This window comes from Pinus tabuliformis, chromosome Q (assembly GCF_031772625.1).
Source record: "Pinus tabuliformis cultivar Carrire ecotype Pingquan chromosome Q, CPIR1, whole genome shotgun sequence".
Classification (NCBI taxonomy): Eukaryota; Viridiplantae; Streptophyta; class Pinopsida; order Pinales; family Pinaceae; genus Pinus; species Pinus tabuliformis.
The window spans coordinates 884844496-884916584 of record NC_142296.1 but is presented as its reverse complement, the minus strand read 5'-3'; positions in this window follow the sequence as shown (position 1 = coordinate 884916584).

The window sequence follows — 72089 nt, the reverse complement described above, 5'->3', positions numbered from 1 at the left end:
TCCATCAAAAGTATGCAACATGGATACTTCTTTGATTAGGAATCCAATTATGCATCCAACAAGTGTTTCTGTTTGAACTTTGAGTAAACCCATAGGGAGATAAGTTGAAAATACGAGTTGGAAAATAGTTTTTTTCTTTTTTCCCTCTAAAATTTGATGATGTAATCTAATCTTATTTTATTATTTCCACTATTATTTTGTAATCTCCTTAGGAGGCCCATTTTAGACCTCAAAACTCTCCTAATGTATGGGATATCGATACAGTTGCCATATAATCTTATAGGTTTGCCTTGGCTACAAAGTTCAGCACAAGAGAGTTATGCATAGGTAATCTCATATCAACAAGTAAGTATGCCTGGTGAGTGTTCGGTTGTATGTGTGTCAATATTATTATATTGTGGAGGGAAAGGAAAGTGGGCCTCTAAGAGAGAGTTAATAGTGTTGCCCTAGTATACACTGTTGAGGGCCCTGAAATCGGGTCAACAACAAGGGGGATACCCACCCGGTCGGGAACCTGGTTGGCGGCTCCGTGCCCGTTTGGTGTAGCGGGTCCGACTGGGGATAACGGGACCAGCTTCCCGTTCTAAGGGGGTGTGTGTGTGTAGAGTTTAGTGATGTGTGTATGTGTAGAATATGATAATGAAAATATGGAATTATTTCTAAGCTAATCTAGTTCTGAACTCTGAGAATGAATTTTATACTACTTTAATCTATAAAGAATAACACATCTAATCTACGCTAACCCGGGATAGAACTTTTTCCATTATGCGATCTAGAAAGGTTTCACACAATAACTGGTAATGAAGATTATTCAGCTATTATGAGAATATAAATCAATCAAGATGAACCATCCTGCATAAAAAGTTAAGCAGAACGATTGTGAACAGCATACTGCATAATCAGTTATTCATGTATTAAGCACAAATCAATGACTCCACCGTACAAAAGTGCCAAATGGTAGTCCACTCATTCATACGTTAACATATAAACAACATCAGCTGTATATTACTCTAAGAATGCAAGCAGAAACTCGTCAAGAGATAAAAGTACCATTTATGACTGACTTTATACTCACATACCTGAAGCAATAATGATCTATTTCTACTTACTTCTAATGCCTACTAAGAGTACAGAAGTGCAACATCAGTAGCAGGTATTAAAATGCAAACATAAATAAATCTTGATCCGTCCATTCATCAAAAACCCCCTCCGAGGGTGAAAAAGTGCATGTTCTGAGGACAAGTTTTTTGACAAATTTCCGGACCCTTCTCCAATGCAACGAGAAGGGTTAAATACTACTAACCGGCTAATTTTAATTACACAAATTGAGGGAACGGCTTCAAATGACCGCCCTTTTACTAAAAGCAAATTTATTTCTAAAAATCAAATCTAATTTCTAACCGTTTCGGTATCTGTTCTTTAGTGATGTAAGCAATGCGTTGTTCGCCCTGAAAGAGTCGGCTGGTTGTCCTTTCCTTTTGTTCGAGCTTGATAATTAGAAAAATCAAGAGCTGGCACCTCTTTCTGACAGGCTAGAAGATATTTTCGAAAACCTTTCTCTGGCTGGGTGTATTCGCTGTGCGCACACTTAGTACAACCCAGTTTCTTCTCGAACTGATTTTGCTGTTGCTATTTCGGTTTCCAGTCGTGCGAATGACTCAATGAGTTAGAAGTCGTGCTGTATGGACAATCCCCTGTTTCGAGAATTGTTTCCATTCTTTGTTCCAGGCTTTTCTGGAGCGTCTTCCCTCTCTTGCGCTTCTTTCTCTGCTTTACCAAGTCTGAGCTTCAGGATCTTTTGTAAACATGCTGCTTTTGTGCGCCTTTGACTCTGAGTCTTGGACAGTCTATTTTCATCAGTGCCTGTTGGGCGATATTCTGGAATCCGCGGTTCTGCTGCATGCGGCATCCAATTACGGAGGCATCTTCTCTCTATTGTCTTATTGGCGCTCTTCCCTTAGCTGTTTCCTGCATATAGATTTATATCAGTAGCATGTATTGCAGTTTACGCAAAGAAGAAGGGAAATGACGAAAAGATTGACATGAAAGCATTAAATTCTAATGAATGTGTAATTCTGACATTCATCATGACTTGACTCTTCGATAAATGCGATGCAATCATTTCTGGATACTCAAGCATGCGGCCATTAATTTCCCGTAAGGTGCGCGCCTAATTTTGGGCTCACAGATCATGCTGAGGAATGCCTGCGATGAATGATTTCTGCGATTTGCATCGGAGTCTTGAAAATTGCGATGTAAATAGGTGGCGTCGCAGCAATTGACAGTCTCATTCGTCGCAAACCACAGGTCGCAGATCGCAGCTTTGCATGGTCGCAGATCGCATATCGCAAGATCGCAAGGTTTTCACTTTGTCACTTCGTGCTGCTCATGCGACATTGTGACGTGCGACATCGCATATCGGCCGTCGGCCTTTCTTTAGGTTCTCCTCTTTTGAGCGCCTTTGATGCACGCGATGCGATGAGTTCTTGTGTCGCTCTTCCTTGGTGTGTTTGTGTGCTTTGGGAAAGCGCTCTTTTTTTCCTTTGCGACGCGATATAGCTCTTAGGGGGGTTGATACAAAAGATTTTTTTTTTAAACAAAAATATTTTTTGGATTTTTTGGTTAAGGGTCCCCTTTTGCTTGATGTTATTACTAATATCAAACAAAGAAGGGGGGTTGTTGGTGACCACAACAGACACACACACACACACACACACATAATATATTTGTCTAACATACAACCGAATAGTCCACAAAGATGTGATGATCATTATAACCATTATAAATAAGAAAGATATGTCTAACATCTAGAAAAATACTCCACACGGATGCGACAATTATAGCCACTGTTACAACATGTTCTCAATTAAATAATCACTAAACTAACCGAAATAGTTCAACTACTTTGGTACAGGTGAAAGCCCACGTGAATCATAAATATTCACATAACAGCCTTACAAGTATTCACAATCCATGCATGAAAACATGTCGGCCATCAAGTTTGAAGTATTAAGTAAAAGCCACAAGACAAATGTATATATCAAACACCACTAGCCCCAATATGTTGAGAAACGGCAACAAGAAATTCCAGTTTAATTTGTCCTTGAATTAAACTGTGAATTAAAATAGAATTATTTTCTCATAGCAATTTGAAAATAATTAATTAAGTTTAATTAACTTAAATAATTTAGGAAATTTGAATTGGAAGTATTTTAGAAGACATGTATATGCTCTCCCTAACTTACAGGAGTTAAGGATGAGTTATGAATGAGTTGTAATTAGTTAACTCAGTTTATTGTGTTAAGTCCGGTTAAATTAGTTCCAATCATTTTCAGGAACTAATAGTGAGTAAACAGTCAGTTGGGAAACTAGTGACCTAATTAGTGCTATTCTAGTTAACTGAAGATTCTACCATCAGAAACTCATGCATGTTGATTCTGAGAAAGACATAGTTTAGACTAGAGTACAGGGACAATGTACTATTTGTTTTAGATTTTTCTAAGTTGCAATGATAGTACATGCATTCAGGAACTCATACTTGAGGGATTGTGTTATTTTTAGAGGCTTTATTTCCCTTTAAATACAATTTATTCTTCATAGGAATTACACATTGGAATAGAGACTTGGAGAGCTTGTGAATTGGCTAAGCTTTGGCCTTGAGCTTGCTTATGAGTTGGAGATTGAATTTGCTGAGTGTTGTGATTGTTCTAGAGAGAACAAACATTGTAATTTCGTCTTGATTTTCCAGATTAATACAAAACAAATAGTGGGTTTTTGAGTTGTGGCTTTCCTCGAATATTTATTGTGTTATGTGCCTTTGATTCTCTTCCTCTATTGATTATTTTTTTCTCAATGTTTATGGGCTTCCGCTGTAAAGAGTAGAAGTATATTCTTGTCTCTTGTTTTAGTAGATTACATGAGCTTGTGAATTTACAGGTTTTTCTACACAATAGTGGAGCATTGGAGCCACTCCTTCCTCCCCAAAAGAACAAGCTTGTCCTCTCTAATGCCTTGACAGAGGAGCCAAGGTGAAAAGATATTTTCTCATACAATGAGGGTGTATATATAACCAATGGGGTGATGATTCACCTTCCTTGTGACTCTTTGACTACCCTCATGAATGTTTGACTTCCTGTGACTTTTCAACTTTACATGACTCTTCATCTTTTGTACATGTCCTTTGGAATTCCACTTTACAATACATTTTCAAATAAGAAATTACATAATCCACAAGAATCGTGTGGCATATGACAACTCATGACATGACATGGCATGACACTAAAGGACTTGTTAATGACATGGAAATGTCAAGCCATTCTTGTTGCACCTTTGTCTTCAAAAATAGATGTGTAATGCTTCATATTTATGAGAGATATGCTTTGTTCTTCATATCCACCATCCAAAGGGTTTTGAATCAGATGGAGTCTTAATGCAATCCAAATCTTTGATCTTATGTTGTAGTCTAGTGTTCCTTCATCTTCTCGCCTGATGATCATCTTATCTCTTCAGCTCTATATGTGTATTTCATCATATCCTCCTTCTTCACCATTTTCCCATAGCATGATAGATTTCTTGCATCTAAAATCAACTCATGCCAAGACGACATCAGTCTGATAAACCCCTAGTCTAAGATGTTGCATGATGATCCACTAACTGAGCCAGAACCGGGTGGTGGGCTGAGGGAGAGGCTCAATGACTATGCAATTGTGCAACTCAGGCAGTCAAGGGTCAAGCTTAAGCCTTGAGACTGCGCAATGTGTAGTTCAGGCTTGGACTTAACAAAAAGATTGTATAGCTCAGGGAGCTAGGCTGAGGGATTGAACATTGATTTCTCCCATTACATAGTTCAGTAAGATAGAGGTTCCCAAGTGATTACACAATTGTGCAGATAAAGGGCTTAGGGTTGAGACTTAAGCCTTGAGTTTGAACAATGTGTGGTTTAGGCTGGACCATGCAGGAAGAGTGCATAGTTTTGAGGCTCAGTGAGTCAGGCTGTAGGGTTTTGCATTGTTTCTATCAACTACATATTTCTGGGTGGCATAGAAGACTTGGTGATTATGCAGTTCAAGAGATCAAGGTCTAGGCTTAAGCTTAGAGACTATGCATTTGGGTCCATGTTAGAGGGCTGAATTGCGCAATTTTGGAGGCCACAGGTCGAGATTGAGCACTGAAACTATGCAGTGTGCAGTCCTAGAAGGTAGGAAATATGCATTGTGCAGTTTCAAGAGGCAGGATTGCAGCTTGAGGGCAGGGACTACACAATGAGCAGTTCAGGAAGGTCAGATGAGGCTAAGTTGCTAGGAATTTTCTGAAATTTGGCTAAGTGTGGGATCAGTGAAACTAATGTGAATAGTGATAGGACTTTACTATGATCAAACACTTAGAGTGCTTAATGACACAACATAGATCATCCAGAACACATTGAAAACATACTTCCCTTAGTGTGACACCTTTACAACGACTTACGACAAGTGTGACACTAAAGATACACTTTGCGACGACTGTGACGACACTTGTGCAATAGTGCTTAAAACTTTGGAAATGAGTGCGATAGAGGTTTACATGGTAAGATCGACTCATTTACACAAGGAGAACCTCTTGAAATCACCAAAACAAGCTTATGTACAATGTGTGACACTTAACATGCTAGAATTTGACAAGACCTAAACTGTGAATGACACGATATGTGAATGACACGATATGTGAATGACACTAAAAGAAACACATGTTAGAGAAAAGGTAACATGGAAATGACACTAATATTGTGAATGAAAGTGCAGGATCAGGATGAGAATATTGTGAGGGAAAATATATCTAATCATATTCAGAAGGCTTATCAAGATGGTGAGGACCTGACATAACCATCAATGAAGGTTGGAGTGCCTCAGCTACTTGACAAGTATCTGAATGGTGAGATAAACCATAAAGATTAATTAATGTGAAACAACTATCATCAAATATATTGGTGGGAAAACAATAAAACAAATGACAGTTAATATTATGATCAGATGGACTAATTAAAGAATTAATTTTAACAGCTATGTGAATGCTCTGAACAGTCGAACCAACTTCCTCACAATTTTTCCTGTAACTAATGACAAACTATACAAGCATCGTAATCATCAAAAGAATTTAAAAGGGATGCTAGCACAACAAGCACATGAGGCTATTCAGGATATACTAAACGGAGAAGAATTTGATTCACACAATAACTCATGCATTCATTTGCACTCAAGAGGATTTCAGGTGCTATGAAGAACAAGGCTTGTGATATGATATTCACAAGGAAAACCAAGAGTCACTTATTATGAAATAAACCTGATAGATATGATTCCTTTGGCCAAAGATGATATTTGAGGTGATCAACTTCATAGTTCCATCACTTTAAGAGAGATGACCATTCCAAACCCGAATTTGATGCAAGAGATTTGCATGAAGATGAATCAACTAAAGTAGATTCTTGAATCTGATCGTAAGTGAAATCTTGAAAATTTGAAAAATTACATTTGAAATAGCAAACATCTTTTAAAAAGAAATTTACATCGAGTGAAACCATGCAAAGAGAAGGATTAGGCGAGAGAAACCAGTTCTAAATTAGTTCGGGGGGCTTACGAGAGTCGCGCAATCCTGACATAACCATAAATGGAAGTTGAATTTCCTCGACTTCCTGAAAAGTCCTGGAACTTTCAAGGATTGTAAAATAGCATCCTGAAGATTGATCCATATTGTGCATGGTGCGAGGATAGGTGCTACCACTAGTTTCAACATGACCACTACTCATCAAATGGTAGCCATCTATGTCACTGACTTGACCGAATTTTTCAACTTCAATAACCAGATTACTCAAGTTGAAAATTCATATGATCACAAATATGAAGATGCATGAATCAGAGAAATTTCATGAGCAAGTTAGTTTGGAGAGTTGTCTTCATGCAAGAGAAGAGATGATGAGGGATGGAAAGAGTACTTAATGATTTGATTGTTTTCATTTTCATCATGGATAATCTCACCACCTTGTGTCAATTGAGAAATTAACTCATCATATGAATACTTGGAGGGCATGGAGTATCTCTTTCAAAAGTAGAAGCATCGCATACAGTAGAGCATGAGGGGTAGTGACATGAAGAGGATGTTTCGATAAGGGAATCTTCTTTGACCGAATCAGATTCTATATCTAAAGTAAACTCTTCATGAGAAAATGAAAGATCAGTTGATGTACCTGGGCATTTGTGATCGCATATATCAACAAAGTCATCATCATTGGAATGATTGTTTCCCAAGGCTATGGATTGATTGAATGAATTGATTGCATTTGATTGACTACTAAGATATCCATATTCAATACAAGCCAAGAATGAGGGAACACCATATTCACACAGAGGATTTTTAAAAAGAGAATAAATATTGAAAGAATCTTCGCCTTCCTGCTCCTCTACCTATGTAATGTGACTATATTGAACCTTATCACAATTTAGAGAAACAACTTGAAAATCAAGAGAGTGTGAAAAACTAGTTGGCGGAGCAGATTGATCAAGAAGATCACGGTACAAAGAGCCATGGAATATAGATGATAGAGGATAACAAAAATCCAAATCAAATTCAAGACTAGAGTTATGAGTGTTAATACCATCTTGATGAATAAAAGAATTATCCCTCACACTAGGATCCATGAACCATTCTTGGGTTTCTTCCATTATATATTAATCATGAGAAGCATAAGTAGGATGAAAAGATGGATTAGGAATTTTATATGGAGATTTCCCAACTTTTTTTATCATCTTGCAGAGGAACCCTCATCGTAACTAGAAAATGAGGAGAACAAGGAACAAAAGGAGCAGTAAATTCCTCCTCTGAAACTAGAGATGTTGCATAATTCACAAGAGTTGGGGAGGTGGAAACATCAAGGGGTTCAGTTTCACCATGCAAATAAATGTGAACCAAGCATTCAAACTTGTTCTTAAAGAAATCCCAATCTGTATCTTCTTCATTATGGACATTGTGAGCATATCAAAGGAGGAGGGCTCGGTGTCCGATTCATGGGGCCAACGCCGGCCTCGTTCAGGCAGAATGCCTAGGCACAATGTGATAGATCATGGGAGGCTCCACCAGGCATGAGGTCTTTGTGACAAAGAACATGTGGAAATAAAAGAGGGGTTGAAAATTATATAGAGGTGCTTCCATCAAAAATAGAAGGAGACACTAGAAATGCAGGAGCAGCAGTTGGAAAAAAATGAAAGAATTCGTCCGCTAGAAGACGAATTTGACTCTCTACATCTGCAAATTGAGCACCTGTAACTCAAGTTGGTCAAGAAAATTCCAAGGTTAGATGAAGAAAACACTGGAATAGATCTTAACAGCCTACACAAATGGAGGAGAAATCAGTACCATTTGTCTTTCTTTTTGCCTGTTTCTGATGTCAAATTACATATGTAAATATTTGTTGAACCAGTTTTGTAGGATTTATAGCAATAAACAAGTAGTAAGGGAGATTTTGTAATTTTGGGAAGGAAAATTATGGGCTTAGTAGAACATAATGTAAATTTTGAGGCCCTCAGGTGGCTTTGCACCATTTTGTAAATCTCTTGGTTTTTGGCTGCATACGGGCGCAGATTAATACACATCTCCTACTCTTTTCAGTTTAAATAAAAATTACTATAAAACCTGGGTATCTTAATATGTGAAAACAAAAAATAACAAAATAACAAGAAATATAGATTTACTCGTTATATGTTTATTTAAAACGGATTGTAAATGAAATAATTAATCCAATTAAATAGTTGATTGAATTAATTCATATAAATTTTGTATCTTTGTGCTCAAAACCATAAACAAATGATAAATCAATAGTGACTCATCCAATCATTAAATCATAAACATAAAAACATTTAAATTATTCCAATTGAAAATTAGAGAAAAAAATTCAAATAATAATACCAAGTCTTCTAAGCTCTATTAAAACAATGACAAAAATGGTTTAGTGCATATTAAGAATAAATTGAGTACAAAAGTGTAACTAGACCTTTCGTTACAAAAATTCAAAACCCTTTTTTTAGTGTTTGAGAGATGCTTAAATAGTTTTTTACAAACATAGGGGAGGGCAGTTTCTCTTGATTTTCCTCAATAAATTACAAAGTAAAATATCAAAATGGAAAGTTTTTGTAACATATGAACTGAAAAGAATTGTTCAACTTGATGGAGCAATTGTTGAAGAATTATTGGTCATCTACCATCGATTATACACTTATAGAAGATTTGCTAGCTCTAGCTAAGGTTGAGGTTTAATATCTACTTGAAAATTGTGTACATGTGTTTCCAATACATGCAACATTTGAGTAATTTGTTCATCAATTAATTTAGCTACCTGAATATAGCTATGAGTTTTAACAAGAAATTGCTATAGGGATTAATGCACGGGTGTTTGGTGATGTAGAAACCCTCAAGGATATTATTGGGATCCTTGGCAGACTGTAAGATTAGCTTAAGCTTGTCACAAATATGCATGCATATCTATGTTAAACAAATGAGAATCAAGGCAGGAAGAAGGACTTATTACCTTAAGTCTTGGTGTGGTGTTGCTGGAGAGTGCAAAGTAGCAAGGCAGAAGACCCATTAGCTAGCTCCAGATCAAAACCTGCACATAGATAAGACAAGCGTAATATCACAACATATAACTTTGACAAACAATGCATTAACATATAAATATATCTAATTACATGTATCTAAGCCACTCATAATAACGACATTGCATAAATATGTAAACAGATTACACTACCAACATCACAGAGTGGACAACACAATTACAGTTTTATATTGATGTAGAAAAGAGTGATTACAAGTATCGGTTGTATCAACCTTCCCTTACACCTACAGCTCCTCTCTCTCCCTTCTTAACATCTTGCTATGCCTTATGTTAACACCCAGGTTGTTCCCTTTGACTCCCAAGGGAATACGACCGGGGTAACCACTAACCAAGCTTTGGATTACAGGTTCTAGCCTACCTATAATCAGAGAGGGCTCTCTCTTTAAGATTTGTCTCTGTTTTGTCAAGATTTTAGGCTAGTTATGATGTTCAGTTTTGTTCAAGGTTTTGGTTGAATGATGTCCTTCAGTATCTAGGGTGAAAATCTTTAGATAGTATTAGTTCATTGGGCAATGGAGTCTGGTGGTTATAGGTTGTTTGGAGTGTTGAGTGAGATTGTTGAAACAACAGGGCCTTTTAAATATTTCATGAAACAAACTTGAACTTGTGATGGTGAAGTATGTTTAACCAGTGAAAAGCAATTATGAATTTTCCACTAAGCTGTGAGTGCAAGAAAGAGATACTGGACAGGAGCAGACTTGAATTCCTGAGCAATAACCACTGTGAAAGATATAGTGTGGAGTTGCAGCAATTAAGTATCACACCCTTATAACTATTACTGAAGAAAACACTTATAACAGCATAGATTGAGGCCAGGGTATTCTATGAATAAATCCTAGAACTATTCTTTTTCTCTGCCATTAAACTATGAAACATAGAACATGAATGGGTTACGAAGAAATAATAAAAACACATAACGAAGAGTTTAAAGGAGACTTATTGTGCCATGAAATACGCAGGAATCCTGTAGCATTCAGCAAACACACTACAATGCCTCAGACAACGCAGAACCTTAGAAATTCCATCAACTTTTGTATTAATACTCTGAAAATTTACAGCATAAGAACTCTAGAAGAGAAAATCAACAACCCCTGCATGCTTATGCGAGGGGGAATATATACAATCGGTTTCACAAAATATCTGAACCGCTGAGTCACTTGATGAATTGAATACGCTCACCAACTTTACAAAATAGCAGATAAGGAAGTTATTACTGCTCTAAATACAAAATGAATGCTCTTTAATGTTGTCAGAAGTCCTTTTTGACCTTTGGAGGCCACTGAGTCGGTTGAGCGTTCTGCATAAATGCTGAATGATGTGTCTTTATGCTCTGTCATGCTGTAGCTTTCTCGGCCCTGTCATGTGTAACTGTCAGTGCTGCTGTAGTGGCCGAATCTTCCTGCTGAGTTGGCTCAGTCGACTCTTCTTCATTCATATTGCATGCATCAAATTTTCCTGTATATGATAACTTATGTTTTTTGATGAAAAAACTTGATGAGATCCTCTTGTTCACAGTATCATCTGTATCATTTTGGTCCACCATTCCTGTGTGGGCAGTTGATGTCTCAGAATTGCATCTAAGGTCTCATCTGCCTCTGTATATTTATAGAAGTTTGGAGGCACTTCAAACAAATGCTTGATCTCATTCATAATAAAAAATAAATTCTCTACTCTATCATAGAGATTTTGCCCAGATGATGGCCCTGTTTCTTCTGAAGTACTTGGTGTTACAGTGATCTGATTTGTAGCAAATTTGTTGACCCTCTTTGCGTAGTTCTCATGTGAAAGTAGCCTACCTGCGATGTTCAGTAAGCCAGGAAGACCTCTGCCTTGTAGTACTGCAAATTTGTCCATGAACCTGTTTACTTCTGCTTGCATGTCCTGGCTTCTTCTTTCCAGTGTTTGTACCAGGCTTCTTAATGTAAGGACCCTCTTTATCAGCAAAATGGTTTCAGTTCTGTTGGGAATTCCCATTGCTGCCAGCTGAGGACCTGTACGGTTGTTGAGCACATTAATCATTCTATTGGCTACCTTAGGCATGTTGCCTAGAGATTCCCTTGATCTCTGGACTTCTCTGTGTGCTTTTCCTATGAGCTCTATTTGCTCATGAATAGTCTCAATATATTGCCACTGATCTGTGATTGATTGGCCAATGTTGGCCCATAAAATTGTCTTAAGCTCAGCCACCACTTTGTCAAGGGTGAGCTCCTTCTCCAGCTCCTTTATCTTCTCCTTGAGGGCCTTTATTTCCCTTCCTTTTTCTGCTACATTCTACTTGGATTTGTCATATCTTTCATTGAGCTTAGCTAGACTCTCCCTGGCCTCATTTAGTTCTTCCATTTGGGCTTCCAGGGCCTGAATTTCGTTCTTCAGCTTCTGCATGTCAAGGCTTGGAGCCTGCTCTGTTGTTGGTGCTGGTGTTGATGTAGATGGCGCTGTCTGAGCTGTCTGTTCTGTAGGAGGAGCAGTAGTTTGAGGGGGTTCCTCAAGATTGATTATCTCTGGAGGGGGCTGAGAAGTTTGGCCTCCTTCCTTCTGTTGTAATGCTGCCTGCAGCGCAGCCTCTGACTCTCCCAATTTCTCATGTGCCTAGATCAGCTGTTTGTATAACGATACCAGCATAGCTGCTGCATCTTGGTCATGTCTCAGTTGAGCAACCTCTTCTGTTCGTGCGTGAATAGTTGCTGGGATCTTAATCATTTTCCTCAATGCTGCCATGTCTGCATCCCTTAGTTTCAATAGTGCTTGAACAGCCTTGATGTCCTTGGGATCATGCCCAAGCTCTATAATGATGTCCTCCAGTGCTTTGATTCGGTTATCCTTTGCCTGGGAGGAAGCTTTTTCCAACTCAAGTTGGGCAGCTGTATTATTTAGGCTATTTTCCAGCCTAAGATTCACCAATGTTTTGTCTGCAAGAGTGGCATACACCATCTCACCCGTTTGCTTGTGCAGTTCTATTTGATCCATAGGGTGGATGTCTTTGGCTAGGACCTCAAGGTTGGTCCTTATGTAGTCTGCAGCTGACTGGGGCTGCAACATGGTTGGCATGAAATGACTCATCACCATTTTGCCCTCATGTACATCATAGGCAGACATCAATCTTTGCTGGTTTGTAGGAGCCATCTTTAACAAGTGATTGTAGAGTTGTATCTTGATTGGCTCGTTCCTCTTTTTGATATCAATAAACTGTTGTTTGATGCCTACTTCAGCTCCCTTTTGGTGGCTTGAGGAGCTGACTTCTCCTCCAACTGTCCTTTCATGTTCCTGCTAAAAGGAACTTACAGATGCCTCCATACTCGGTGGACCCATGCCCAAAGACTGCCCAATAGGCATTTCTTCCTCAGAGAGGGGATTCATTCTGTGCCTTTTCTCCCCATGACTTATAGATGTGGTGAGGGGAGTCTCCTGCTCTCTGTCCCTCTTTTTTCCCTTTTCTTCTTGTTGTGGAGTTTGTAGCACTGAGGCCTCCACTGTCTTTTCTTGCCTAGGAGGCAGAGTTTCTTGTGCCTGCTGCCCAGTGGATATTGGAGCTTCAGATGTTTGCTCTTGCTGCCCTGGTTGCTCTTGTTCTTGCTGTTTTTTCTGCTGTGCCTCTTGCTGTTGTACTTCCTGCTGCTGTTCTGTAGGAGCTAGCTGTTTTGGCTCCATCTGTTTCTCTTTGCTTTTGCTGGAAGTTTGATGAGTAGTTCTGGCTGCTTGCTGATGTGCTGTTGAAGATGATGCAGCTGCTCCAAGCTGCCTTTGGTATGAAGAGGAAACTTGCCCACAAGTTTCCAAGTCAGCCTCTTTCTCAATATTTTTTGCTTCTCTTTGTAGCATTTGCTCTCTAGTCATTGGCTCTTCTAGGGTGCCCTCTTTCCAACTTAGTTGATTGGCATATTTCTCAATATGAGGTAATTTAGTGTGAGCATAGCCACCCAATTTATGTTTTATCCTTCTGAGAGAAATGAAATGATTAGGGTCATAAGGTATCCATTTGATACTTTGGCGAGAGCGCGGATTCGATCGGAGAGATGGCCGTCGTGAAGGTTTTTTCCTGCGATGATATTGGAACCACAGACACCGCGGTCGCTGGAGGTGGGGTTGCAGGGCTGGTCACGGCCACGGCCCTACACAGGACCGGCGTCAAGAGCACGGCGCTGGAACGCTATGAATCTTCCCGAGTTTCCGGCAGGGGTTTTGCTATGCGGCCAAAAGACTGGAAAATTTTCGACGGCCCTGGCACAGCAGATACCATACGCCCAAAACAACATTTGCTTGATGGGCCATCCGCATCAGAGACGGATCTGGAAGTGAAGCTCGCGAAGAAGCACGAGATCAGAGACCTGCACACAAAAATCGTTCTTGGGTTCAGAACCCAATTCGAAGGCGGAAAATCGCCAGGATTTGGATTGATCGTTCACGCCAACATTGTTCATTCTCTCATGACTTCTGCATGCAAAGATAGGGGACTGCAAGTTGCAGATCTGCCCCATCACATAATTGCATGGGCCAATCTCTGCAGATCTGGGCCGGATCTACTCGATCTGAGCCCCAAATACTATAGATCCAGGCCGGATCTAACTGTTTGGAGCAAGTTTCAAGATTATACAGAACCCAGGCAGCAGATCGGCGGGAATGGGCATCGATTGAGCAGAGGGCAAGCAGCAGATCGACCCAATAGGAGGCAAGATCTGGAAGAATGCACACACCTGGACCATCTGGCAACCAGCAAAGACACCGGTTCAGACAGAGCTCAGCCAAAATGCAGACATCAGGTAACTAAAAATCGATTTCAGATCTTTATTAAAACACCGGAGATGAAATCTCTCTTAGTATGGGTAAGTGCAGATAGCTCTGTTTCGCAGCTAAAGCAGCAAATTTGTGCATTGACCGGCTATCCTGGCCAGATCCAACACTTAGTCAGTGGCAGGTGGTCCCTCCAGGACAACAGAACCCTGGGAAGTTACGAGATCAGTCCAGGAGAAACCATTGGTTTGAATCTCAGGCTGAGAGGAGGGGCTCCATCTCAGGGACAGCCAAGCAGTTCAGGAGGGAACAAGGGGAAAACAGCACCCCAGCACAATCCCAAGGGTGCTTCATCCTACAAAAACATTCTCCAAGGCAACAGAGAATCAGGATCTCCCCCAGATCAAGGTGGATATACACCCCGGCCTTATATAGTTGACCAGCTAGGACAAACTCCAGCCTTTAATATTGATGCCACAGGGCTTGACGATTATGTTAAGTCTTATGAAACACAAGCTCTAATATGTCGCTTCAACAGCTTCTGGCCAAAACCAATGGACCTCTTTCATTGGATTTTTACCAAATGGACCATGGAATGTGACATACATCTATGTTCCAAAGGGTTTTTCATAGTCAGATTTACATCTAAGGAGATAAGAGATACTATCATCAGTGTTGGGCCCTGGTTCTGGGGAACGGCGGGGTTGTTCATAACCCCATGGTTCAAATATTTCGACCCAAACAAAATGACTGTATCAAAAGTGTCGGTTTGGGTACGCCTACATAACCTTCCCCTTCACTTTTGGAGCGAAAGAGTTTTGGAAGGAATCGGGAACAGCATAGGGAAATACATCAAAACAGATCTGGAAAGGATTGATGAAAGGATTTTCACTTTCGCACGCATCTGTGTGGAAGTAGATCTAAGTAAAGGGCTCCCAGATAACATAAGGCTGATCTACAAACAACAAGATTGGCTGCAAGTACTAGACTACGAAAATACCGCCTTCAGATGTAGGATGTGCAGACAAACAGGACACTTGCAAAGCACATGTCCAGAGGCCAAGAAAGTTAACAGTAAAAGAAAGCAGAAAGGGAAGCAGAGGAAAGGTTGGAAATTCTCCCCCCATAACTCAGAGGATGAAGAATCTGAAGCAGAAGAAGACGACATTCCCACAGAGAATGCTGAAGTACCCCGAGCAACGGGAACCCAGAAGGAAAATACATCAGAAAACAAGACCCCACAGTCCTATCCAAATCAGGCAGAGAAGACAATCGAAGATCAGAGCATGGGAGGGATCAAACGATTTCACCAATCTGACACCTCAGATTCAGACAAGGAACCAGGTCTGCAGAGAGCAGAAACACAGTTAGTCATAGCCTCGATCGAGCCTACTCAAGGAGAGTGGCGCAAGGTCGAAAAGAAAAAGGGAAGGAAAACCTGAAGATCCAAATTCAGTTTTCCTTGCTTTCTCCCTTCCTCCCTCTTCTTCTTCTTCTTTTTTCCTTTTTTTCATTTTTGCACGCTAATTGTGTATTGTTGTGAAGAGTGCGAAAGCACTTGAGCCCAATGGGCAGCTTATGGAAATGCTCAATGCATCTGCAATTGTAACTTTTCATTTTTTATAAAAGGTTACAGATTTTTTCTCCAGAAAAAAGGTATCCATTTGAAACTAGTTTCAAATCAGAGGGCCTCTAGCATGCCATCTGCTTTCTTCCATCCCTCCTCCCTTATGTTGTAAAGGAAAGGGCCTAGCTGGTTCCTAACTTTTAGTTGCACTTTCTTGTTTTTACTATGGAAATGGATCATGTCTGCATTTCCAAACTGCCTAAAATACTCCAAGGCAAATAGTCTCATAGGGACATATCTTGGCAGCCTATAAGGGTCCAACTCACAGCCATATATTCTGATTACTGTGTGGTGTTGGTAAAAGTACCAATCACCAATGTTGTAGGACTTGGAAAGATAGAGAATTCTTTGCATTTCATCTGTTAATCTTGGAGGAGGAACACCATATAACAAGGTCAAAGCTGGATGAATGAAAAGGTCTATGAATTCAGAGTATGTGTATGGTGAGCAAGAGGTGTGATGAAAAACTGAGGTCCAAAACACAATTGACCTTGGATTTCCCTAGGCATCAAGTTTTTTGAGAGGAATAGGGAAACTGTCAGGTTGATAAAATAAGAACAGATGATATATGCATCTGGTGTATCTAAACACCTTCTCCCTTTCTAGATTCATCAGTTGCTCATGAATCTTGTTTGCAATATATGTAGCATAATCATAATGCACAGCAGGAGGCTTTCCAGGAGAAAATATGGACAGCATAGCCATAATGGTGTCATCAACATCCTCAGTTCCCTTGTAGCCCAAGACATAGCTGATCAAATCTACAAGCATTTTGCCCAAGTCATTGAGGTATGGATTTCCAATAGGAGGCGTCCTCACAGTTTCAGAGCTCGGCTGTACAAATAACTGATTGATTTTGATGATCTGGGCACTGGACAGGTTGCCCCCCTTCTTTAATAAGTCTAACATGGAGAGAGGAGTCAATGGTCTTGCAGGATGAAAGTTGAGCATTTGATTTATGGCCTCAAGGGTGATATGGAACAAGACTGAGCCTGTGGGACTGAGAACAGCTCTCTGACATGGATCATAGCATTCACAGCATCTATGGATCAAGTCTGGAAGGGGATTGACTTGAGGAAGGTTAAAAATGGGCAAATTGGAGTCCCAAATCCCTAATATATCAGCTCCACTGAGGTGTTGGGCCTTTAACTCATTCAGCAGATGGATGTTAAATTTGGAATTCATTGAAAATGAGTCTATCATCTGATAATCCTTATCCCCCAGGACCTTCCATTCTAATTCTCTTTGTGGGGCATTCAGGGGTTGAATATTCAATGCTATTGGTGTTTCCATGGCTAATAAGGCCTCTGATTTGTATGTGAAGTGGTTTTACTGAACAGAGCAGCACAGAGGGGTATCTTTACAGCAGAGAGGTAGATTGCAAAGGAACAGAGGGTAATTTGTAATAGCAGCAATTGAAATACTGCACAGAGGACTGATATAACTAATAACAGGACTGATTCAAGTGTCTCCATGGTGAATTATTATAGTTTCGGGGTCTAAGTCCATGAATGCGCAGACAGACTGCAGGTTTGGTGAAAACTCGGACAAACAAGGCTCTGCAGGTGAATTTCGATTCAACAGTTAAAAAAGGAGGCTAGCCACCGGGATTTACTGGTAGATACTGTGTTTTCTTACTCTTTTAAGCTATCTTTGGACAATGAAGGATAAAACCAGGCGCAGAGGAATGCTTTGGATAAATACCTGGTAAACTGTCGGCAATGGCTACAAGTGCAGGTGGGATGGGAGCGCCGGCGGTCTCTGGGTCGATTTCTGCAGGTTGGCAACGAATGAACGTAATTTGCATGCAGAGCAGAATAGTTCTTGTTTTTGCAAAAAGTGAGAAAAACCGCATTTTTCGACAAAAATATGGACTTTTGGGATTTTGGCGCTTTTTTTGGATGACGTCAGCATGACATCATCAGGTGGGGTCAGGGTCGGATGACGTCAGCATGACGTCATCGGGTGAGGTGGCAAGCTGCGAGTGGTCCACGGGGATGCGTAGCTGGCGGACATGTCGGAGCAGTGGCGGACAGGGGCGCTGGCGCGGCGGTGATGTAGCAATGACGCAGGCCTGACGTCAACCTCTGACAGTTTCTCGGGTGCTATCTTACGGACGTCGGACCCGACCCGATATGCATGTGGGCTGTCGTATGAAAAGAGCCAGATCCGACGGTCGACGGATCGCTAAGGCGCCAGGACGATACGGCAGCGGGCGGGGATTAAAATAATATTTTTTGTGTAATTCGTGCCCGGCGGGACTTAGGACTTCGGCGAATAATATGGGTTTTCAATGTAATTTTTTATAAAAATGTGTGTTGGGGCCAAACTTTGGATAAAGCCGAAAAGTGGGTTTTTGATGTATTTTTGCAAATAAAGCGGGTTAGGGGTGGAAATGGGTTTTTTTTTTTTTTTTTTTTTACAAGGTTCTTTTGCAAATGAAGGGGCAAATGGTTTAAATGATTTCTGAAGGGGAAAGAGGGGTAATGCTTAGGCTGTTAAACTGACCAGAGGTCAATTTAATCCCTGATTTTGGACATATGGCTATAATGCCAAGGGGAAAGGAATATTTATACATTGCTTGGGATTTATACACCATAGTGTTTATAATAGTAGGGAAAAAGGGGAACATAGGGGATTTAGATAATAAGATTTTTTAGAAGTTAGTATGAGTGGAGGAAGGGGGTGAGAGGGTGAAACACTAAGTTTTATATGAAATCAACTTAGTTTAGGAAGTAGATCAAAATGAAAAGAATTTTAGACAAGAAATGTGGCTTTTAAAGAAACAAGAACCACCATAAGACCTTGAATTCTTCCATGAACATGGCTGGCAATGGGATGTTAGCAATGAATGTGAGGGGGGAGATTAGGAAGTTAGACATGCTCCATTGTGTTGCTGTAAATGATAGGGAAGAGGAGCTTCTCCTATCCATTGATGCTTCCTTTATGTTAGACCAGCAAAATTTAGTTGAAAGGAATGACATTTCTGCAACCCCATCTACCTACCCATCTACTTGCCTAACATTTTTTGTTTTCTTCATGGAGGGTGCACTTAGACTTGCAGACCCTCATGTGCCTTTTCTTTTCTTTTGGCTTTTTCTTTTAATTTTCTATCTAGAACTACCCTTATTGCTTCCAAGGTCCCAGATTAAGCAGTTGGGAACCTTAATTCTCTACCTAACTACTGGTCTGCCAAGATTAAACAGTTTGGACATACTTCTTTCTCTATCCTACAACAGAAAATTGAAACATGGCATGATCCAGATTAGGCTGTTGGACCATCCATCCAAAATTGAGTCAACATCAAGCTTATGTACACACATTGTCTTCTCATGGAAATATGGGATCTTTGAATCACCAAAGCAGAGCATATTTGGAACTTTCATTTGCCAATCATGAAATATGAAACCTATTGGTATAGGTAGCTAACACCTTAGTCAGAGACTATGCTCAACAGTCAAATAGGCAATCCTTTCAAATGTTTCAACCTCTTCCACAATGGCCCTAACTCTCATATATAGCATGAGGGGATTAGCCTTTCCAAATCCTTCATGAGTTCCATTAGGCAAAAGCAGTGATGTTTCCATGCCTTTGTGCTCTTTCCATTTGTAGACTCTATTCGGAATTAGTAATTCCTCCAACAGGTCGAGTTCTGATGTTTCCCTGCTTTTGTGAGCTGACATAGGAGAGAATCTTGGGATATTTCTCAGTCAACTCATTCCTTTGACCCATAGAAGCTCAATTAGGTTGACTAACGCCCTTCCTAAGGTAACAAACATAGTTACCCTAGGCACTAACGCACCCTTAGCCTTTCTAGGAAGCCTTATAAAGTAGGTTGCTAGTTCTTAGACAGTGTTAGCTTGACAAATAGGCTTGTTAACTTGGTAAATCCTTCAATCATCCTGCTCTTGTCATCTAAGTTGATGAGAAGGTCATTTTCTTGTATAACATATGCCCCCTAAAGTGTGAGATCATAGACAGCGACGATGGCCGAAATGCTTTATATATAACTATCCTTTTATTTGGAAAAAAGAGAGAGAGGATCGGAGCTTCAAGAATACAAGAAACCTAGCACAAAACATATATAAAAAATCTAAAATCATGTCCTGAGTCGGGAATTCCCACGCTCAGTAGCTATGTCAGAGTGATTTCTCAACAAAGAGATATGACGATCATCACCGCCGATAAGCACAATGCAGATCCTATGTCATAATAAGATCATTCTGATGAAATGTCTCCAAATAACAATAAACCAAACTTCGAAGAGGAAACAAGGCTGATTGATGTAAGCCTCTACCCAACGTCTTTATTTCCATTTCAACGTAACAGCATAGTTCGATACATGTGAATAAAGGCATTGAGGTTGAACATGTACGAAATCGTTTGATTACCAGTCAATAATGAATATTGTTAACAGACGCGAGGATGGCCACCGATAATGGTGATGGTCTCCAAGATGCAAAGTACAATCTAGCGAGTGTGAATAATGTTTTTGTCATTGAACACTCGTAGAATCATTTAACCAGGAGCCAATAATGAAAACCCCTGACCAAACATAAGTTTACCTACCACCAATGTCTGCAAGTTCCAAGCACTAAAGTGTTTCTGGGTCTGCTTCCTAGATAGAGTGTTGAAGTCGATAGGAAGAGACCTATCGAAAGGTAGGCAATAATGTGTCCTATATCTGTCGACACAAAATGGGACAAGAATGATTGTTTTTTGAAGAATCTTTTTGAGCATCGGGTCAAAATGACAAAGGGCATGATGGAAGAATATGCTTGATGTTTTGATGGAGGAAACAGAAGATAAATATTTTCCCTTGAACAATAGAAGGCACGACACAACGTTTTTAACCATGCAGTGCTAAACTCATGAACACTAAAGAGTATTAGGATACAGAGATGCAATAACATCGGGTATAAGGTTCATATTGAGAGGCCATCACAAGGTTTTTCTGAGGGAGTGCCATGTTCAAGGGGGCGACTGCTGCCAAAAAACTCTTTTCAAAATACTGATACAAAGCAATTGTATTTTCCACTTTCCCCATCTGATTAATTTAGTGAGTCCAGACGGGTAAACTCATTGGTCTTTTCATGTTTTAAGAGTATGAAAAGATCGTAAAGAGCGACTATATTCCCTATCTGATTAGTTTAATGAGTCTAGACAGGAAAAATCATTAGTATTTTCATGTTTCAAGAGTCTGAAAAGATCGTAAAGAGTGACTCCATTCCTAAGATGTTTAATTTAATGATTCCATATGGGACAACTTAGTGGTCTTTTCATATTTCAAGAGTCTAAAAAGGTCGTAAAGAACGACTCCAAGGTGGTCCCTTTGTCATAGTTTTTAACTGGGTGCAATGAAGGTTTAATAGTATGCCCGAAAAGGTTCCTTTTCCGTAAGTTAATCTATTGAGTCCAGATAAAGAGATAAACCTATGCTCAATAGATGTTTGCCTCATTTTTTACGAGTACGAGGAGATGGACTAAACTCGATATTCGTCGTGAATTTTTAATGAGTCATGAGACAACAAACTCAATAGATATTCATCAAATTTTAACGAGTAAAATGAAGAAAAGTCGAAGTATATTTTTCAGTTTAATGAGCAAGGACAAAGAGGTAAAAGCACTGCTCATTCCTTCATAGATTTAATGAGCCTGAAGAAGGGAAAAACTCAGGGAGTTTTCAATTTAAGAGCAAGAAAGAGTCCCAAAAAAGAAAGTGTTCATACCATCGGCATAGGAATTTAACGAGCCTGATGATGAAAACTCGGGGTTTTTTCAATTTAGTGATCAAGAAAAGTTCCTAAAAAGAATGCTTAGAGCTTCTTTATAAGTTTTTAACGATCCTGAGGAAGTAACTCGAGGTTTTTTCAATTTTATGAGTGAGAAAAAGTTCCTAAAAAGAATGCTTGGTCTATGTTTTTCAGTTTAGTGAGCTAGAAAAGGAGAGAAAAAGAGTTGCTCAGACTGTCATCGTAGGAGTCTAATAAGCTCGATGATGAAAAACTCAGGGATTTTTTAGTTAAAGAGTGAGAAAATATCCCATAAAAGAAATCGCTCATTGATAATCGAACACAGTCATTTCTACACTTCAGCCCTAAAGATCCTTTCATCAACATGAGTAATTTCTGACCATATGGGGTCATGGCGCCTGATAAATATCATAGGAAATGAACTACTTCTACTTTAATGAATTCAATTAAGATAATTCATGTCTCCAAAGTGACTATATGCGAGTTTTTGAGCCCCCACTTTCACCATTTGCATCATTTGCAAGCTGTGAGAGTGCTTTGGAGCTAAAGAGGAGGAGATCTTCCACAGACGATTGCGGGCGATCCGAGCGACCATTCGACTTTCCATTTATCCAAGGTAGATGAAAAAACCTTTATCTTTCATTATTTAAACTTTTTTAGCTTCATTGTGGATGCATTTTTAGAGATATGGGAAGCCCTAGTTCATTAACTGCGCCTAACGCCCCCTTCTCGGCCTATAGGGAGTGTTAAACTCCCTTTACGACTTGGAGGAGGGCGTTAATCCTCCCTGTTTTCCACAAGGGGAGGCGTTAGTGCATGAGGACGCACTCTAAAACCCTAGCAAGTGTTTTCTTGAGCTTTATTGCCCCATTTGCAATGATTTTTGGGTTGAGTTATGCAGGTTTTGAGCCATCATGACTAGTTCATGGAGAGAATGGGCCCATGATCGATAGGAATTACTTATGTGAAATGATCTAGCTTGTATACTTGCATTACTTCGATGTGGTTTGATGAAATATGCACAGCTGGACCTGATGAAAGGTCAGGAGGAACTTTTGAGCTGGATCATTCAATGTTGGGATGAACATGAAGGGGTGTTTAGGATCGGGGACCATGAGCTTGCAATTGACCGAGATGACATCTATTTTCTAACAGGTTTGTCATGTAGAGGAGCACAAGCAAATCTGACCAGTGGCAGGCCCAATCCTCGATCCACTTTAGAGTTGGTACGAGCTTATTGTATTCCTGAGAGCGACCTTGTGAGCAACAGGGTCCCTATAGAGCGAATCAGATCCAGGTCTATGAGGGCTATATTATGGATGATTGTGCACTTAGTGGGGTCTAAAAGTCCCCATGTCATGAAAAAGGCCCAATTGTTACTTGTCGTTGATTGTGTTCAGCCACAGATCTTCAACTAGTGTGAGGCAGTGCTTCGTCGACTCAAGGCAGAGTTGATTGCGTGTAAGACCCAGACCCAACAGATTTTTGGGTACGGTACTCTCATTGTATCCTTTATACTTGAGAGGGTGCCAATTATGCAACCACAGATGAGTTTAGGTCCACTTGATCCGAGAGAGCCTGGGCAAAGGCAATGGGCATCTCTTGATCCTCGCACTGGAGGAGGACCCATCCGGCATTTTTCGTAGAGGATTTCTTCGAATGGCTTAGTGGTCAGATCGTGATGATAAATGATTATGCCTACGAGGCATGGACTTCACAGGTGATCCTAGCTTTACTTTTCCGCCTGGTACCAACTGGGGGCGTCAAGGTAAGAAGGTTTATTGAGAGTACTTAAGTATTTTTAAGCTTTTGAATGTTTATGTTATGTTTTTGTTGATTTTATGGGTGAACTAGTACTGACATGAAGCTTTTTGCTTGACACAGATGTGGCACCGGTGTGACCCGTAGGTGAGCCTCGCCAATTGAGGTGTGGTGGCCAACTACCCAAAGGTGGGGGCGATGCTCAGAGTCTTCACAAGGTTCTGAGTAACCTTGAAGGACTGAGTATGGGTGTTCCCCCCTTCTTATGAGGGAGATTCTCGCTCACATGCAGCTACAAACAGTTGGTGTGCCTGAGCAGTTTCTGGTTCCTCTTCGAAGGATAGCTAGAGTTGTATTGACTTTTCATGAGTAGTAGGCTCTATTAGCAAGCACATGGTATAGATAGTGGGTATTTATATCTAGGCTTAGTGTTATCAGGAAAACTAGTGTCTATGTAGCGCTGCTAGTCCCATTAAGGCTGGTAGCTACCTTAGAAACAAACAAACTAAAACTACTTTCGTTTTCCTTTATGAGAAATAGATAAGAGGGGAATAAGGAGACCAACCTCTATCTTGCGTTTGGTTCCTTGCTCGATTCCTCTCCCTTCTGACAGGTCTTTGCCACTTGCTTCCTTGTCTACCTAGCTTCAAAGAGCACCTGTAGAATCAAAGCAGCATAACATTATCCAAGAAAAGAGATCTACTATCATAAACAATATAGGACCAGATATATATTGACCACACAAATGCATAAATCATCAATAATACAAGAATGTGGAGGAAAACTTGAATAGCTTTATTAATAATAAAGAAAGAGCAAAGAGGATTACAACCAATTGTTCTGACCCAGCATCATCCTCTCAGCAAGAAAGCCCTTCTTCACCTCATGAAAAGCTTAGATCACCCAACACTATGATGTTGCACCAAGAAACCAGCAGCACTCCCTTACAAGATACAAAATTCCAACCTTTGGATCTTTGGGATGAGGGATCCATATATAGATGTTTGCAAGGGAGGTGAGTCAGCTTCTGAGATTTGATTAGTGTCGTCTCTATGATAGTTCTTGATTCCACTTGGATATTGATGATCTCTTAATCATCCCTGGGCGAATGCAAAGAGGCAAGTGTCACAGGAGAAGTTTCTGGAAGATTTCATGATCCTCCACCTTGCGGATTGACCCTGCCATTTGTCCACTCTCACCCATCGCACCCCATAGAAGGGCTTTTCAACATGCATCGCACCTACTGTGTGTATTCAGGTGGGATGCAACGCACTTTGACCATGGAGCAGGTGAAATGGTCCAGTTTTGACCAGTTATGAGTAGTTTTTCATGAAGAACTTCTGGGAGATGTTGTAATCAGTTGACCTTGTTCTTTTAGGGGTTGGAACAACTACTTAGGAGCCCTTGGTTTATGGACATTTATGATTGGGGTTGCATTGCCCAAAAATTTCTATAACAGTTGCCCCGTAAAGCATGAGGTCGTTAATCTTTTGATGTCAGGTGAAATGCTTTATCATGAGGATCCGAAGTTTTTTCAAGCTAGAAGGCGACCTGTAATAAGATACAATACAATACATTATCTTCATAATATTTTCATGATCTAGCTTAGGCGGGCATTCCCATGCTCATCTTTATAAATCCATTTTCATGTACATGAGACAGACAATCGTCTGAGTGTAGACTGATGATTCTGGTAGAGCCATCATCCCTTAGATTGGATGATTATCTATATAGCAATGATGTACATTTGATGTCTTTATTTTCCTGAATATATATCGCAGCTCGGATGGATGAAACTAGATCCGGGGTCTTCAATCTCGTTCGATCTTCACTCAAAGTACAAGTCGAATCATGTGAGAGATGTTCTAGAGTCGAACATGGAAAGACATCGCCTGATTACCAGCCAATGATGTAAGTTGTTAACAGGTGTGAGAGGAATCACCGATGATGATGATGACCCTCAAGGTACTACAGTACAATTCACGTGGTGTGAATAAGGGACTTGGCATCGAACACCACGCGAAATCTTTCGGTCGAAGGCCATTGATGTAAACCTGTCACCGGAAGTGAGAAACTTGCCATTGAGGCATGCAAGCTTCAAAGTACTGAAAGGGTTGTTCCTAGATCGACTTCTTGGATAATGAGCTGATGTCGACAAGAAGCGATCCATCATAGGAAGGCCTTAGTGAATCTCACATCAATGACACGAAACGGAGCAAATGATTTTAATGGAGGTGAAAACGATCTGGTGATATAAGGTTCAGGGTGGCAATCATGAAAGAATGGAGCGTAAATGTATTGCAGTGGGTGAGACACAGGTGAATTCTCTAAGCGACTTCTCTTGAACATATCGGCAACACTGACATGATGGATCGGTAGCATTAACCCCAAATATGGATGGTGTGATGGAACCATGGTGATGTGACCAGTGAATGGAACAACCCAACCCGACTCGGATGTAGAGTGAAAGTGTCATGTTCAAGAGTGACTTGCTACCAATAAAGTTTCTTCAAGTTTTCTTCCCAATTTTTCCCCAGTCATTGCTGACCAGTACCTCTTTATTTTTGTCAAGCTTGAGGAGGATAACATGTGCTTGTTCTATAATTTTCCCTTCAGGAAAACCCATCGCTATGTTTTAACGAGCCTAGCAATAGTGAAACTCGTTCTTGTCTGTTATGGACAAGTTTGTCGCTATTCGGTTTTAACGAGTTTAACGACAAAGATAACTCGGTCCTTTTCAATTTTAGAGAGTTTGAAAAGGGACGTAAAGAAGACTCCAACAATCCTTTTTCTTCATATAATCCCTTGAGTCTGAAAAAGTATAAAACAATACAAAAGGGATGAATTTTTGGTAATTTTAACGAGCCGAACAAAACAAGCGCTCGATCTTTTTGTGTAATAATCCCTCAGGTCCAAAAAGATTAAAATCTAAAGGAGGGATAGCTCTTCCGATCACTTTAACGAGCTGGAGAGGCCAATTTCTCGGCACTCTTTTCATATTTTACGAGTTAGTTGAAAAGAGCTTAAAGGAGACTCATTTTTTGAGGAGCGATTGATAAATTTGGGTAGCAGCTAATTCTAGGTAAGGTTTGGAATTTTCCAATCACGGCAATGTCACAAGGATGGCTAACAGGATCACTCTTCGCAGTTGTTCCTCAAAAAGGGTAATAAATCAAATGGGGGTGAATGATCAGCCAATACAGAGTGGAGGTGATGATGAGAACATGACCAAGGCTTCAAAGGCTGATGATAATACATTCACGATGGTTATCTACCGGAAATTGGTTCATTTTTTAATGAGCTTAAACTCTGGAGGAACATTTTCTCATTTCTTATGTTTATTTTTTAACGAGCTTGAATTCCACGTTAAAACTGCTCGATCCAGTCGTATAATAAGGATGTCTCATATAAAAACGGCATTATTTCAAAGCTTTGCCCCGCATCCTCTCTTTATGCAAGTTAGGAAACGACCAATCCTACGAGTTTAAAGGGTTAGAGGACCTATAAATTTAAAAAATAAATGGTCACTCTTCGCTTGCACGCCAAAAGGTTTGCATGCCCCCAGGTATAGTGAAGTAGAGTTTCTAGGTTACTCCTCAATTTGCAGACAAAACATTTGTTTTGTCGGGAAAGGCCTACCTTAACAGAGGTATCTTATTCCGTTCTAATCCAATTTTCCAAAATGGATGGGTATGTCAGGCCAGTCATATATTCTCCACGGAAACTCACCCTATACCCAAGGTTTTCCTGTCGAAACAGGCCAGGGTGCATGCCCCCTGGGTTTCAATCATATCCTCTGAATCACTCGCGCTCATGAGGAGGACAGACTGGGGATTGATGAGACATTCCTTGCATGAGAAGACCATTCAAGTTTGGTATATGACTATTTGCTATGTGTGAACGGGGAATGAAAGCTGGTCTACGAGCTTGACCACTCTTCCTTCGTGCGGAAAAAACATTACTCTAAAGAGTGAGGAGACAATGGCTCCCATGCAATAAATATAGTCTCGTCCAAGGAGTAGATTATAATCCAAGGGTCCTTGGACTACCATTACGTTCATGTGAACGGTTTTCCTTCTCAACGTTATCGACACATTGGGAAGGATCCCTAACGGTCGACTGGTTCCTTTGTCAAAGCCTGTTAGATTTCTCATCTCAAGAAAAAGCGATGGCGAACCAAGCGCTTTCCAAGAAGTTTAGGAAAGGATACTCACATAAGCCCCTTCATCTATGATGGTACCGGCCATGACCATTCTATATATTTGAGCAATGATTCGAAATGGTACACTAGCCGATAAACGGGGTCTGCTTAGTAGATTCCAGTCAAAGGAAACAACCAGGTTGCTTGGAGGTGGGACCGAATAGACGGCCAGATATGACTCTGAAGAACTTCCTTCCTGCGATAAAGGAACGGGTAGACTACCCCCATGTTCATCGGAGTCTATGCTTACGAAAAGAATTTGGACAGTGTCATCCTTATTCTCTTCGGTGACTGTATCATCTGAAGACAGATCTTCTGAAGGCAAGACCAGGTCAACTGCCGCCTCGACCTTTTGACTTTCGTCTGGTATGGATTCAGATGGTTTATCTTCAATGATAGACGCTTCAGCCGACCACAAGGGCGTGTCAGCCGGATTTTCAACTAGTGACGGACTCGGCAAGAGTTTCTTATATCCAGGAGGAAGCCATAACGGTGAAACCGGACAGTCATTCAAAACTCTTTTAGCTTCATCTAAGAAGGGACAACAGTGGATGGCGTGATCGCCTTCATACAATTTACAAGGAAATTTATATTTTCCTTTTTTTCCAGGGGCTTCACTTTCACTAGTTGACGGTGTACTTCCAACATGATCATCAGAGGTTGATGACACCGGATTGTGCAAACGAGGAGACCAGTCCCTTAAGATCCAAGGGATGCAAGGACAATCTCGATGATAGTGGTCTCCTTTGCAAATGACACATGGCGATTTAGGCCTGGACGGTGCAATGTGTGGATTTTTGCTAGATGATGCTTGGTTGCACCTTTTCACCTTTGGCTCCTTCTTCTTCTTCTCTTTCTTCTTCTTCTCCTTCTTCTTCTCTTTCTTCTTCTTCTCCTTCTTCTTCTCGGTTACTTGATTTTTGGCTTTACCAGCTTCATCAAGCGAAGTGGAAGGAGGAGAGGAAGAATTGGATGAAGTAGAGGGTTGGGGGGTAACTCTGGTATCGTTTAGTTGTTGACTTGATTGTTCAGGAATCACGGTGTTCTGAACGACAGAAGTTGAGAAGAGCCATACGGGCAAGCCGATTGTCAATCCTGGAAGCGACAATGTGGCCATATGGGGTGCGCCAACATCTCCCCAAGAGGAGAAAGGACTAGGATTTCCCCCAAGAGGAACTCCTTGGTTGGTGGACTCCATTTTTCTCAACCTAAGAGCAACGTAGGAAAGGTGATATTTATTCCGATTAAAATAAATTTTAGACGCTTTGAAACAACTTGTTTTTTCAATTTTTAAGAGTCGAGAAAAAACAAAACATTACTCTAGTCACCTTCAATTTTTAATGAGCCTAAAGTGACAAGTGCTCAGATGGACCTTTTCCTTTAAGGAGTCTGAAAAGGAATGAAAGAGACTACTCTGGAAATCTAGACAGAGGGATTACCAAACCAATCGCAAAACTGCAGAATACTTTTTACGGTACGGCAGTCAATCTTCCCGAATGTTGTGTTCAGTGCATTGTGATCGATAGGGCGGCAAACACGGCTTCCTATGGATAAAGGATATAGCCTATTGTGGTCTCCCAAAATATACTCGACAGTACGTGGGAGCACAAGTTCGTATTGGAACTTGTCATCTCAAAGTGGAGGAATCACCCAACCAATATTGAAAACAATAGTTACCAGGCTTTACGACGCCGGAATACGTCTCTAGCCTAGACTTCTAGATGTTGTGCATTAGGTTCCAAAGCGTTTTTAGATTCATTAAATTTACCTTACAGTTGATCTTGCTTAAGAAATTTGCCTTTCAGGTTCACCGCGTGATGTAGATGTACAATTAATAAAATGCAATCTAAGATGATAAACAATCGTTTAATCTTCTTTTTGCAATGAAAATCCTAGCTACTAAGGAAAGAGAGATGATTTTCTTTCAACATAGAGCAGAGAGCACACACTATGTGCACTGTCCTAAATCAAACCAACAAACAGTCTAAATGCAAATTCCCATGCATGTATTTGTTTTCAGCCTTCCTAATGTGTGAATGATAAAAAGAAAGCTAAGAGCAAATCTGAATTATTTTTCAAAGCGACAATTACTAACAAGCTTCTTTTCAAAACAAAAATGAAGACAATGACGACACTTTGTTATTTGGAATTGAAAACTTGATTTCGACACTTGAAAAACTACCAATTCAAATCAAATACAAGAGTAACAGTGTAATCGACTATCAAGAACAATCATATTCTCTTCTATGACTGAAAACGACACTTGCAACACTTACAAATCAAGAAACGACAGTATAATTACGCTACTTCTTTGTAAAGGAGAACTGAAAATGACTCAAAATACATAAAAACATTTACAGTTCTTTGCACAATGGAGGCGGAATAATGGCAAGGAAGGGTGTTTCCAACAGAGGTGTACTGACTACAAGTAGCAAAACTCTTGAATAGAGTTGAAAAGAGTGAACACAGAGGCCAAAATCTAAGAGCAGAAGAGGTCTGATCAACACACCTGTAGCACAGGGAAACTGAAATGCAACGCACCTACTACACTCGAGAAGTGCGATGCATTCAGGTTCCAAAGAAGAGACAGTGCAATGGACCAGGGACGAGACTTTAGCTGGGTTCCAGGTCACAGTTTGCAGCTCAGTTCAGGGATTTAGGCCGGGCAAGTGGTAATCAGTAAATCAATCACAGGGGTAGATCTAAGGAGGTTACTAGAGCCACCACAAGGGCAATTAGAGAGCTTGTAAATCAACTGTTTAATTCATAAACAAAACTCGGAGATAGACTGAAGCAGCATTGATCTACTTTGCACTTGCATAGCAAATGCAGTTCGAAGGCTAGCTGGCTTGACTTCAGGCTCCGTCTGTAAGTTTATAAAGTAAAAAAATGTAGATAAACAAACAATCTATTCGCTCCCCAGCGGAGTCGCCATTTTGTTATCGGGAAAACTAGTGTCTATGCAGAGCTACTAGTCCCACTAAGGCTAGTAGCTACCTTAGAAACAAACAAACTAAAACTACTTTCGTTTTCCTTTATGAGAAATAGATAAGAGGGGAATAAGGAGACCAACCTCTGTCTTGTGTTTGGTTCCTTGCTCGATTCCTCTCCCTTCTGACAGGTCTTTGCCACTTGCTTCCTTGTCTACCCAGCGTCAAAGAGCACCTATAGAATCAAAGTAGCATAACACTATCCAAGAAAAGAGATCTACTATCATAAACAATATAGGACCAGATATATATTGACCACACAAATGCATAAATCATCAATTATACAAGAATGTGGAGGAAGACTTAAATAGCTTTATTAATAATCAAGAAAGAGCAAAGAGGATTACAACCAATTGTTCTGACCCAGCATCATCCTCTCAGCAAGAAAGCCCTTCTTCACCTCATGAAAAGCTTAGATCACCCAACACTATGATGTTGCACCAAGAAACCAGCAGCACTTCCTTACAAGATACAAAATTCCAGCCTCTGGATCTCTGGGATGAGGGATCCATATATAGATGTTTGCAAGGGAGGTGAGTCAACTTCTGAGATTTGATTAATGTCCTCTCTCTGATAGTTCTTGATTCCACTTGGAGATTGATGATATCTTACTCATCCCTGGGCGAATGCAGAGAGGCAAGTGTCACAGGAGAAGTTTCTGGAAGATTTCATGATCCTCCACCTTGCGGATTAACCCTGCCATTTGTCCACTCTCACCCATCGCACCCCATAGAAGGGCTTTTCAACATGCATCGCACCTACTGTGTGTATTCAGGTGGGATGCAACGCACTTTGACCATGCAGCAGGTGAAATGGTCCAGTTTTGACCAGTTTTGAGTAGTTTTTCATGGAGAACTTCTCGGAGATGCTGTAATCAGTTGACCTTGTTCTTTTAGGGGTTGGAACAACACTTTTAGGGACTTAGGAGCCCTTGGTTTATGGACATTTATGATTGGGGTTGCAGTGCCCAAAAATGTCTATAACACTTAGTAGCCATTTTGTACTTAAAAACGCCCAAGTTTTGGGAAATTTTCTGATGTAAAAGACTGGATTTAATATATATATATATAGACATTTTGGTATTTTACGATGTAAATTTTTTTTAAGTATTTTTGTAAATTTTTAACTGTGTAAATATTTACTTTCATACATGTATCTATAATGAATGAGACAGATGCCAATCTAACACATAGTTTGCCAATGAATCAGCAACTGTATTAAATTCTCGAGGAATGTGTTCATATGTAATAAACTCAAATTGATGTTCCAAGATTCGTACCCTTAAATAATTACGTAACAACATTGGATTACGAATGTGATAATGATTTTTCAATTGCATAACAACAAGCTAAGAGTCTAACCTGACCACCAAATTGGAGATGTATCGAGATGACGCTTCAGTGAGAAGTGAAATTACAGACATGTACTCAGCAATATTGTTGGTGGAAATACCAAGAAAGACCCCCTCGGAACAAAGAAATTCTGACTTAGGTGTGTAAATGACCCAAGCAGCTGATGCAATGTGCCGTGTGTGACGACTGGCACCATCCACGTATCCTACGTATGCTAAGGGTAATGACGACATTTGCATAACGAGAAATATGTATGAGATAAATACTTCAAAAAATACCAAAAAAATTCCAGTCACATCAAAAAGAAGCAAACCTTATAAATATATAAAATTACAAAGCACATGCCTAGTGCAGTACCAGGCATAATACTTTTTTAGATAGAGCCTATTTCGGGGCTCAGCAAATGGGATACCTTCCCAGTCCTAAAGTTCATATGCCCCTTTTGAGAGGGCCTTCATGACAACATATGGACTAAGCCATAAGGGTTGAAGTGTTCCTACCCCCAAGAGGTCATGTTTTTTATCATAGAGTAAAACAAGATCTCCCTCTTGGTAAGAACGAGGCTTGACCTTTTTGTCGTACTGGGGTTTGACTCTGCACTTATGGGCTTCGAGTGCCAATTCGGAATCTTGATGGGTTTCATCGAGTTGATTAAGGTATAGCAAGTGCTCTTCTTCGACAGTGGTGTCGGGCAAGAGTTCAACAGCGATTTGTAAGGAAGGATCTGACACTCGATGGGTAAAACGGCTTCCAGGCCATAAGCTAGTTGAAAAGGTGTAAAGCATGTAGTTCTTTTTACTGAAGTTTGGTATGCCCATAGAACAGGATATAACATTCGATGCCAATGGGTTTTGTGATTCCCTACTAACCTACAAATCATGGTCTTTAAGACGCCATTAATGGCTTCTACTTGGCCATTAGCTTGGGGGTAGTAGGAGGACGATTGGTCCTGGCGAAAATCGAGCAACGATGTTAAGTCAGACATCATGTGATTTTGAAAATGAGACCCATGGTATGTAACGATCGTGCGGGGCACATCGAGGCAACAGATGACCTGATTAAACAGGAATAGCATTGCGGTTTCTCCATCCGCCTGGAAAGTGGGAAGGGATTCAGCCCATTTCGTGAAATAGTTCACAGCTACAACAATGTAGTTGTGTACAGCAGAGGAAGTGGGGTTGCAAGTGACGAAGTCTATCCCCTATTTAGAAAAGGGACCGACAGAGATAACTGGGTGTAGTAGGGCCGGAGGAGTGTGAATTTTCTTTGTAAACACTTGACAAGGGTGGCACTATCAGACAGCCTTGATACAATCTTTGAACAAGGTTGGCCAGTAGTAGCCTACGCGTAAAGTTTTCTGAGTAGTAGACATGCTAGAAAGATGACCACCACATCCCCAACATGGCAGTCATTTAAAATGTGTTCCACCTCTTCATGAGTGAGGAAATGTTGAAGAATTATATGAGCGCCACGGCGATATAACGTATCATTGAGCACTAAATAGTGCCACGCTTGGTGGCAGATGCGCCGACGGTCACCTGATAATACTTTAGGGTGGAAATATTGTGCTTGGAGGTAAACAAGAATGTCACCATACAAAGGGTCAGTAGAGTCAATCAGATAGATAGCTTCATCTGGAAGAGGATCATGGGCTATCTCATTAGGATTGACAATGGGAAGATTCAACAAAAGTTTGGCGAAGACTAAGGATTTTTTCGCCTTGGTAGTGGCGAAAACCAAATCAAATTGTTGGAGGATGACTATCCATTTGGAATATTTTCCTCCAATGACTTGACGAGACAAAATGTGTCTCATGGGATTCTCCAAAGTGATGATGGTATTTTGTCGCAGCAGTATATAGTGTAGAAATCGATTGACAGCAAAGAAAACTTCCAAGGACAACTTTTCCACATGTGAATATCTGAGTTCGGGCCCAGCCAGGCCTTTCGATAGATAATAGATCACATGCTCACTTAGATCATCGTGAGTTTGAACCAAGACCATTCCAAGAGAGGAAGGCGAGGCTGCCAAGTACAGGAGAAAGTGCACCCATAGTTGGGAGCACTAAGGAGTGGGGCTGATATAAGCGCCTTTTTCAAGGCATCAAATGATTTTTGAGCTTGATCATCCCACAAGTATGGTACTCCCTTCTTGAGTAGGCACATAAAGCCTTTCGTTAACTCGACGTAGTTTACAATGAACCGTCGTAAGAAGTTTGCTTTCCCTTGCAAATGTTGGAGATGCAAAATGGATTGTCGTGTGGGCAATTGAGTAATTGCCTTTACCTTATCGGGATCAACCCTAATCTCGTACTTGGAGACAATGAAACCAAGTAGGCATCCAAGAAAATGCATTTATGCAGATTTAGACATATGTTACGGAAATGCACCTAAGAAAAATAGCTTGTAAATGATCTAGGTGTTGAGCTCGCTTCTTGGAATGGGTTGGGAGGTTGTCCAAGTAAGCCTGAACAATGTGTCTGATATCATGAAATGCGTAGTCCATAGCACATTGCAATGTTTCTCTAGCATTCTTTAAACCAGATGGGAGATTTTGATATGAAAATATTCGACAAGGGAAAATGAAGACGGTTTTGTACTGGTCTGTCGGTTTTATAGAAATCTGGTTATAACCTGAGAAACCATCCATGAATGAGAAGGATTTACAACCGGCGCAGTCGTCGCTAATTTGGTCGATTAACGGTGTCGGATAATTATCCTTTGGACACGCAATGTTCAAGTCTCGATAGTCGACATAAACATGGATGGTACCTTGTTTCTTATCGATAGGAAACAGATTGAAAACCCATTCCGTTAAGGGAACGACGTAGACAAAACCAACACGTAATAGTTTTTCCACCTCAGTCTTAATGGCTAAAGTTTTGCGGGGGTGGATTGGTCGAAGCCTTTGGTGGATAGTCTTGGAATTATCATATATCTTGATCTCATGCTCGACAATAGATGGATCTATGCCAGGCATTTCCTCGTAAGACCAAGCGAATACATTACGAAATTCCTTAAAAACGCAGGTGAAGTTTTACATTTCCTCAGGAGTGCAATCATCTCCAACCTGGATGTTTTCCATGATGTCTGTCGTGACAGAAATATCGATGAGCAATGTCTTTGAAAGATTTCCCATGTTCGCTTCAGAATCAAAAGTTTGGATAGTCGTATAAGGCGAGGGAATGATTTCAGGTGCATCATAAGACAAGATTTGAATGGGAATCATGTCTGAATCAGATATTGAGACACGATGATGAGAGTCCTCCCAAGGTCTCTCTTCAAAACACATGATCTCTTGAATAGCTTTGTCCGAAGGTAGGACTTGATTGAGGAGATTGTAAGAAGGAGAATTTATGGGAGGGGAGGAAGTACTGTTGGTCATGACCAAAGTGACCGGATATTCGGATGCAGATTGAATGGCTTGGTAGGCCAATTCAGCTAGTGACAATGGCATTTGTTCTTTGTAAGCATCAATTTCTGAAGGGACCAGGAGGATCCAAGGATTGGTCGGTTCATGAGGAATGGATGAAACCATAGAGACCATTTGTGAAACCGCGGGTGGCAGGAGAGGAAAACAACCCATCACGGAAGAGCCCTTCAATAGATCGGTACCGATACTGATGTAAGAGTCAGGTACACCACCCACTAAGGGTACAAAACCGCTGGATAATGGGGAGTAATCTGGGGTGCAAAAGAACAACTTGTCCACTGTGACTATCCTTCCATCCAATGAAAATAGCATGATGTGAAAGACAATAGACACAATGGGAGTCATGGCATAATCCTAACTGCGACCCAACAATAGATTATAGTTGAGCTTTCTATCTACGACTTCGATGTCCACCATTACCGTTTTCCCACTCAAAGTGATGGGGTAGCTAGCTAGGTAACCTTTTGGGATGAAAGTGTGTTCGTCGAAACCTTTAAGGGAATTCGACGATGGGGATAGGGTTGGAGAACCCAAAGCGAGCCAACATGAAGCCGACATGATGCAGGTTGAAGTACCTTTGTTAATGACAGTTCTATGTACTGCTTGCCCTTTCGAAAATATTTGCACCTGAAATGAAAGTTGATGTGAAAGGGGAGGTTTACATTTGTCCATGTCGAAAATTGAAAGCATGGAATCCTAAGGGTCAACCCCACCAATTACCAAAAGTAGAGCTTTCCTTTGTGTTGGACATGTTTGTAATACTTTGAGCACTGACATAGCTGGTGGTGCTTGCGCCAAATCTTCTATAATAATGTACTTTTGGGCAACACGTGCAGATGTATTATGTGTTGTGCAACGAAGTGCCCCTTTTGGGGGGCAAATCACAAGATCAACAACTGGCCTTTTGATATGAAGATAATTAGGTGGCGGTGGGTTTTGACTCGAGGAGGCTTCCTCAGCATTAGCGACAGGAACTCCATAAGTTTTGGCTCTTGTTTGTAGATCTACCATTTCAAAGGTGTAAACAGTAGATGCCCCCTTGTTTCCCTTCGAACTTCGATATGTTTGTCGGAATTTTGTGCGCGATTGGAGGCCAAAGTAAGTTGTGATAGATGGGGTCATTAGTGAGTTTGTACAAGTCAGGGATATCAATCGTTGCCAAGAAAGGAAAGGTGTTTGATGTCCCCGAATCGAATCAAGGTAACGACATATGACTTGAGGATCTTTGCAGTCCTCCCATCGCGTTGTTCCCAATATTATACATAGGATGCATGGAATAGTAATTTCCCTAGGGTACAGTCGTGTATTGTGTTTGTCCATAGGGATTGTTATGCTTGGGGTTATAAGTGCCCCTAGGATAAGGAATGCCCCCTTGACTCATTTGAGGTTGAGATTGGGGTGCCCATATGGATTGAGTGGGACCTTGTTGAGGGATCCCACTCACCATGTAATTAACTATAGGTCCTTGACTGACATAAGGAGGGTTCATGTCAATCAATGATTGTCCATGTTGTCCTGTAAACGGAGGGGGAACTGTAACATTCCCGACCGGTATGTGCATATTGGGAACATTTCCCCCAGGCATCTGAACCTGGGGGTTGGAACTAAACAATGGATGCCAACCAAAGGGGTTGTTGACGGGACCCTTGCTAACCGTGCTATATGCAACGTTATAAGGAGCACTATATGTAGCACTTGTCGAAGGTCTAGGAGTTGACACAAAAGGGGCGGAAACCGACATGTATTGGGTTCCACTTGCATTGGGTGTCATGATAGGGTTTGAACCTGGGACAGGTGGGATAGCAGGGTTTGCCATCAGAGGTGTGGTACTGACTGTTGACTGGGGAGGTGGCGGTGGACCAAAAGTGTCCACAAAAGCCCATGACCCATTAGTCATCGATGGGATGGGTGGTGTAGGTCCAACAAAAGACATAGGAGGTACAAATGCAACTGGAATCAAGAGTGGTCCCAACGGATTCGTGATCGGAGGATTGTATGGAGGAATGAAACCTTCAGTAAAGAAATCTTTCGATAAGCTTGAATTATGGGATGTCCATATTGATTCAGTGTTAGATCTCAGAAACTGATTGCCCCAAGACGAATAATCCGGTTCACTGGAGCTTGGTGGATCCTCGACAAGGAGTGGGGGAAGACCTAACAACAGTCTAGATTGACGAAGAGGGCCGAATGTAGCCATGGTGGCCGATAAATTTTATCAATATATTTTACAGTGATATTTATTAAAGTCTCGGTGATAACAATCTGGCATTTAAAAATTAAAAAATACACTAAATAAATCAATCAACAAGTAGAGTGTATGACCGTGTCTGATAACCACCGTTTTCTGGAGATGAAACCCAGTATCACAATGGATAAAAGAGATATTTGGCCAAATGTACAGTTACGATTACTGTTGAGCTTCACCCAAACCTTAGATTAAGGGACCAAGTACTCTCGTGAAGACGAGCACCCTCCCAAAAACTGAAGACAGAGTAGGTTCGTTTGTGTTAGGTATCAAGGAAGCCTACCCTAGTCACCTTGTGTTCATCCCTAAAAGTATGGCCACTATGGTTACCTCAAATCAAAGACACTACTGGGGGCGCAATAGTCACAAATAGTACGTTGTGTGGGCAGGATACCTGAGTCCCCGACTCAGCTTTGATATCCTCGAAGGGATCCCCGATACACATAATACGTAAAGGAGATGTAAGAAAAGGCGGGCTACCTTCATTTATAGTCTGATATTGTCTCATATTTAGCTCCGCTTTTACTGGAGTGGTCCCAAATAGTATGAGCGCAGAAGGATTTCCCTCGTTAATGACACTAGTTTCAGTGTATGATCTTAGGCAGTTAACTCACAACTGCCTAACCCAAGGTCCTAGCCTAAACTATCGTGTGTTTGCTCTAAAAATAGTTTTTGATTGATTTTATTAGGTACATTTTAAATGTACTTCGTTAGAGTCTTTGGTAGGGGTGTTGACGTATGAAGTTATATGGGACACTGACTCAAATCATGCAAAAACAATGCTTGTAAATTTCACTTTTGATGAAGAAGTTGCTTCTAAAAAGGGAGAGTCATTTATACATAAATATATATACCATGCATCTAGTTTAGTAAAACACTAGCACAACTGACAGAACTAACAATGATCACTAACAAATTTTGAAACCAAATAATGTAGATATAACCAACTAAGCAGAAAACAGTAAAAAAATTGTATTTTTTCTTTTATGAAAACAAAAACATTAAGAAGTAAAGTTATTATCTTTAAAAAAAAATTGTCCAGGAGACAAATCAATCAAGCAAGCACAGCTGCAGATCCCTTATCAGTGTACAAGCATATTTCCCAACCCATGAGTTCACAGAGCAGTTTGATTATCAAGAGATGGCTGGCTAATGCTCTGTAATAGAGGGCACAAAGAGTTACTTGCAGCAACATTAACGCACTATATGTGAGGCCACAGTGCTTTATAAAGCACTGTTTACACTAGCAGAAAGTGTTAGTGAGGAAAAAGGATCAAAAAGAAGGCTATGGAGATCATATCTAGGGATGAGCACTGAGAGAAGGATGTTGTATAGTCCTGAGTGGTCAGAAAGGGGATCAAGAAGTACATGAAGGCCTGGAAGAAAGAGAGATCTAGGAACTTTGGGAGAAAAAGGGGAACTAAGTGTAGTCCCCAGCAGAGTCACCAATTTTTCTATATGGATTAATGCCTGGTGTTGAGCCTCAAAACTACTCTTTCCCTAGCAACTCTTCTCATCCCTTTTTCTTTGTTTTTCCATGAAGAAAATGCATCCTTATCATCAATGACCAGTATATATTGCCTTAAGGATGACATTTAGTGATTTACATGTTATGATTTTATGTTTTGTTGTTTGAATAAGTTTTTGCATATTAGCTACGGAACGCAGCCTATTCTGCAGCTAATCGGCTGTTCCGCAGCTACCTCCATGCTTTAACAGGTTCCAGGTGTCAGAAGGAGAAACTAACTATATGGGCAGCTTGGAAATCATCATGACATGGACAGTGTCCTATTCACCTAGCCCGGGCTGACAAGGAAGATGGTACAAGACTACGGTCAATGGAGAAGTCAAACGTAGAGACCGAAGGTAACAGGACTCTATTTCATGGATAACCAACACATTTCACAGTGATGGGAAGCGTTATCCGAAACAACTTCCTGAACCCATGGACTCCAACAGCTATCTGTGCAACCAAATCCAATAGCCACCATCTTGGATTTATGTCTCCAGCAGCCGAAGAAGAAAAGTTTGTATGCCTATCTTCTACGTGTTTTTGGCTGTAGCTTATTTTTCTCCACAAACAATTGCATGATTTTCTTATAAATACCTGTGTAAAGAACTCGGAAGGAGTTTGAATTTCCTCATGTATTAAGCTCAGACTTACTGTTCTGTAATTTTGAAACTCATTTTCCTGTTTTTAATATGAAGACCACATGTTTTATGGATATATGAAAGAGTTTCTTGGAGATTGATTAAGCACATATAACCTGATCAGTTGCAGAGGGCCCCTGCACTGACTAAGGTTTTATTTTATTTTGTTTTGTCTTTTCTAGTTAAACTGTAAATTCATCATTTCTTCTCACGGCGTTCATAATCATTTTCGTACTAACCATGTTTATAATGCATTTTTATTATTTCTTTACTAATGCAAAATAGCTTTTTTCAGTGCAGAATAGCTTCTTTTTGTTTAATTTATTTCTAGTCTTTATCAGTAGTTAGAAGTTGAAATTCAGTAGTGTAATGTAGTTTGTTTCATTTATTGTTTCACTAGTCTTTAAATTTTCAAATAGACTGATCAGTGCCATTACTGTTCTTTCCATTTTATTACTAGTTTATTGACTCATGGTGTAGATGAATGTTTCTGAAAAGCCCTTCTAGTTGATAACTCATCTTAAACTAAGTGGTTGAATACTTCATTCATGCAATGAGTCTTTTCTGCATTCCTGTATTTATCTTCTCTTAGAATAATGAAGTACAGAATTCCTCAAAATGTCATCACAAGGAGATTTTTCTCCCAAAATTGAGAGGCAGAGTAACTAAGTATTTCATTTAGTTTTGTTTCTGTAATAGATTAGACATTAGTTGCAATTTCACTTTCATTTTTAGTATTTCATTTAGTTTTGTTTCTGTAATTGATTAGACAGCAGTTGCAATTTCACTTTTTAGTTTTTAGTTCATGATTTGGAAATAATGATAAGAGCAGAAATAGAAACTTTGTTTTCATTTCTTGATTAAACTTTGCTTCCAAATCTTCCTTAAGCTCTTTTTAGTTCTCATTTTTTAGATTCTTAGCAGTCTTTACAGAAGTTAGATTTAGGATTTTGATAGTTACATTGTAAATCATTAGGGACTAAAGGACCAAAAACCCCCAAAACAACATAAAACATAAAAACAACGAAGTAAGAAGGGTTATCTAGCACAAACAGTGCACTACACTTCATCAGTTTACGATACCCGGATTGATAATTTATGTAGAGCAATTTAGGACACTAAATTGACCAAACATTTTAGTGTCGTTTCCAGGGAAGTGCAACTAAGTAGCCTTAGCTATTACATTCAAAAAAAAAAAAAAACAATGACATGCATAGAGAAAGAGACTCTAGGGGTAGATTTGTAGCTAGGGGAAAAAGTTCGATTCCTACAACACCACCTACTCCACCGAGAGCAAGAAAAGGCACACCTCCATCCCAAACTCATACTCCCAGCCATAGAACTCCTGGAATTCCAGGTGAAAAAATCCAATCAGAAGAATCTCCTACTTCATCTACCAAGACAGTCCTAGGAGAGAAAAATTTCAAATCTCCAACAGCAGGGATAGCCTTTTTCACCTCCACAGGAGAGCCCATTGTAGTTGAAGAATTAGGAATACCTGGTGAGGAAGAAGAAGTAGAAACTCTCTCCCATAACCCATTAATAGAAGAACTAGAGGAGGAGGGAATAACCTTGCAGGTTGAACCCTATACTGACTATGAAGAAACTATAATGGCAGAAGAGGAACAAGGTGGAGAATTCTCACTGTTTGGAGGAGGGGGTAGAGGGAGAGGTAGAGGAAATAATGGAGGAGGCAGAGGTAATAATGGAGGAGGCAGAGGAAATAGGTAAATACATAACTCTTTTGGATTCCCTATAGTGGATGAGGAAACACATGCCACAATGAAAAATATCTCACCATCTGTCCTCCCAAACTTCTATGGGTTGAGAAGTGAGGACCCTAAAACATTTTTGTTTGAGTTCGAAGTCTTGTGCAGAACTTATGACTATCTAGAAGAATCTCAAAAACTTAAATTGTTTCCTTCAACATTGAAAGGATCTGCTTTGAAATGGTTCATGGGGTTAGTCACTCAATCCATTAGAACATGGAATGACATGAAAAAGGCATTTTTGGATAGATACTTGGATTATTTCATGCCTACCAATCATAAAGATGAGGTGTTCAAAATGATGCAAAGAGAGGATGAAAACTTAGAAGATTTGATTGAGAGATTCAACTATAATTTGAAAAGAGCAAAGATGAACAATTTAGATGAAGAAACTTTGAAAGCTCTTTTATTAAAAGCCATTAGAGATGAGTGGATAGATATCCTTAACATGATGGGGAAGGGAGATATCTCTCAACTTCCATTGAGTGATATAGGAGAACTGTGTGTTCATCTCTCAAGAGGGAAATCTAAAACAGGGAAAGGGCCAAGAGATCCTTCTCTTGTTAGAGCAAACAAATCTGCAACTAGTTCTGTAAGCAGGGCAGAAATTTGCAATATGCTTGATGAGTTTAAAATTGACATTATAGGGATCCTTAGTGAGCAACTAGACACTCTTAAAATTCAAAACAAGCAGAAAACAGAGGCTGATGCTTTAGCCATTTTTTGTCTAAAATGCAGAAAGAAACATGCTCTAAGGGAATGCCCTTTAGATGCAAAAATTATAGAAACTTGTATGATCTGTTCGAAAAGCCATGAAACCAAGGGTTTTCCTTCAATCCCAGGTCTCAAGGTTGTCTTTCAAGAGGAAACAGTCCCAAATTCTGCAGAATCTCTTTGTTTTGTTACAAGAAGACCTTGGTTGGGGCCACAAACTTAGGGATTTAATAATCAAATGTATCTTCAACCCCCACCAAATTGGAATTATTGGCAGCAACCTTGGCCTCAACCTCAATCTTAGTATCAATCTCAACTATGGGCATAAGGGGTACAAAATCGTTATGGGAGATTTTCTCAATATGATCAATATCCTCCATCCTATCATAATTATCCTCCCCCACATAATCAGCAACCACAATTTCAAAATCAGAACCCTCAACTTCCATTGCCATTTCCACAACAACCTCCACAACAAAGCCAAAATCCCCAACTCTTACTGCCATTTTAGCAAAAACCAAATCAGCTACCTGCCCAGCCATTACCAAAGCTCAACAATAAAAACCCTCAGAATGCTTATATGGTAGAAGGACAACAATTTCAACCTTACATGATTACTCCTCTAGATCTTAATGATGTTCAACTAAGATCTGGAAGGATATTAAAAAAGGAAAGACCTTCTATAGTTATTCAAGAACAAGACACTTCTAAGGAAGATTCTCTAAAAGTCAATAAAAGTTTTGAGGGAACATCTCCCCAAAACCAAAACATCGAAAAAGAGAAACAAAAAGAACTAGTAAACACAACTCCTATCATTGAGCAACTAGCATCTACTTCTACAACTCCTTTTCCTGAGAGATTACAAATTGATAGAGGGGTAGAAAAACAAATCTTGTTGCCCAATTATGATTTTCTAGATGAATTGAAGAATGTCTGTATCAAAATTCCTTTGCTACAATCCATTAGAGAAATTCCAATTCTAGACAAAACAATAAAGGAGTTGAGCATAAAAAGAACAGGAAGAAAAGAAAAAGAAACAAAAAGAATTCACCTGGTAGGAAAGATAGCAGACATAATGATGGGAAAATTTTCCATACAGAAATATGTGGATTCAGGGAGTCCAATTGTCAAAAGACATATAAATGGAATTGAAATTCCAAATACATTGATTGACTTAGGGGCAGCAATAAAAATCATGAGTAGACAAACTATGGAGCAGCTTAAACTTCCCAATCTTCTTTACACACCTACCTTACTACAACTTGCAGATAGATCAGTAATCAAACCAGATGGTGTGCTAGAAGATATTTCAGTCTCCTTAGATTCTTGGGAATATCCTGTTGATTTCATGATCTTAACTCCCAAGAATAATCTAGGAGGACACCCACTCATATTAGGAAGACCTTGGCTGGCCATAGCTTATGCTTTTATTAGTTGTAGATCTGATGACATGTATATTTCTAATGGTAATTCAACAAAGAAATTTATTCTATATCCTCCAGCAAAAGCAATCACAGAAATAGATGACAAGGAATGGGTTGATGATGAAGATGATATTCAGCCTCTCTTTACTATGTCAGAAATTAGTGAAGATAGTCAAATTTTGAATACATTGGAAAATTTTGAAACATCTTCAGAATATGATCATGCACAATTTCAAGAAAAATCTAATGTTGAATACTTGTCATCTAGGCAGATGTCTCTTTATTTTATGGAAGAGTTTGGCAGCTCTACAATTGAAATTTTTCCAGGTAGGACATTGAACATAAACAAAAATTTGGAGAAACCACAACAAGATGAGCTAACCAAAACATTACAAAAACATTTTGCTGCATTTGCATGGGAATACACTAACATGAAAGGCATTGATCCTAAGACTTGCATCCATCATATCTATATTGAGAAAAATAGTAGACCAATTAGACAACCTCAGAGAAGGATGAATCCAAATCTTAAGGAGATTGTAAAAGAAGAGCTCCAAAAATTACTGAATGTAAACTTCATTTACCCAATTTCAGATAGCCAATGGGTTTCTCCTTTGGTAATTGTGGCTAAAAAGAATGGTAAATGGATGGTGTGCATTGATTACCAAGAATTGAATAAAGCAACCCTTAAATATCATTTTCCTTTGCCATTTATAGATCAAGTGTTAGATACATTAGCAGGTAAGAAGTATTTCTCATTCTTGGATGGTTTTAGTGGTTATAATCAAATTCAGGTAGCACCTGAGAATCAAGATACAACCACATTTACTTGTCCATGGGGAACTTTTTCCTACCGAGTACTTCCTTTTGGGTTGTGTAATGCACCTGCAACATTCCAAAGAGCAGTACTAGGAATTTTTTTGATCTAATACATGATTGTGTAGAGGTATATATGGATGATTTTACAATCTATGGAAACACATTTGAAGAAGCTTTGGAAAAATTGGAAAATTTTCTTAAAAGATGTAAAGAAACAAACCTTTCACTAAGTCATGAAAAATGTTTTATGATGTTTATAGAAGGTATTGTTTTAAGACATCACATTTCGGGAGATGGGATTAAAGTTGAAAAATCTAAAGTTGAGGTCATCTCTAAGTTATCAATTCCAAATTGCCAAAAGGATGTTAGAAGTTTTCTAGGATTTACAGGATATTATAGAAGGTTTATAGAAAACTTCACTAAAATAGCATCTCCACTCTTCAAATTTCTTACAAAAGATTGTGAATTCAGTTGGAATCCTGATTGCCAACTAGCATTTGAAACCTTGAAAGAAAAAAATTTTGAAGCACCTATTTGAAGAGGTCCAAATTGGAAACTTCCTTTCCATATTTCCATAGATGCTTCAGATACAGCTCTGGGAGCTGTATTGGGACAAAAATATTTGATTCCTTATGCCATTTACTATACAAGTAAGGATTTGACTCCCACTCAGTTGAATTATATTGTGATTGAAAAGGAATTTTTAGTTGTTGTTCATGCAATTAATAAGTTCAGACACTATGTAACAGGCTATGAAACCTTTGTTCATACAGATCACTCTGCAATTAGATATTTGATGAATAAACCTATTACTAATGGCAAAGTTACAAGATGGCTTTTACTTTTGCAAGAATTCAACATTACTATGCTAGATAGACCTGGAAAACAAAACATAGTTGCTGATTTCTTGCCCAGGATTCAGAATATCAAGGAAGATTCTCCGGTTGAAGATAAGTTTCCTGATGAATATCGTTTTGCAGTAACTACTCAAACTCCTTGGTTTGCAGATGTTGCTAATTACTTGGTTACAAGGAAGTTACCTTCACATTTGTTTCCTAGAGAGAAAAGAAAGATTATTCAAGAAAGTGTAAGATATTCATGGATCACTAACGAATTGTATAAAACAGGGCTAGATCTTATGATCAGAAGGTGTTTCAGGGAAGATGAAATTCCTGAGATTCTCAAAGCATGTCATGATGAGCCGTGTTAGAGCCTAGATTTTTCTCAGGCTAAAAAGACAAGGTTCTAGGTCCACACCAAACCATGCTCAGCCTCGTAGCTAGCCCTACGAGGACAGGAGAGGGCTCTCTCCGGGTCGATCTCGGCAAAATACAAGCGATGGGGCTCGAGATGACTGAAATAAAAGCTAATCTTAGGCTAGGTATGAAGTGCAGGGATTTGTTTTGAAGTTTTGGGAGTTTTGTGTTGGAAACAGGGAAAGGAAAATTGGGCTCGGGGATGAGGCACAGTTTCTGCAGAGTTCTGATTGGGGCAAGGAAGGAAATCGTTTTGATGCTTTAAATTGAGTGAATGGATAGATAAGACTGGTGAGGATCTAAGGAGAGAAAGAGAGTCTCAATAATTCTCCTTAAACAGATGAAAACATGGAAATTTAAACAAATTCAAAGGCATAGCATAGCAGTTAATGGATTCTACCTTAATCACCCATTTGTTCAAATTCAGAAGAAGAGACAGGAAAATGATACACATAACACCAATGAACTTACAATTACTTAGAGAAGAACACCATAAAAACATAAATCCACATGGATCCCAAACAGTGCTGCAAAACCCTGGTCTTTCCTTAGCCAAAAATGCAGAGATAGAATGTACAATGATATGCCAAAGCAATCCCAAGTGTCCAACTTTTCCCAAGAGTCCAACCCTGAAAATGACTGAGAAATTACATAATATAGACTATCTCAACCCATTCCCTTGCCTCTAGGGGTCGAGCTCATCATTTTAGAAGCTGTTTCAACCAATTCTAAACAAAGCACTAAAATTTAGGCAATCAAAACAACTTGCCTCTATAAGGTAAGAAACTGATTCATTCATTAAATTTTCACTTTTTAGTGAATGAATCCTCTAGAACAAGTAAATAAGTGCCAAAATTACATCATGTTTATCCAATTACATCAAGATAGATCAAGAATTACATCACAAAGCAAAACTAGTCAAACTGGCCGAATTTCTGAGCCGGAAGGTGAAAAATTGAGCAAAAATCCTCTGTGCGCCGTGCCAATTTCTCTGTGCATCGCGCCACTTTGAGGCTGAGTTTGAGGCACTTCCTAAATTCCAAATTGAGCCCACATGTACTTGTTGGAAAGCCCTGCCTGTCTAATTTCTAACCCAAGTGGAATTTCTAAATTTGGTGCCCATTGTCCCCTCCAAAACTTCAATCTCCCAAGACTGCTTCCTGTGTGTCAAAATAGGGGCAGAGAGGTCATTTTTTGAGTGTTTTTTGACCTTTTAAGGACCCAAAACTTGCCCAAATTTCTTGGCCATGCACCAATAGTCATGATTTTTCATAAAAAATCCAAAAATATAAACTTTTTGCAGTTTGTAGCTCCCTAGAAAAAGCGCGCACCACGTGGCGTGGCACACAGGGAGAAAAACTCTGTTTTTTAGTGCAAAAAATTTCAAAATGTCAAAAATTGCTCCAAATTTCTTGAAATTTGGGCTGGAGCTTCTTCATCAAGGGAAATGGTGGGCCAAGGATGCCTCGGCCAATATCTGGAGTCGATCATGCTCTTTTTGCCTCTTTTGTCTTTATCCTGGACCTGTGGCGTTGATGTGTCAAACTGTGTTGGACTGTCTTAATGATTGTGCAACCTCTGCCACCAAGGAAAAATAGTGAAATAAGGAAGGGGAGGGAAAAGTAGTGAGTGATTAGGGACTATTGGGACTATAGGAATTAGGGAAATGTAGGAGGGTTTTGAGGGATTTGATGAATAGGGTTAGGAATTGTTGTGTAGGGTATGAGGTGTGGGGTTTGAGAATTTGGGAAAGGGAATATAGGAGAAGGAATTGATGAGCTTAGGGAGATAGGTAAACTTAGGGAATGATGAAATCAAAAGAAAAATGAGATGAGGGAGTGAACTTGGTGACAAAACAATGATTTGGAATCCTAGCAACAAGTTTCCTTGAGGTATTTTAAAAGATAGGGTTTGATGTTTTTGTTTTAACCATTACCATACATCAACCACCCTACCCTAGCACAAACTTGAATGAAACACAAAAATGGAGGCTCTACCTACTTTTGGAATGAATAATTTACAATTTGGAGGAAGATTTCAATGAATTTTAGGCCTTTTAGCCCAGTGCATCGCGCCAGTGTAAATTTACACTGGAAATTTTCTCCCAGTGCGTCGTGCCTCCCCCAGTGCGCCGTGACTTTTTGCAGGAGCATTTTGGAGGCCTTCCTGGTGTCCAAATTGGTTGTAGGATAGCTCGTTGGAAAGGTCTTTGAGTCTAATTTCCAACCCAACTGGAATTTTTCAATTTGGAGTTCATTATCCCTATCAAAAGTCAAATCTCCCAATACTGGTCAAAATGTGCCAAATGAGGTTTCCTAAAGGTAGAGTGTTGTTTCAGTCAACTTTTGAATGCCTTCCTCAGCTCCAAATTGAGCTCATGATAGCTCGTTGGAAATATATTTGTGTATAGTTATCATTTGACTCATCAAACAAGTCATTTTACCAACCAAGCTAGGAGAAAACTTGATTTTCCCAAGGTCACTTCAAAGGTGCATCAATTCTCCTGAGGCAATTGTATTTTTGACATTTCTCTAAGACCATGACACCTGTGTAAAAAGTGAAGGATATTTTTCTTCCTTGGCCTGTTGGGGACAAAAACCTCTCTCAATTTTTCCAAATTCATCTTTCCTTGCTCAGAAACATCATTTGAGTAAAACCTACCCCGATGTGTGGAACAAGAGATTTGTCGAAATGAAGCGAAATGAAGGGGATAGGGAGCTTCTAATTTCTTGAGGAAATATTGGGAAGTAGGGAGGAATGTTAGGAAGTAGGGGAAAGTGTAAACTCAGAAATTGAGTGAGGGGAAGGGGTGAAAAAGGGCAAAACACAGGCCTAGCCTTGAAAATTGTCAAGTTGTAGCAAGAAACTAGGGTTTGTGCGAAAATGAGGAATTTGGGGAATCTCAGTGATGGGAAGTGTTTAATAAGGTACATTAAGGATAGGGGAAGGTGGATGAACATCAGGATACATTTTTTTCTAATGATTTGACCATCCAAGAGAAATTACCTTCAAAACCCTAGGACAGGGAAATGACCTTACATAGGCACAACTGAAGCATGAACAAGGTGTAAAGTGACCCATTGGAACCTATCATGATGATGAAAACCCTCTGAAGGATGGCACACTCATCTGAATGGTGACATGGAGCGACATTTGGACAACTTTGGAAGGAGTAAAAGCAAACCCTAGACCTAATGCCTAGTGACCAAATTTTTCTTAAAGACTCACTGAAATGACAAAATTTGACCTTAACACCTTAAAATCACTTTGTAAGAGCATGTTTAATCACTGGAGGAAGGCTGGAAAGACTGACACTAACAAGCCGTGTGGTTGACACTTTGCTGACAAGAGGACAACCTATAAAATCCTTTCATTAGGATATTATTGGTCATCCATCTTCAAAGATGCTAAAGAATATGTCAGGAGATGTGACAGCTGCCGAAGGGTAGGGAAACTTGCTCCCTCAAATGAAATGCCATTACAAACTCAGGTACTTATTGAACCCTTTGAAAAGTGGGCTTTAGACTTTATTGGACCAATTAATCCTCCATCTAAGCAGAAAAAGTATATATTGGTATGCACTGATTATGTCACCAAATGAGTAGAAGCCAAAGCATTACCTTTTGCTAACGAAAAATTAGTTAATTTTCTTTTTTAGGACATCTTCACTTGTTTTGGTGTTCCAAGAGAAATTGTTACAGATCAAGGATCTTAATTCACATCCAACATGATGGAAAGGCTTGTGGAGGAATACAAGATCAAGCATAGGAAATCTACTCTATATCATCCACAAGCAAATGGTCAAGTGGAGTCTACAAATAAAGTGATTGAAGGAATCATTACCAAGACTATGCATCTACATAGAAGAGATTGGGCAGAAAGGATTCCTGAAGCCTTATGGGCCTAGATAACTACATGGAGGAACACAACGGGACATACACCCTATGAAATTGTTTATGGGAAACAAGTCCTGTTCCCTATAGAGTTCCAAATCAGAACTTTCAAGAAGGCAGTCCAATTGGGATTGGATTTATCAGAGGCTCAAAAGCATAGACTGGAGCAATTAAATGAACTTGATGAAATCAGGCAAGAGGCAGTTCAAGGATTGGTATAGTCCAACAACAGAGGGCTAAATGGCATGATAAATACATCAAAGACAAAAGGTTTCAAGAGAGAGATTGGGCATTGTTATTTGATTCAAAGTTTAAATATTTTCAAGGGAAGTTTCAAACTCATTGGCTTGGGCCATATGAGATTGAAAAAGTCTTTAGTAATGGAGCAGTGAGGATCAGAACAATAGATGAAATTCAAACTCCTCGTCTTCCTTCCTCCATCCCTTTCCAAATCATTGTAAAGGCTGGTGGTAGGGACATACATCGTACTCAGGTAGATGAAGGTGCTTCTGTTAGTATTTTATCCTCAACTGTTTGGAAAGCTTTGGGTTCCCCTCAGCTTGCGCCTATTACGCAGAATCTGAAAGCTTTTAACAGAACCATTAGTGAACCTTTAGGGATCCTTCCTAAGTTTTCTCTTACCTTGGAAGGTAAAACTGTCTGTATTGATCTTATGGTAGTTCGAGGTCCCTTGGATTTCAATTTACTCCTTGGGCGAGACTATGTTTATGCAATGAAAGTTGTCGTGTCGACACTCTTTCACGTGATGTCTTTCCCTCACAATGGAAATATTGTGACTGTAGACCAGCTTTCGTTCCCTAGTCTTGTCTCAACTACCAATAATATGACACCCCTAAATGTTCCTGATTCTAAAGTGGTATCTACCCTGCCACGGGTTAATTATGTGGCCACTGGTCCCATGTTTTCAGTTACCGATGTAAGTGAGCCTCTCACTGTTTGCTCATCATCCTTTGATTTAGATCCGGTAATTGACATGGAAAACTCTATGGGATTACTTGAACACGATGTTCTTATCCCTTTTGAGTCCCTTGACATGGGTTCCTTCCAGAGAACTATTCTTCCTTCTGATGAAGACCTCTTGGAAGCCATGATCAAGGTGTGTCCATTGACATGTCTTTCTTCCAGTTGGAAGCCATGATCAGTGTGTGTGAGGATAGTTTGTTCCTCTCTCAACCTCGTTAAAAAATGAAATTGGATGTTTCGAGGATAGTTCCTTTTACTGTGTCGACCTCGTTAAAAAATGAATCAGTGAGTCATGAGGACAGTTCTTTTCCTGTGTCAACCTCGTTAAAAAATGAAACTGGATGTTGCGAGGATAGTTTGTTCCCATCTCAACCTCGTTAAAAAATGAAACTGGATGTTTTGAGGATAGTTCTTTTACTGAGTCAACCTCATTAAAAAATGAATCAGGTAGATTTTAGGATATGTAGGTAGATTGTAGAAAGTAGCTTTTTGAGGATAGTTCCCGTTACTGAGTCAACCTTGTTAAAAAATGAATCAGGTATGAGGATAGTTCTTTTCTTGTGTCAACCTCCTTAAAAATGAAACAACTCCCTTTTCAAGTTAAATATTGAAAGTTAACCTTCATTCCATCCATCTGGTTGAATGAAATGAAGCCTGGGGGGCATGTACCTCACTTTGCATCGTTATGCTAGGGGCATGCGAACTTCTGGAGCATAGTTCCTTGTCTTGTGTCAAGCTCGTTAAAAAATGAAACAATGAGTCTTGAGCATAGTTCCTTGTCTTGTGTCAAGCTCTTTAAAAAATGAAACAAGGGTAGGTTAAGTAGGTAGATTGTAGAGAGTAGTTATGAGCATAGTTCTTTTCCTGTGTCAAGCTCACTAAAAAATGAAACAACTCCCACAAGTCTTTCCAAGATTTCGAAAGTAAAACTTCATTTCATCCACCTCATTGAATGCAATGAAGCTTGGGGGGCATGTACCTCGTTTTGTGTCATTATGCTGGAGGCATGTGAACTTATAACAAGCATGGTTTTTCGTTTCAAGCTTGCGTAAACATGAAAATGAATCCGAGCATAGTTCTTTTCCTGTGTCAAGATCGTTAAAAAATGAAACAAATCCTCCTCTACTTGAGTCGAGAGTTTGACTAGATCTCATAAATGTTAAGTTGTATATTTAGGTTAGTTATTTTAGTGTTTTGCATAATTTTCTTACAGTTTTAGGTCGAGTCTTTCAAACGATCTCGTTCATGAACCTTCATTCCATCCAGCTTGTACTTAGTTGAATGAAATGAAGCTGGGGGGCATGCGCTCTAGCAGTTATGCTTAGGGGGCATCAAGCACATTTTTCTCTCTGTTTCAAGCTTGTGTAAAAATGAAACTACTTTAAAGCATAGTTTTTCTCTGTTTCAAGCTTTTGTAAAAATGAAACCTATCTCGAGTCAATTTCGGTTATTTTCAAGACTCGTTAAACTCGTGAAAATCCCGAGATTATTTTGCTATCTTTCATTCTCGTAAAACAAATGAAAATGTCGAGTTCTTTCCGTCTTTTCATGCTCGTAAATTAAATTGAAAGTCGGCCATATGAGTACATTTTTATCATTTTTTCGAACTCATTAAAACTTACGAAAAAGTGAAAACCATGAGTACATTTTTATCATTTTTTCGAACTCGTTAAAACTTACGAAAAAGTGAAACCTCAGAGTCATCTTTTAAGCCCTTTTCTGACTCCTAAAACATGAAAAGATCGTCGAGCGTTTCTTTTACACTCGTTAAAACGGAATTAAAAGACGGTCCCCTTATAGCTCTTTTCTGACCGTAAAAACAGGAAAAGATTGTCGGGTTTTTGTCGTTTCAAACTCGATACGGAAATAAAACGACGTGTCCTTGATCGCTTTTTACTTTTCAGGTCAGAGGCACTAATCATGAAAGTACTCCTTGGTCGCAAGACTAAGCGGTTCTCTCAAGTATTATTTTATACTTTTTCGGGCTTGGGAGACACAACTTTACGAAAAAGTTCAACCTGGAGTCTTCTTTAGTTTTTTCAGACTCTCTAAAAATGAAAAACATCGAGTTTCTCCTATACTGGACTCGTTAAAATTTCACAGTAAAGGACCTGTTCGGATGAGCTTATAATCAAGCATATGTTATCCTCCTCAAGCTTGTAAAAAATAAAGAGGTACTTGCCAGAAATGGTGGGGAAAAGAGAGAAAAATGAGCCCATTTGTTATCTTTTGTCTCAGAAGAAGCCTTATTACCACTCTTGAACACGACACTTTCATTCACCCGGGTTGGGAAATCCTTTGCCTCACAGTTGATCAAACCACATTGAAAGTCTTTAACCGGGTATTAACTTTGGGTCAAATGTCACCAAGCCATCTGTCGTGTCGTTATGTGTTCAAGAGGTCTCTGCAATAAACATTCATCTGCAAAATACTTATCATCCATTTTGACCATCCCTGAGTTAGTCCTTACAGCTATATTTCTTCAACTTGATATATGATTTCGTGTTGTGGGCTTGCCTGCAACGGGTTGCTTTCTATCGACATCAGCACATTATCTAGAAAGATGACCTAGGAATCGTCAGTACCTTGAAGTCTGCATGCATCAATGGCAGGTTTCTCGCCTTTGACGTCAGTTTACATCATTGACTTTCGATCGAAGGATTCTGTGAAATGTTCGACATCAACTCATTCATTCACATCTCATGAATTGTACTGGGTACTTTGAGAACCATTGACATCACTGGTGGTCTCTCTCACGCTTGTTAACAGTTTACATCATTGACTGGTAATCAAGTGGTTTCTACCATGTTCGACATCAACTCATTTATTCGCATGGATAGAATCGTACCTGTTCGGGAAGTAGAAAAGAAGACCTTGGATCTAGTTTCCACCATCCAGGCTGCGAGGAGTTTTGTATTCATTGTACAGTAGGCTAATCATAAACAGATGGCTGCGTCCATACTGTGTCTACAAAAGTCTATGATTATGATGTACTACAAAATCATTCCTGTATCAGAGCAGTAGATAGTCAATTAGTTAAAGTTTTCAATCTGAGTATGGGAATGCCTACCTCAGCAATGATATGATCATATATATGTATTTTGTGTTGAATACTTGCAGGTTCCGACTGGGCTCTCCACAAGATAATCCTTGAAATGATAAAGTACTTCACCCTTCCTAGATGATATGAAACCCTAATCTACTACAGGCTTCGCACTTTAGGGGGCAATCTGTTACACTAAAATTTGTCACCATGACTATTTGCAGTTAGTATGGCTCCATCAACTGTCATACTATCCTCCTTGGCAAGCCTCATACCTCTGCTCTCCATGTCAAACTTCAAGAAAGAGAGAAAGTCATTAAAAATATATATCTCTGGGTACGCAGTTTCTCTTAGCCTTACCTGCGTGTACGCACTCCAAGTTCACAATACCTGCGTACTTGTACGCTCTGTATGTAAAGCAATGGGTGCGTACTCCTGTAAAGGTCAAAAGGCGCAAGTTTCACTCCAAAAAAGTTACTTGTGGTCATTTCTAGAGCCTTCTAGAAGCTTGTTTGACGTGTATGGAGCGCCTCCAGATGGTTCATGTATCCCTACCAAAGAGGAACTTATCCCATCAAGAGGGGAGCTATCCCATCCAAAGAGGGGCTTATCCCATTGATGGTGGACCTGAATAACTTCCTCTAGAGCACTATAAATACAGGCATTGGGCCAAAGGGAGAGAGGTTGAAAACTGAACATTCCTAAGGGTAGATCCTGTTGGAATTAGGACTCCCTTGTAAAGCTTGAGAGGAGAGATTCCCATCCTTTCCTAGCCTTATTTGAGAGTGGGTGAGCTGATCAAAGTAAAGGAAACTCTTGCTGGACCCTAGGAGGGACTTGCACAACACCAAGGCTCAGGTTGTAATGGTTCCTTTTGTTACCTTTTAATGCAAATGAACTTATTTTTCTCAACAGATTGTTATTCATGGTTTGTTTCATATACTCCTTGGTCTGTATGATGGATATGTATTGTTTTGTGAGTTTATCAGGTGTTATTTAATCTTTTGGCTTGTTAGTGAATGCAGGTTTCGAAGAGAAGGAGGAGCTCATCTGGATCGACGAGGATGGACTACTACAAAGCGTTGGACTAAAGGTATGTTAAAGATCCCCTGATTACTTGTATTTGCAATGCATGTTTAGAGAAAGGTAGGATTTATTTGTCTTGTTTGTCACTAGAAAGCTTTTGCTTCTAGGGAGGTCGGTTGTGTCCGCACTAACGACTCTTTCCGCCTGACAAGGCTGAAAATCAAAAGTTTCTAACACCCTATATTTTCCATTTCTTTTCTGTAATAAGTGGTGACAAAAAGCCACAGTCACTCTGCATTTTGCAAAATTCATTATCTCATCTCACTTCACTCTGTTTTACTTTTACAGTTTCACTTCATTCCATTGCCATATTTCACTAATAAATTTTTCCTTTTCCGATATTTATTTCATCTCCATTTTCATTTATCATCTAATCTTATTTTCACTTACACGGCCATTTCCATTTCATTCATTCATAAGCCATATTTTACTCTTTGTTTCACGTTCTGCAGCTAATCTGATTTTGCAGCAACAATTTGTTTATCAGTTCAGGCACAAGTGTCCAGTTCATAATAAAATCATGTATGCAGGAAATTGAAGAAAAATCAACTTTGAAGACCAATCATCCCTAAACTACCTGTGGATCAAACATCAAAATATTAGCAAGCGGAAGGTAAAGGTTCCAAAGGTAGATGCAAAAATTTATTTCAAAAAGCAATGTGAAAACATAAGCTTGTATAATATGTATGATCACATGTCTCCTTAATCAACCATCAAGTGATTTGACCACCACGATGTCTCTGCCATATCTTTCGCCTTTAATGAAAAATGGTCCAATGATTCCTTCATAACTGATATCTGCTTCAAACTCCATAACTTGTACTTAAAGGATCCTCCACGGCTACACCTGTTAATGATTAAGATAATGAGGTGACCTACCTATCTACACCTCTCTAAACCCTGACTGTTTATTTATTACATGCCAACTCTTAAGTTTTTCTCTCATATTCACGCAACCATTTCATATATACAGTCATTTTGTTTCCATATCCACAGTCGTTCTGTTTCCATATACCCAGTCACTCCATTTCCATATACACAATCATTCCATTTCTTAGACAGTGAGAGTAGTTTTGAAGGGTAACCGAGAACAGAGGATATGGGGCTTATTGTCAGAACTGAGCCCGTAGGGGTAAAATATATGGAGGGGTATCCGCAGCTTAAGGGAATGTTACAGAAGGCTGGATGGTTATGTTTTATTGAAAAATTTCATGGCTACCACAAGGAAATTACTAAATCTTTTGCAAGATCATTTGATGGCACAGAAGTGGAGATAGGGGACATCAAATTTGCAGCCACAGAATACTTCATAGAAGAAGCAATGGAGTTCCCAAGACTAGGAGAAAGATGGTTTAAAAACAAGGAATTTCATCATGAAACTTGGAAGGTGATCCTTAAAAACCCAGGTATGGATGTTACAATATTTAGAAAGGGGATTCCAATTTCAGCACTCAAGAACAAATGGAGTAACATGTTGTTAATATTGCAAAAATTCATTACATGTGAAGGAAGGTTTGGGTCTATGTATTTTTACCATATACGTTTGTTAATGAATTTTCTAGAGAATGGAACCATCAATCTTCCCTTTTTCCTTCTGAATAGTCTGAGAAGAATGGCAACAAATGTCCAAAAGAAAATTGAATCAATAGAAACAACTCTATATCATCATGGATTAGTGAAGATTCTAGTTGAATTCCATTTGAGAAGTATAGGGGATACATGGGAAGACTTCTTGGTAAGGAATTTCTTCCAGGATGCTCTAGATTTATCTGAGGGAAGTCATGTCAAAAGAAGTAGAAGGAGAAATATCAGCATTAAAAGCTCCTCACAAAAAGATGATGCAGAGATAGCTCTTAAACCAGAGGTTAGGAAGCAGACTAAACAGAAGAGAAAAATGAAAGAAAGGGTTGAAGAAATCAATAAGGACATTCCTGAACCTTCATCACCACAAGAAGATGAACAGCTGCTCTCTGAAAGACTAACCAAGATCAAGGAGAAAATCAAGAAAAATAAGGAGAAAGGAAAGAGGAAAAAGGACACAAAAGAAGAAACCATAAGCTTCCAAAACTTGAGGAGGAGCTCTAGACTCCGAGGTAAGGTGAAGAGGGTGAAATCAAAAGAGGCCCAATTTATAAACTTAGAGGAAGAAACCCCAGTTCAGTCTCCTGACAGTATTCCATCTGAACACAGTCCACAAGACTCCCCTCAACAAAATTTTGAAGGCAGCCCAAGTAGAGCTTCTCCTAGCATAGATCTAGTACAACAGCAAATCTATGACTACATAGAGTCATTAGAGAAAAAGAATACCTCGATAGATCCAGGAACTTCAGCTAATCCAGAGTAACCTGTCACCCCACAAGAAACTCTAACTAGCTCTCTCAAACAAGAGATCTTTGAGCTAAAAATTCTGAACAGGCACATCCAAAAGGAAAATGAAACCTTGAGGGAACAGAACAAGCTGGATAGAGTTATTCATGACAACACAATGTTACACTTGGGATTATGGTACAAGAAAAACAGGAAGCTGAAAAGGAAAAATAAGAAGTTGAGCAGAACACTTATTAACCTCAAATACAGACTTCTTATGAGGAAGCCAAGGATGGCAGTCAGTGCAAAGAAAAGTAAGAAGGGGAAGATGGATGTGTTGGCAGAAGTGTCAAAACAAATGCAATAGGAGAAAGAAGTTCACAATTTTGATTGCATAGGGACATGCAATGGTTTTGCAGTGGGGGTATGTTGAGCCTTAAAACTACTATTTCCCTAGTAACTCTTCTCATCCATTTTTCTTTGTTTTTCCATGAAGAAAATGCATTCTTATCATCAATGACCAGTATATATTGTCGTAAGGAGGACATTTAGTGATTTACTGGTTATTCTTTTATGTTTTTTAATTTGAATAAGTTTTTTCATATTAGCTATGAAACGCAGCCTATTCTGCAACTAATCGGATTTTCCACAGCTACCTCCATGCTTTAACAGGTTCCAGGTGTCAGAAGGAGAAACTAACTATATGGGCAGCTTGGAAATCATCATGACATGGACTGTGTCCTATTCACCTAGCCCAGGTCGACAAGGAAGATGGTACAAGACTACAGTCAATGGAGAAGTCGAACGTAGAGACAGAAGATAACAGGACTCTGTTTCGTGGATAACCAACACATTTCACAGTGATGGGAAGCGTTATCCAAAACAACTTCCTGAACCCGCGGACTCCAACAGCCATCTGTGCAACCAAATCCAACAGCCACCATCTTGGATTTATGTCTCCAACAGCCGAGGAAGAAAAATTCATATGCATGTCTTCTACGTGTTTTTGGTTGTAGCTTATTTTTCTCCACAAACAGTTCCATGATTTTCTTATAAATACCTGCGTAAAGAGCTCGGAAGGAGTTCGAATTTCCTCATGTATTAAGCTCAGAATTAATGTTCTGTAATTTTGAAACATATTTCATGTTTTTAATATGAAGACCGCATGTTTTATGGATATATGAAAGAGTTTCTTGGAGATTGATTAAGCACGTATAACCTGATCAATTGCAGAGGGCCCCTGTGCTGACTGAGGTTTTATTTTGTTTTGTTTTGTCTTTTCTAGTTAAACTGTAAATTCATCATTTCTTCTCACAGTGTTCATAATCATTTTCATACTAACCTTGTTTATAATGCAATTTTTATCATTTCTTTACTAATGCATAATAACTTCTTTCAGTGCAGAATAGCTTCTTTTTGTTTAATTTCTTTCTAGTCTTTATCAGTAGTTAGAAGTTGAAATTCACTAGTGTAATGTAGTTTGTTTCATTTACTGTTTCACTAGTATTGAAATTTTCAAATAGACTGATCAGTTCCATTACTTTTCTTGCCATTTTATTACTAGTTTATTGACTCATGGTGTAGATGAATGTTTATGAAAAGCCCTTCTAATTAATAACTCATCTTAAACTAAGTGGTTGAATACTTCATTCATGTAATGAGTCTTTTCTACATTCCTGTATTTATCTTCTCTTAGAATAATGAAGTACAGAATTCCTCATAATGGCATCACAAGGAGATTTTTCTCCCAAAATTGAGAGGCAGAGTAACTAAGTATTTCATTTAGTTTTGTTTTTGTAATAGATTAGACATTAGTTGCATTTTCACTTTCAGTTTTAGTATTTCATTTAGTTTTGTTTTTGTAATTGATTAGACAGTAGTTTCAATTTCACTTTTTAGTTTTTAGTTCATGATTTGGAAAGAATGATAAGAGCATAAATAGAAACTTTGTTTTCATTTCTTGATTAAACTTTGCTTCCAAATATTCCTTAAGCTCTTTTTAGTTCTCATTTTTTAGATTCTTAGCAGTCTTTACAGAAGTTAGATTTAGGATTTTGATAGTTACATTGTAAATCATTAGGGACTAAAGGACCAAAAACCCCCAAAACAACATAAAACATAAAAACAATGAAGTAAGAAGGGTTATCTAGCACAAACAGTGCACTACATTTCATCAATTTACGATACCCGGATTGATAATTTATGCAGAGCAATTTAAGACACTAAATTGACCAAACACCCGGGTGTTTGGTGATGTAGAAACCCTCAAGGATCTTCCCAGGATCCTTGGCAAACTTTCAGATTAACTGCAGCTTGTCACAAAGATGCATGCATATCTATGTTAAAAAAATGAGAATCAAAGCAGGAAGAAGGACTTATTACCTCAAGTCTTGGTGTAGTGTTGTTGGAGAGCACAAGGTAGCAAAGCGGAAGACCCCTTAGCTAGCTCCACATCAAAACATGCACATAGATAAGACAAGCGTAATATCACAGCATATAACTTTGACAAACAATGGATTAACATATAAAGATATCTAATTACATGTATCTAAGCCACTCATGATAACGACATTGCATAAATATGTAAACAGATTACACTACCAACATCACGAAGTGGATAACACAATTGCAATTCTATATTGATGTAAGAAAGAGTGATTACAACCATCAATTGTATCAGCCTTCCCTTACTCCTCCAACTCCTCTCTCTCTCTCCCTTCTTAACCTCTTGCTATGCCTTAGTCAGAGACTATGCTCGATAGTCAAATAGGAAATCCTTTCAAATGTTTCGACCTCTTCCACAATGGCCCTAGCCTCTCATATATAGCATGAGAGGATTAGCATTGCCAAATACTTCATGAGTTCCATTAGGAAAAAGCAATGATGTTTCCATGCCTTTGTGTTATTTCCCGTTTGTAGACTACATTAGGAATTAGTAATTCCTCCAAACAGGTCGAGTTCTGATGTTTCCCTACTTTTGTGAGCTGACATAGGAGAGAATATTGGGATATTTCTCGGTCAACTCATTCCTTTGACCCATAGAATCTCAATTAGGTTGACTAACGCCCTTCCCGAGGTAACAAACAAAGTTACCCTAGGCACTAACGCACCCTTGGCCTTGCTAGGAAGCTTTATAAAGCAGGTTGTTAGTTCCTAGACATTGTTAGCTTGGATGGACATGTGAACTTTGCCAGTCCTTCAGTCGTCCTGTTCTTCTCCTCTGAGTTGATGAGGAGGTCATTTTCCTGTATAACAGAAATTCACCTCCAACAGTTGATCAATTATATTCTGGACCTTTGTTTCGTCACTTTGTGCCTTTGTTTTTAATACCCCTTCCTATGGTAGAGCATCCCCTACATCTTCTAGTAATATCCTTGCCTAATTGAGGGATTGAGAGATCGATTAAAACACATAGCTAGAAATCATCTCTGGTTCTTTAATTAATTCCTTAAAAAACATATTTGAGCTTATGATGCGTGTAGGACTGTGTATTTCTGCATCTCATTGATTTTGGGAAGTTTGGAAACTACATTTTTTATCTTTTTACCATGAAAGCTCAATCAACTTAATATTTTCTTCATCATACCCTCTTTCCATATCCACCATATAGTTAAAAAAATGAATTGACAAATTTTTCTTGCAATTTCACTATGTCTAATTTATCACAAAATAGCCCCTTCTCATGCTATAGTTATTGATTAATATTAGTGGCTTCATGTTTGAATTTAGCAAGATATATTACGCTTGCCTTGGCTAGACTGGATTTTTCTTGCAACTCTTTCATTTGGGCATCCTTTTGTTGTTTTTTAGATTCAAACTGACTTCTCATTAGTGCAATTTGAGTTTGCATTTGAGACCTAATTTGAGAAGAATATTGCTCCAATTCGTGAATCCTTTCATCTTTATGTTTGATGAATTCTTTGAGTTTAGCAATTGTATCAATATTTGCATTTTCATAACCCTGTGTATATAGAGCTAACTCCTCAAATGCCTTATTTGGTGTCATTGAAACTCCTTCCCAAACTATCTCTAGAGTTGTTGCTAGAACTTGTCTCTCAGTAGTTTTTTTCTTCTTCTAGCTTCTTTTTAATATAGCTTGTTGCTCTAGGCTATGGAATACTTCAATGGGAGTAATATCCTCTATTGTAAATTGAGACACAAGGTTAGATGTATCAGGAATTTTCTCGAAACCATGTAAGACAATGATGGGAATCTTCACCATAACCTAAAGATTTAAGAAACTAAAGTCTAGAACATTGGGAAGGGGGGATGAAAACTATTGTCTTTTTGCACTCTTAGCATATGTTCCAGTCATATTTGATTCTTTGAAAACATGTTTAGGAGCCTCAGAAGTAAGTTTTTCAAATACTTCTTATTCTTTATTTATATTAACACTTTCTGACGTCGTTGGAATTGTTTCTTTTATTGAAACAGTGAGGGCCTCCTTTTCTCCTAGTACTAGTGCTTTCTTCTACATCACAGCACTATAAGTGGAAGAGATTGCATATTTTGATGTAGTTGCCTCTCCTTTTGTTTCTTAAAAATTTATTGGCATTGAAGCTATTCTTCAGTCTCTAAAAACTAAAAAAAAATCAATAGCTTTCTGTAGATATTTGTATTTCTCTCTCACGTACCACATTATAAGAACTAGATCTACAGAAAATATCATCATAGATGGAATTCTCATGAACACATTTCTTAATGCCTCTTAGTTATGTTACCTTTTCTACCACTTTGCGGGGATCATGCAATATCAAAGGAATTTTATCTATCTTTAGAGCATAAAAAGTGGTTAATTCCTTTTTAGAATGCAAGAAGTTCTAAAGGGTGTAAATACTAATCTAAGCAAGGAAATGTTGACACTGCTGGAAATTCATCAACCAAGGGGGTCTCCATGATGTGAAGTCCCAATTAGACCTCACACCCTTCAGAATAGCAGCCCCATCTCGGATATTGACATGGCTGCCATATATTATTATAGGTTTTCCTTGCCTATAAAGTTCAACACAGGAGAGTTATGCATAGGTAATCTCATATCAACAAGTGAGTATGCCTGATGAGTGTTCGGTTGTATGTGTGTCAACATTCTTTTACTGCGAAGGGAAAGTAGAGTGGGCCTCTAAGAGAGAGGTAATAGTACCACCCTAGTAGAGACAAACACACAGACATAATATATTTGTCTAACATACAGTGGAATAGTATACAAAGATACGACGGTCATTACAACCATTATAAACAAGAAAGATATGTCTAACATCAAGCAGAATAATCCACAAGGATGCGATAGTTATAGCCACCACTATAGCACATTCTCAATTAGATAATCACTAAAATAACTGAAATAGTTCAACTACTTTGGTACAGGTGAAATAAAACATGAATAATAAATATTCACATAACAATCTTACAAATATTCACAATCCATGCATGAAAACGTGTCAGCCATTAGGCTTCAAGTATTAAGTAAAAGTCATGTTGACATTGTTGGACCTGTCAACATTTAGGGGATCTCCCCGGTATGAAGTCCCAACTAGACCTCACACTGTTTGGTGTAGGATTCCCATCTGGTATGATGGCCTGATTGCCATTGTCTTAAAGGTTTTCCTTACCTCTTGCTTGTTAGCACATGAGAGTAGTTTGCTTTGTCTTTGAACAACGAGGTTCACGTGCCTGGTGAGTTCTTAGTGTTACTTGTGTCAAGGTTCTTTCACTATAGAGGGAGAGGGTGAAGGTGAGTCTCAATTCAAAATGGAATAGTTTCAGCTCATTTAGAGACGCACAACACAACTGGACATGCGTAGCTTCCAGCAGATTAATCCACATGGATGCAGCAGTCACAAACACACAGTTAACAGATAGCACGTACAACACCCAACGGAATAGTCCACACGAGTGCAACAGTCGTTGTAACAAGTTTATGAGAATGAGTTTGTTGAGTGTCCGGCAGAATAGTCCACACGGGCGAGACAACATTAACAACTAATACACCAAATTTCCAATAGAATCTATACTAAAACAATCGAAAATGTTCAATTATATTAATACAGGCTAAAGAAACATGCATTACAAGCATCCAAAGAATAGTCCTACAAACGAATATAATACATGTGTGAAAACGGGTTGGCATGTTATCGGGCTTCTGTATTAAGCGAAAGTTCCAAGGCACATCGATACACCATACGTCACTAACCCTGATAGCGAGGCATTTGAGTCATTGCTCTCTCCTAAAAGAAAAGATTACAGACTCTCAAGGCTATGTGGGAGGAGCCAAGGTGAAATGTCCTTTGCATGTACAAATGAGCGGTATATATAGCCAAGGGTGAAACTGGCCCTTGTGATTGTTTGACTTCCCTCATTACTATTTGACTTACATGTCTCTTCAACTGTACATGTGGGTCTCTTGGACTTCCATGTTACATTGGTTACAACAGTATGGCCCATAGTAGTGATGTGGCGAAGATGACTCATGCCATGACTTGACACGACAATGCTAATATGTTCATGTTGTTGGTGGTATCCATGTCGAGCTGCAGTTATGCTAAGTGATGAATGTGCTCTTGGTGTATCATAGATTCACCTCTGCATGGCAAGGTCTTTTATGGTCTTGGTGTTCCCTTTATGTTTCACGTGCATGTCTCTCCTTCACTGGTACTTGGCATGCTTCATGTGTTCATTCATTCACGAACAAGTCTCCTAGCATGTGTTCCTTGTTCATCTCATTCGTCATCGCACCATGTCTCATCCATGTACCTATATTCACAATCACTCATGATGAGATGACATCAAATCCATAAATATCCTAGTCTTCCATGATGCATCATCTTTCATTTTCGGGTACAGGTGACTGGGAGAGAGAACAAGGCTCTGAAACTACACATAACACATTTCAGGTCGGGATGCAGGCTTTGGGGCACTATCAAGGAAAATTGCGCAGAGGTCACTGGGAGGATGATATGGGAATTCCAGATCAACGGTGGCCATCTACGTGATCTAGCTTGACTGAAGGGAAGAACTGTGCAAATTTTCAAGGGAGGTAGTGCAGGAGCAGGGAGGACACTGGCAGTGAAAACTGTGCAGCTTCTCCGGGGAGGTTGGCAGTGGGCTGCGAGAGCTTGCTAGCCAAACTGTGTAGAACAGGTAGGTTCGCCTGCAGGACATATCTATGTAGTTTCTGGGCTAAGCAGATTGTCAGACAGCTAGAGGAAAACCCATGAAAATTGTGTAGTTTTCAGGAGGAGTGGCAGGTGAGCTGACACGTGAACTGGATGAAAAAAATACGCAAATTTCAAGGACAGTGCAGTGACAGGCATCGGGTACCTATCCTTCATGTCTGCGCAATTTCTTCAGTCAATGGAGCCAGGCATTCTGGCAGCTTCTATGCAATTTTCTAGAGGAGTGAAGCTCTAGGCCACTGCCCAGTCAAACTCTCTAGTTGACCAGCGGGAAGCTTGATATATTTGCTTGTGGGCAGCGCAGATTGAGATGGCTTGCTGAGAAACTTCTGTGTTTTTCTGGGTGACAGTCATTTGGGTTGATTCCAAGATTGCGCAGTGTACACTACCTGGGAGGCACCCTCAAGATCTGTGCAATTCTAGATAGTAGTACATGGTTACTGAGGGCTGAGACTACGCAGTGCATCTCAACAGAGGTTTGGTTGTTGAAGGGTGATTCGGTCGACAGAGTTTCACCAAAATGACTAAGTGTGTGAATGAGTGACTTCGTGCATGCATGACCTTGTGAACACACACTCAACATGACTCAACTACATGACTCCTCGAACCAACAAGACAACATATCTCAGTGTGACTAACCAATGGATGCAAGCGACAAGTGCGACACTTGAGATAGTTCGTTGAATGACTGCGACGATACTTACGCGACATTGCATACAACTTCATGTGTAAGTGTGATAGATACTTACATAGTGAATACAACTTTTACACATGAAGACGGACTGTGAACATAGCCAGAACATGACTGCAAGCATGACATTGTGACTAACATACTAAAAGATGGTCGTTGAACGGTCAAGCGAGGAGGGTGAAAATACTCAACACGAGCTCATGGGATGAGCCCAAGTGTTTTCAAATATCAAGGAAAAACCCAAGGAATGCTCTAAAATTGGATGCAGGCCAAAATTTTGGAGGGTGTTGCAGCCGCTACAACACTTGGCGACACACTGGTTGAATACCAGCTTCTCTGTTATGGTCCATTGACAAGTGTAGGCCTTGTTCTATCAGGGAGTATTGAATCACTGTGTGGGTTACTTCAGCTTCCCCACTTACCCCATGGACAGACATGGTTCACCTTTCGCCAACTCAGTCAAACACAACAACAAGTTTCAGCTTGATCATAGTGTTTCAAAATCGGGAAGGGTAGTTTGGCTCGCAAGTTACAAAAATTCAAAGTATAAGTTTTCATCTCTGGTGTTGCTCCACTTCTAGCGGGCCTAGAGAGTACCCCAGCAGACTCATGTAGGAACACACACATTGATCCACTACCATCAAGCCTGGTCAGTACCCCAGTGGAGTTTCATACTTCACCTCTCTATGAAGGAAGCCTTTCTCTTATTTCTCCTTTGTATTTTTTAGAGGACCATGCATAGGCACTTTTTTTTTTTTGGGGCAGAAGAGGGATCCTGACTTATTGAGAGTAGAAGAGGTTGTTCCTTCAGAGAAGCATGTGAGACCTCTGACATAGGTTTGCTCCTTTATATTTTCCCCTTCTCCGTTTCTACTAGTTGGATGAGCTTGAACACATAGAGAAAAAGGTTGACTACAGGCATGGGGTTTCCCATTATGGACACAGGCTCATGGTTGGATCCAAGTTTCCCTTACAGACGGCTCGTATTTTCCATCAAGACTTCATCGTCAAAAGGTTATAACCAAGCACAGAGAAGATGGACGCAAGATTGGCCAAGTGCTATAGTGTCACAAGACTCTTTGGATGTCAGCCACATACTCATTCAAAAGCCAGAATTCAGTAGAGGGCAACACTTATTTACAAAACCAAAAATAGCATGATACTAAGAAAACCAAACAAAAGGGAACAAAAATAGTAAGGCAAAGTGGAAAGACAACAATCAAAAAACGGACTATGTACATGGCATGGGGCGTGGCCCCGGCTTACTGAAAATAGTGTTTTAAATCTTGGCCATTGACAGGAAGGTTGTCAATCCTCCCGTCAAGTGATTGCAGAAGGTACGTGTGAGGGCCAAGCTTCTCCTGGATAGTGTATGGACCAATCCATAGGGACCGGAACTTCGTATGTTTGCCTTTGTCTTCATGTGGTTTGTCCCACTTCAAGAATAAGTTACCCACATCGAAGTTAGTGTTCCCTGCAGACTTCTTGTCGAGCCATCTCTTGATAAGATTCTGGTGGAGTGTGAATTTTTCTTTTGATTTCATCCTTTCTTTATGAAACTTGTGAAGTGTATCCATCCTACGCTGAACTAGCAAACAAGTCTTGCCTTAGGATTCTTGGGACAATTGGAGCACAGGCAAGTAGATGCTTGGTGGAAGGATGGCTTCTTTCCCATAAACCACGAAGTATGGCGAAGTGTTCAAAGAGGGTTTGGTTGTTACGCGGTGAGCCCATAAGGCATTCATCAAAGTGGAGTGCCATTTACATTGTTCATAGTAAATGGTCTTCTTGATTATGCAGATAAGGTTTTTATTTGTGGATTATGCGAGACCATTTCCCTATGGGTAGTAATTAGATGACTGTTTAAGGACGATACCACATTACAATGCAAAATCATAAAGCTTTAAAGATGAAAATTAAGTTGCGCTGTCAAACACAAGTAATACCAAAACGCCAAAACGTGATATGATGTTCTGTTGGAGGAAGTTGATGACTTTCTAGTTATTCACTTGCTTAAGAAGAACTACTTTTTTCCACCGCGTGAAGTAATCAATAGCTCTAAAGATATAGCGGTGTTGTTTTGATGAATGTGGGAAAATTTTCCCAATGGTGTCCAGACCCCACTGTTGGAACAGTTCAGTTACAGCACCAAGGTGCAGCGAGGCTACTGACCTTTTCGTTCTACTAGCGCATCGCTAATAGACCGGGCACTTGGTGGTGTAAGCCTGTGCATCCTTGAAAAATGTGGGCCAGTAAAAACCAACTCACATAAATTTGTGCATAGTGGTATTTCCCGCCAAGTGGCCCCCAGCTGGTCCATCATGGGATCATGAAAGACCTTCTCTGAATCATGTGCCTCTAGGTACCTGAGCAATATTTTGTTACTGAGCTTTCTGTAAATCACTTCGTGCACCAACTGATACGATAAAGCTATGAGGTGCAGTGCCCTATTTTGTCTCATGGAGAAGTGAGAGGGTATGGTGCCTTTCTCAAGTTACTAGTGCACATCTTCGTACCAATATTTTCTGCATGCAGTGAGTGGTGCTCGCTCTACATCATACACCTCGATTTGTTGCTCCCAACCAGTGAGCTCTTCCTCTTCCTCCTGTGCATGGACTGCTTCAGCTGCAATTCTGCAGAGACCATGACCCTTGAAAATGTGAGCTGGCTTGATGTCAATATCATACTCTTGCAAGCCTGTCATCTAGTTTGCACGTCATTCACCTAGCTCTTTTTGTCCAAGCAGTGAGCGAACTGCTGGGTGAGGCACGTAGACTGTGCAATGGTTCATCAACAAGTAGGGTCTGAAGTGTTTCACCACCTTGTATACTTTTTATGCTTTTTTCAATGGTGGGGTAGTTTAGTTGGGGTCCCCGCATGCTTGCGCTCATGAAGGAGATGGGAAGTTCTTCGTTTAATTCATCCTTCTGAATTAGCACTACAGCAAGTGAGCTGTCGAAGGCGAAGTTGTATAGCAAGAAATATTTGTTAAAATATGGGTTGTAAAGTGCAGGTGCATATGTTATAGCCTGATTGATATGGGTGAATGCATTCTTTTCTATCTCTCCCAGTTTCACTATCCGCACATAATACAAGATGAACTTCTGGAGGAATTTTATCTTTCCCAGGAAGGACTACATTGCTTTCTTGTTGGCTGGGTAAGGGATCTGTTTAATGGTTCAGACTCGGTCTGGATAAACCTTGATCCCACTTCTGGAAATGATGTGCCCAAGGAGGTTTCCCTCAGACACAGAAAAGATGCTCTTTTTGGGATTCAAGGGAATCCCGTATTTCTGGCATCGCTCGAATATCTTCTTCAGATGGCGTATGTAGTCTAACCATTTTTTGGAAAAGATAATCACATCATCAAGGTACACCACTATGCTCTGTTTGATGAGTCCACGGAAGGCGATGTCCATGGCGCACTGAAAGGTTGCGCCTGCATTAACAATCCCAAATGGAATTCTTCTGTATGCGAACGTACCCCACTTGGTACAGAAGGTAGCCTTTAGTTTATCACGTTCTGCTACCAGAACCTGGTACAAACTGTCAAGGAAAACATTTCTACCCCAGATAATGTCTGTAAAATATGCTCCATTGACAACACAGGGTAGTTGTCTTTGTCTAAGGCGTGGTTCAAGTTTCAAAAATCAACGCATAAAAATATCTCCCTGGACTTCTTTCGTACAAGAACAAGGTTAGAAACCCACGTGGAATGACGAGCTCTGTAAATGATTTGTGCATACAACAGCTTGGTCAGCTCTTTTCGTATGAGTTCAAGTGATGGACGTACTTTTCTCTGCTTATGCTAAAATGACTTGACTCCTTCTTTGATTGGAATCACATGTTGGATTATTTTTGTGTCATATGTTTTCAGATTATCATATGTCCACACAAACACATCAAAGTATTGTTTGAACAAGTAGACAAAGGCTTGCAGCTCCTGTTGTGTGCAACACATACTGAGATTGACGAACTTTGGATCTTGTTTTGTTCCCAAGTTTATTTGTTCGTACATCATGGTGGAACTGTGGGTTTTGTTGTTCCTTGGCCCCTGAAAGCGGTTCTACAAGTCATAGAGATTTTCTAGAGATACCACACCCTTGGGAATGAGGTTTCCTTTCTTGTCATCAACTTCATCTTACAGAGACTGCTCGTTCTCATCTTCGTCAATCGTTACATCCTTGAAGATATCAGTGTTGGCCATGAAGTGTAGTATTTGTTGATCATCGTAAAAAACGCGTAGATTAGTTATGTTATCAGGGATAGAAGGCTTATACAAAATTTCAATAGTAAATCTATCCCTAAGTGGTGACATCCTAGAATTTTTGTTTGCTAAGGCATTTGCAATTGCATTACGCGTTCTTGGCACAGTAATGATTTTGAATTCTTGGAATTTAGAGATTAGTCAACATACCTCTTGTTGGTAACTTTTGGGATGAGGTGATAAATAGTGTATGGTGTTACGAATCTGTCATACACGATTTCTAAATCACCTACTACTTTGATCACCGCAGCGTTGAGGCCAATGGACTTGTGCAAGCCCAATACGAGTGCTTTGTATTCAATAAATGTTGTTCGTGCACTCGAACTCCAAGCGGCTTGAGATCAAATGTTTCTTGTGCTTTAGGTCTATCAAGATGCACCCAACTCTAGAGCCATCCTGTGTCTTTGATCCATCAAAATCATGGTCCATAACTCATCTATACACGAACCGCTTGACGCGCTTGTACTGTTGCTACTGCTACTGCTACTGCTACTAGTGTTACAATGTACTATACAAGTTTCATTTCCATCAATTCGGCAAGGAAAGAGACCCAATTGTGTGTCTAGTGGGGTCAGAGTTGGTTGTGCAAGATAACAGCCAAGCATTGTTTCCAAGAGGCAGTTGTCGAACATGAGTTCCACGAAATCCAATGGTTCGTTATCACCATTGATGGGAGTGACATTGTGTCTCATGTATCTCTCGGATAACACCCAGATCTGATTGCTTTTTCCCTGGTACGGAAGCCACAAGTGTGACCAATCTATAGCAAAGTACCCATTCAACTTGTTGGACCAGTCTCTGCTGAGCAGTAAGCCATATGCTTCCGGTATGTCCACAATGATAATGTTGATGCATTGTGGAACTCGTCCGTCATGAGATAATTGGATTATCACATCTCAAAGTTCACCAATGGTTGATATGCATGTTTGATCAATTTGGATGATCTGTGTAGATGCCTTGCTCCATTGCGCATTGATCTGGTTGGCAATGGAGAGTGGCATGACGTTGGTTGATGCGCTAGAATCAACCAAACAGTTATGAATATTGCAGTTACAGATTTCGAATGAAAGCAAGAATGGAGGGAAAACAAAGTTTTCTTCTTCCATTTGGAGTGTGTTGAGCATAGTTGTGAGTGAACCGGGAGATTTTCTTGCTCCCTTACTAGTAGATATTGTGTTTTCTATAGATGTTTGCCCCGGTGTGCACAACAGAATATCCTACTGACCCTGAATCTTAGCTAACTCGAACAAAGAGATTCTTGAATGAGTTCTCTTTATATCTTCCACAATGTTGTAATTAAGGGCGGGTAGACTCATCGAGATGTCCTGGGTTGGACCCGTGTTTGTATTGTCTGGCAAAGTGTTCTATAGTTTACTACTCATGGACATACTCTTGTTCGCTTCTATCTTCCAGGGCTTACTTTGTACTTTCTTCTTTTGGACAGCTGGTGAATCAACCTTCCTCAACAGTTCAAGAGTTTCTCACATTTCCCCAATTGTAGGGGGAGCCTCTTGACTTCTGAGATTGTATCGACCATTTTTCTTTTGGGGCTGCTTCTCGGTGTTTTTTTTCTGCGCTTCTTGCAAGAACTGATACATGTTGATCACCTGCCCAGTGTTGGGTGCCTCATCAGATGCAAAATCTTCCTCATCATTTGCATCTCTCGGTTGGTATTGCTCATTGTTTACTATGTTTAGTGCATGATTGTATACTAAGGCCACAACTCATTTCCATTCCGAACAAGCCCCTTCCAGGTGAACATATTCATGGAATGAGCAAAAATCATGGTTCACAGTTCCGTCTAGAACATTGTGATGGACTTTTGCACAAATTTAGATGGGAAGCGATTGCTGCCTGATGACATGCTTCCTTTCTATTGTCTGGTAGGTTGGTTGCTCACAGATGTGTCAATCTTTCGTTGTTTCAGCTCAGACACTTTCGTTGTCAAGTTCTTGACAAGACGAGTAAGGGTTTCAATGTCACTTGCTTCCTTGTCTTTACCCTTGATCATCACAACCTAGGCTTCCTGCTCACATCTCTAGACTCTTTCATTGGTTAATCATCCTTGATGACTCCAATCATGTGCAGGTTTTTCTCCACAATGATCACCTCTTCGTAGTTCTCTAGTAATTTTGGCTTCGCATCTCGCTTGAAGAATTGCGCAATACTGGTTGGCAGTGCAGACGTATAATGGTCGACAGTGGTGGAGTCATGAGGTTTCGTGTCTACTGCAAAAATATGTGCAAAAAACTCTTATTGAAATCTTTTACCTTTTCTTTTGAATCCATCTTTAGGCTGCCCAACTCTTTAAGCAACATGTCTGGGGTCTTGTCATCAGCAATTTTTTCCAAAAACATCTGTTTGAACATACCCTAGTGTTACACAGTATTTTGTCATGCCTCCTGCACTTTCCTATGACATACCCCGAATTGCCTGAAATATGACCATAATGCAGTGTACTCATTCATATTTGCAGTTCAGATCCTTCCTAATACATTGATTGGAAAATATCTTGAGCTTCCCCTGAAAGAAATAGCTCTTAAACCCTAATTTGAGAATCATCGCTCTTATGAGGCTAAAAAATGCGAAGGTTGTATGTTGCACTATGCTAGACCCACGATGATATAGTTATGTTTACTTGTATTCCCATGATGATCCAAAAAGGTCAATTTTCCCAAAGAGGATGAGAAACTTCGTGATCTAGAAGCTTCCATAGCGATGAGCTGAAGGTTGTTCGGTATAGATGAGGTTGAATTCTCCCAACTTGGCCTCTTGGTCTTATCC